This window comes from Pinus tabuliformis, chromosome 8 (assembly GCF_031772625.1).
Source record: "Pinus tabuliformis cultivar Carrire ecotype Pingquan chromosome 8, CPIR1, whole genome shotgun sequence".
Lineage (NCBI taxonomy): Eukaryota > Viridiplantae > Streptophyta > Pinopsida > Pinales > Pinaceae > Pinus > Pinus tabuliformis.
Genome location: NC_142294.1, coordinates 1,696,692,213 through 1,696,764,301, shown reverse-complemented (window position 1 = coordinate 1,696,764,301; position 72,089 = coordinate 1,696,692,213).

Below are 72,089 nucleotides of genomic sequence, written 5' to 3'. Positions count from 1 at the left end.
TCATAGTTAATCTTTCAAAGCCATTGGTCTATGATGATCTATTTGATGATGAAGTTGAAACACCCAACACTGTCAAGGCACTTCTGCCCAAGCTGATGGTTATGTTAGGTTCTCGCCCTCTTGAGGTTAGTCTCAGTTCTGATCAGGAAACTGTTCAATCACCCAAGGCTCCTCGTCACTTATTTGTATGCATTGAAGATCAATGTCAGATCATACTTCCTCCACTCAAACTGCACGAACCCATCGCTCATGCATTGGAGGAATCTTACATTGCAAGCACTTGTTCGCGACGTAAGTTATCTTTGTTTCTTTCGTTGGCTTGAATGTCACAGTTAAGAGTGTGCTTATGCTTCAAAGTTGCACACAGTGTCACACAACACTATGATAAGTCCACGAACTATTCGTTATGTACTTACACCCACTTATGTCCTGAAGGCACTATCAAACACAAAGTGTGGTTGTCTTCATTGTTATATCTTTATTTCTTGCTAGTTCACACAATTGGGTTGCTGGAGGACCAAGCCTTCACCAACATTGGTCAACCAATGTGCTGGTGGCTGCATTGGAAATATCACTTAACATGATCAGGCCCATGCACCATTAGTGTAGGAGTAGGAGTATTGTTTGCTTTCAGTCAGCTTGCTTGCATGTTTGTTTTCTTACTCGCTTTGTTTGGTTGTTTTCTTTCTTGCTTGTTTGTTTAATTACTTTTATTTCATTTTTTTATTCATATCTTGCTTTGCTTTATTGTTTGTTAGTTCGCTTGTTTCGTTCGTAGGTTAGTTTCGCATGAAACCATGTATGACTCTTGAAATGAGTTGGGTGAAGTACAAGAGGGCTTGTACAACTATCACTACTTGTTTATCTAACATCATGCCTCTGTATGAAGATCTTGTTACTTTTATTCCATGATATGTCAAAGGAAAATATGTACTATTCGAAGTGAACCTTGGTGAAAACACAATGCTTGCCTGCTAACTAGTGTCACTTTCTCTAATCGGTTGTTTTTGGGTTAACCCTTGTTAGCTCAGTCAAGTAGAGTAAGGTGAGGGAAAAAACCTTAACAGGCATGTCAGAAATACAATAAACTACTTCTCTGCTAGAACAACCTCTTCTACTCTCAATAAGTCAGGATCCCTCTTCTGCCTCTATAATGAATAAGTGTTATGCACAGTTGAAAAAATGAAAAATGAAAAAAAATGAAAGAGTAAAAAATTCAAAATAAAAAATGAATAAGGCGAAAGAAGAGAAAGGCTTCCTATGCAGGAAGGTGATGCAATTATCTCCACTGGGGTACTGACCAGGCTCATTGTAAGCAAAGCCATGCTTGTTTTCCTATGTGACTTTATCGGGGTACTTTCCAAGCCTACTGGCAGTGGAGCAACACCAGAGATGAAACTAAGACTCTAATGACTATACTACTTGTGCACCAATATACCCCTCAACCACAAATGAAACAATTGTGTTTCCTTGGCTTGGAATGTGTGTCAATCGACCAAGAGCTTGGAATATGCTACATCTTACAATCAAGCTAGTGTGAAACCAAGATGAGTTGAGAACAAAACAATACTTTTGGAGGTGTTAGACTTGCTTTTCACGAAAAAGGTCCATTTAGAGAGCTTAAGTTCTACAAGTGTATCGCCAAGTGTTGTAGTGGCTACAACCACCCTCCAAAAAATTTCCTTAGCCTCATTTTGGAGCCTCCCTACCAACTTTTCACAACAGCTTGCCTTGCTTTGTCAAGTTCACAAGCTTCATTGTTTTTCTTGCACAAAGGCAACCTGTTGATCATAGCTTGATGCATTCCCCTCATAGGCTGATCACCCGGACTTGGTCCAGCTACAGGCTAAGTAGTTCCCCAATAAATTATGCAATTCTGGAGGGCAACCATCCTTCCCTCCAGAAGTTGCACAATCTTGACTAGTAGCCTGTTGGAGTCTATCATTGCGCAATTCTGGTAGTCAACACTCACAGTGAAAATTCCGCAATTTTCCTTAGCAAGGCTGCTCAACCTAGAATTTGCGCAAATCTGGGCAGTAGTCAACTGCTCTACCCATAAATTGCACAAATCCCCTAGGCAGCCAACTCAACTCCCATTCAGAAATGCGCAATTTTCCCCAGAGCATTCTTATGCTTCAAAGTTGCACGTAGTGTCACACAACACTATGATAAGTCCACAGACTACTCGTCATGTACTTGTGCCCACTTATGTCCTGTGGGAACTGTCAAACATGAAGTGTGGTTGTCTTCATTGTTATATCTTTCTTGCTTGCTGGTTTGCACAACTGGGTTACTCGTGAACCAAGCCTTCACCAAAATGGGTCAACCAATGCGCTAATGTCTGCATTGGAAATTTCACTTCATGTGATCAGGCCCATGCACCGTTAGTGTAGGAGTAGGAGTAGTGTTTTCTTTCAGTCAGTTTGCTTGCATGCTTGTTTGTTTACTCACTTTGTTTGTTTGCTTGCTTGCTTGCTTGTTTGTTTACTTTCTTTGCTTTCGCCTGCGCTTCTTCTCTTACTTTGCTTTATTGTTTGTTAGTTCTCTTGTTTTGTTCATAGGTTAGTTTCGCATGAAACCATGTATGACTCTTGAAACGAGATGGGTGAAGTAAAAGAGGGCTTATACAACTATCACTACTTGGTTATCTATCATTCTGCCTCTATATGAAGAGCTTTTTACTTTTAGTCCATGATACATCGAAGGAAAATATGTATTGTTCGAAGTGAACCTTGGTGAAAACACAATGCTTGCACACAAACTAGTGTCACTTTCTCTAGTCCGTTGGTTTTGGGTTAACCCTTGTTAGCTTAGTCAAGTAGATTAAGGTGAGGGGTAAAACCTTAAGAGGCACTTCAGAGATACAATAAACTACTTCTCTGCTGGAACAACCTCTTTTTCTCTCAATAATTTTGGATCCCTCTTCTGCCTCTGCAATGAATAAATGTTATGCACATTTGAAAAAATGAAAAATGAAAAAATTCTAAAGTCAAAAATTCAAAATAAAGAATGAATAAGATGAAAGAAAAGAAAGGCTTCCTATGCAGGGAGGTGATGTAACTAACTCTGCCTGGGTACTGACCAGGCTCACTGGCAACGGATCCATGCTTGTGTTCCTATTTGACTCCACCAGGGTACTATCTAGGCCTGCTGGTAGCAAAGAAACACCAAAGATGAAACTAAGACTCTAATGACTATACTACTTGTGCACCAATATACCCCTAACCCCAATTGAAACAATTGTGTTTCCTTAGCTTGGAATGTGTGCCAATCGACCAAGAGCTTGGCAGATACTACATCTTACAATCAAGATAGTGTGAAACCAAGATGAGCTGAGAATAGAACAAGACTTCTGGAGGTGTTAGATTTTCTTTTCACGAACAAGGTCCATTTAGAGAGCTGGAGTTCTTCCAGTGTGTCGCCAAGTGTTGTGGCGGCTACAACCACCCTCCAAAATTTTTCCTTAGCCTCATTTTGGAGCCTCCCTACCAGCTTTCACAGCATCTTGCCTTGCTTCATCAAGTTCACAAGCTTCAGTGTTTTTCTTGCACAAAGGCAACCTGTCAATCACAGCTCAATGCATTTCCCTCACAGGCTGATCACCCAGACTTGGTCCAGCTACAGGCTCATCAACTCCCTAATAAATTGTACAATTGTAGAGGGAAACTAGCCTTCCTTCCATAAATCGCACAATCCTGCCTGGCAGCCTGCTGGGCTGCAGAATTGTGCAATTCTGGCAGTCAACACTCATAGTGAAAATTGCGTAATTTTCCCCATCAGAGTTGCTCAACCCATAATTTTCACAAATCTGGGCAACATTCAGCTGCTTTTCCCATAAATTGAACAAATCTCCTAGGCAGCAAGCTCAGCTCCCAGTCAAAAATGCGCATTTTCTCCTCGCAGTCAAACAACCTCTTGTATGTGCAGTTGAGTTGACTAGTTCCCTCCAAAACCAAGTAAAACAGACTTGCATGCATGGACTACTTCTCCCAAGGAAGCATGCAAAGGAATCCATTAATTCAGGGATCTACTTTTAGCAGTTGGAGGTTACATGCAAGGATCACTTTAGAAACCTCCCACCAAGTGTCGCTTTCCCTAGATCTGTGGCATGCGCGTCAGAACTTCAATGTTATCAAAAATCATCAGCTAGATGATGTAGATCTAATCCCTCACATCAACCTTGTAGCTCTAACATCCCATGTCATATCTAGGAGATGTCGACACATTCAACTCATTTATTTTGGGGTAAGCTCGCTTTCCATGTCTTGTGTTGCATTTTTGTCATTTTTGTGTTTTTGCTTGTATGAGTATTGTTTGCTTATTTTCTTTGAACGCTTGCTGTCATTTACATGTATACTAGCTTGTCCTAGCACTGTTTCAATTTTCGTTACTATCTCACTATTGTCGTATGCATCAAACTGTTTTCACGAATGGTCACCGATTCGGCGACTCACTTCACCCACATGCATGTTGATCTGTTTATTGAATCTTTCATTCAATGTTTACATGCATGATCAATCACTTCTACTTTCACTTAGTGTCACATTGCATTCGCTTCCACATTTTCTTTCACTTTCCCATCGATGAGTCTGTCCAGCCTTGGCCTGAACTTTGCCTCACCAAGAGCCTCACCAAGACAGCATTGTTCAATCCTGAGAGGGAAGGCTCTACCTTCCTCTCTAGAAATGAGCATTTCTACCTAGCAACTTTTCCCCAGGTCTTCTTTGCACAATCTTTAGGGACAATGACTGTTGGCCCAGAAAATTGCGCAATGCAACCACTGAGCCTACAACCATTGCTAGATGAGATTGCACATTGTGCAATTCTAGCAGTCAGCAGCCAGACTGGACTGTGCATTGCGCAGTTGCAGTAGTTAGCCAGTCTCCCAACAGCCTAAATTGTACCTTTCTTAGTCTTGGAAATGAGTCTCCCGACCTCCCGTCTAAAATTGCGCAACCTTCATGATCAGTCACACAAGTATGTTGAAAGTTAGTTCTCAAGTTCATTTTGGTTTTCAACTGATAGATTTGTTGCCATGAGTGTTGCCTTGTCTCCAAGTATTGTAGGTGTTCATCTACCTCTCAGCAATGCAGGTACAATGGTTTCTAAGAGGGCAGAGTCAAAGACACCATTCAGAGCACACCTGGAGATGCAGTCGATCAAATGTCTATGAGCTTGCCTAATCACAAAGATATCAAGTTGTTCATAGACAAGAACATCAAGATATGACAACGAGCAACATCATGAACATCATCTAAAGGAAACATACCAAATGCAATGAATATAGCGAATGCAACGAATGCAGTGAACACAACGAATGCAGCAAACACAACGAATGCAAGAGGAAGGTTGTTGACAACACATAGGTGGAGAAAAGCTGCAAGTTTTGAGCAGAAACACTTATAGAGAAAGCGTTTATGGCTATAGAGGTAAAGAGGTAGCAGCACGACAAGAAAATCGCGTGAAGGCAGAAGGACAAGAAGATAATGGAAGAAGCAGAGAGGGAGTTTCATGAGCTAAGGGGGCAACTTCGAAAGGAACAAGAGCTGCACAAAAAAGAGAGGGAAGCACGGCAGCAAGAGATACAGTAAGGAGTGAAACATGTGCAAACAGATGAAGAAGTGCATGTACAAGTAGTTGATTTATCAGAACAACTGGAATCAGGTGAACAGGGTGAACCATCACAGGGGCAAGACTTCGCTCATGCAATAGAACAAGCACTTCAACAGTTGAATGCAGACATGGAGCAGAAGGAGTTGGAACATGACACTGACCTCATGCCTTACCACAAAGAGGTCGACTCACCCACTTCAACGTATCCAAATGATGAGCAAGTCTCGAATGACCAAGGAGGCACTGAGATCCTTGGTGATCAGCCACAAGAATAGTTGCATAACATTTTATTTGATGAATCCCAACATAGAGTTGTGCAGTCTCGCAGAGTGTCAAATCCAGAGGATCAAACATCTCCTACGCAAGTTGAAGAAAGAGTGATCATGATTGATGTGTACAAACATCCAACTGTCTTGGCCAAAGCAACTAGAGTGTATGTTGAAGCCACTAGCTCAAGTGTTTGCTTCCTAATAGCTGAGAATGAACGAATGGCAAAGGAATTACAAACGGCTAAGCAAGGATGAGACTTGGTTACAATGTCTACCCGATCTAAACTGAATAAGGAAATACTATATGAAGTATTATCCCTTGACACAATTATGCGAGCATTGTACTCCAAGTTTGGTGTCGTGGACAAGGTAGTCATACATCTCAGCGGATGACAACAACGATGTGCTAGAAGTGCACATATCTTGATGAACTTGCATGCTAGTGTTGATGACATGCAAACATGGATGGTGAAGTACAAGGGAGGCTCACTTCACTTGCCTAAGATGATGAGGGTCAACGAGGTCGAGCTGAAAGCACGTATTCGAAGTCAGATCTAGAATTATGAAGAACTCTCGCAGTTCATCACTAGCATATAGGCTTCCCATGCACGAGTATTCAAAATTATGGATGTTTTGGTGCACACACATGCGATCCCATCAATTGGGACTCTCACCCAAGTGAAGACAAAGAAACAAGTTGGACTCTAGCTTGACTCGTACTTCGACCAATTCCCTCCGGGACCGAGCAAAACAGACTTGCATGCATGGGCTTCTTCTCCCAAGGCAGCATGGAAAGGAATCCTTTGGTTCAAGGTTCTACTTTTAGCAGTTGGAGGTTACATGCAAGGATGACTTCAGAAACCTCCCACCAAGTGTCGTTTTCCCTAGATTTATGGCATGCACATCAAAACTTCGATGTTATCAAAACTCGTTAGTTTCTGATGCATATCTCATCCCTCACATCAACCTTGCAACTCTGACATCCCACATCACGTCTAGGAGTTGTCAGCACATTCATCTCAACTATTTTGGGGTAAGCCCGTTTTCCATGTCCTATGTTGCATTTATGTCACTTTTTGTGTTTTCGCTTGTATGAGTAATGTTTGCTTGTTTTCTTTGAATACTTGCTGTCATTTACATGTATACTAGCGTTTCCTAGCACTGTTTCGGTTTTCGTTTCTATCTCACTATTGTTGCATGCATGAAATTGTTTTGCACGAATAGTCACTAATTCGGTGACTCACTTCACCCACATGCTTGTTGATATGTTTACTAAATCTTTCATTGAATTTTTACACGTATGATCAATCATTTATGCTTTCACTTAGTGTTGCCAGGCATTCACTTCCATATTTTCTTTTGGTTTCCCATTAGCGAGCCTCGACAACCTTGGCCCAGACCCTGCCTCACTAAGAACCTCACGAAGCCAACATTGCTTAATCCTGGGAGGGAAGGCTCTGCCTTCCTCTCCAGAAATGTGCATTTATGCTCAGCAGCTATTCCCCATTCCTGCTTTGCGCAATCCTGAGGGACAGTGACTGTTGGCCCAGAAAATTGCGCAATGCAGTCATTGAGCCTGTAGCCATTGCCAGCTGATATTACGCATTGCACAATTCCAGTAGTCAGGAGCCAAAGTGGACTGTGCATTGTGCATTTCCAGTATTCAGCCAGTCTCCCAGTAGCCTAGACTATGCCTTTCACAATCTTGACAGTCAGTCTCCCGACCTCCTAGCCGAAATTTCATAACCTTCATGATCAGTCACACAGGTATGTTGAAAGTCAGTTCTCAAGTTCATTTTGGTTTTTGACTGACAGATTGCTTTCCATGAGTGTTTCCATGTCTCCAGGTATTTCAGGTGTTCATCCGCCTCTCAGCAGTGCAAGTACAATGGTTTCCAAGAGGGCAGAGTCGAAGACACCATTCAAAGCACACCTGGAGATGAAATCAATCAAATGTCTATGAACTTTTTTACTCATAAAGATATCAAGTTTTTCGTAGACAAGAACATCAAGATATCATAGCGAGCAGCGTCATGAAAAACAGTTGAAGGCAACATACCAAATGCAATGAATGCAGTGAACACAATGAATATAGCTAATACAACGAATGAAGTGAATACAGTGAACGCAGAAAATGCAGTGAATGCAAGAGGAAGGTTGTTGACAACACAGAGGTAGAGAAAAGCTCCAAGTTTCAAGAAGATCCACTTGTAGAGAAATTAGCTATGGCTATAGAGGCAAAGGGGAAGCAGCATGACAAGTGAATCATGCAAAGGCAGAAGGACAAGAAGAGAATGCAAGAAGCATAGAGGGAGTTGCATGAGCTGAGGGAGAAACTCTAAAAGGAACAAGGGTTGTGCAAACAAGAGAGGGAAGCGCAGCAACAACATATATAGCAGGGGGCGCAACATGTGCAAACAGATGAAGCAACACCCATACAAGTAGTTGATTTATTAGAACAGTTGGCATTAGGTGAACAGGGTGAACCATCATAGGGTTAAGAATTCTCTCATGAGATAGAACAGGCACTTCAATAGTTGGATGCAAAAATGGAGCAGCGGGAGTTGGAATAGGACACCGACCTCATGCCTCACCACAAAGAGGTCGACTCACTCGCTTCAATGCATCCAGATGATGAGCAAGTCTCGAATGACCAAGGAGGCACCGAGATCCTTGGTGATCAGTTGGAAGAAGAGATGTAGAACATTTCATTTGATGAATCCAAACATAGAGTTGTGCAATCTCACAAAGTGTCAACTCTGGAGGATCAAACATCTCCTACACAAGTTGAAGAATGAGTGATTTTGAATGATGTGCACAAACATCCAGCTGGCTTGGTCGATGCAACCAGAGTGTATGCCAAAGCCAGTAGCTCAAGTGTTTGCTTCCTAATAGCTGAGAATGAGTGAATGGAAAAGGAATTACAAATGGCCAAGCAAGGAGGAGACTTGGTGACAATGTCCACCTAAGCTTAACTGAATAAGGCAATACTAGATGAAGTATTATCCCTTGACACATTTATGCGAGCATTATACTCCAAGTTTGGTACTGTGCACAAGGCAGTCGTCCATCTCAACAGATGGCAGCAACGATGTGCTAGAAGAGCACATATCTTGATGAACTTGCATGTTGTTTTTTATGACATGCAAACATGGATGATGAAGTACAAGGGAGCCCCACTTCACTTGCCTAAGATGATGAGGCTCAATGCAATCACGCTGATAGCACGTATCCTGAGCCAGATCCATAATTATGAAGAACTCCCACATTTCATCACTGGAATACATGCTTCTCATGAAAAAATATTCAAAAGTATGGATGTTGTGGTGCACACACATGCGATCCCATCACTTGGGACTCTCACCCAGGTGATGACAATGAAACAAGTCTAACTCGAGCTTGACTCGTACTTCGATGAGTTTTTGAGCATTGCCACAAGCCTAGACTTGCGCATCAGTGCAGACATCATGCACAAGTATGTTGTTGGTCCCGCCACCTTGAAGACAATGATGTGCATGCTTTCAGATGAGTTGGACAGAGGATCTCGAGTAGTGTACCCATATGTTATGGAGGCAAGGGTCAGGTTTCATACAGATGTCACCGCGAAACACATGGACACCATCAAGGACTACAGATCTTGGCATCAGTATGTTACTATGGATCAGCATGAAGATGTTGAGGAGTTGGACTTCCATGGTTTTCTAAGTCAGAGTGATGTCTAGTTTGGCTTGCTTTAGCTATTTGTGTTCACATGGGTACATGTGCATTGTAATGTTGAGTCATGTCAAGTGTAAGTCAAGTGTCAATAGTGGATGTAATAGTCATAGATTAGGTGAATATTCATGAGGGTAGTTGAAAATTCACAAAGGGGAATGTCAAGGGACACCCCACCCTTTTCTATAAATAGTCCCTCATAACTCATTGTATAGGCTTTTGGTCAGCCAAGCTTCCGATAAGACTATCTTGGAGAGAGCTTGGAAAATATTGTAATGTGCCTTGGCTTCTCCACTACACGGAGCTAGTACATCTATTTGGAGGAGCAAGCGGATCTGTCTATAACATTCCATTGTTGGGGCTAGCAGGTTTATATGGAAGTATTGTATGATTGGAACTTACGCTTCTTTATATAATAAGAGCCAACACATTTTCATGCATATGTTGTTGTTGTAGTTGGACTGTTCCGGTTGCTGTAACAATGTATGTTGTTTAACTTACGTAGTTGTGTATGAACTATTTTGTATGCAATTATATGAATCTTGTTGTAGACTATTGGTTTAACCATCACTTTGGATTGTCGACTGACCTGCTTTCCAACTTGTGATGCTTCTTCGCTCATGTTTTCCCTTCCCAACTGAGTATTGCTACAGGTTGCCAAGGGGCGCACTCATCTCAACCCCCATGTGTTAGAACTTCTCATACACCTTCCTTGACTCACTGCAGTGATCACACCCTTGCTACTTATAGAGTTATCTTACTTTCCTATGTGTGGCATCATGCTCAAGGCATTGCTTTACAACCCACTGCTGGGAATCCTACACCAAACAGTCTGAGGTCTAGCTGGGACTTCTTACTGGGGATATCCTCTTGACATGTTGGCGGGTCCAGTACCATCAACACCATGATACTCTAATTGGGTAGGACTAAGGTGTACTCAATATTTAGCCTTTCTAGGTACCATCAATATTTGAAGCTCTAACACTAACCTAGGGATCTAGGTTTGTATCCAAGGTCGAAGCTCCATGAACAATGCCACCTTCCCTACCTCGGGATCTAGACATCAACACATAGGCTGACCAAATGTCCTCCCAAGCATCTTGTTTCCACAAGATGCTTCATCTCTCCTTTTCAACTAAATCAGATATATATCCACCACTCCAAGCATGCTTCAAATGTTCAATTTTTTTACAGAGATATCTTGCATAATCACAACGTTAATCATTAATAAATATTTAAAGATATATTCAATTAAACACAAACCTTCATGGTCCTCAATCATTCTAATGCTACTTATATCATCATCAAGATATCCAAGTACAAATTTGTTAGAATATTTCTTCTATCACTTCTTCAGTAGCACTAAATACATCCTCAGTACTTCTCAAGTATTTTGTTTGTAAATCCATATGTAGTGCTTTCATTCATTCTTCAGTTTCATCATTTCTTCAAGGTATTCATTATGACTGTAATAATATTCCCTCCCTCTTAATTGGTGAGATATACCCTTTCTTCTATCAAAGATCCCTCTCAACTCACCAAAGTCCTTCTTTTATAACATTGGAGAGACTAAAATCTTTCAAGGCTTTATTTCTTTCTCATGGCATCAGGGTCATGTTGATTATCATCATTCTTATAGCTTAGTTCATCATGCTCATCATTATAATCTTCAATTACGAACATCTTCAACATCTTTAAGATTATGTCCTTTCAAAAATTTAATAGAAAGTACAACCAAATACAAATATATAGAAGCATGAAGTCAACTATATCCAAATAATGGAAGAATCAAAACATTCAGGCTTTAGCTATCAAATACCTAAACCTATTTAGGTTCATATTTAACAAGGGCCACATATTTTATATTCTATACTTCAACAACTTTCTAAGGTTTCATCACATACCCTAGACTCCATCATCAAGACTTAAAGCAACTCAATTAAGATATCAATCCAATCATAGCATTATACATCTAGGGCTTCAATATTATTTCCTTGAATTCATAACAGATTCTACTAAGGTTTTTTTACAAACCCTGGATTTGATTAATCAACAATCAAGTTAACATACTTGTATATACACATATATGATTTCATTATATTGCACTAACACCTCATATCAATATCTACTAGGTAAATCCAAGATACAAACATTAACACACTGAAGTTAGATATACAACATTTTTGACCATGTTAGGATTTCAATCATAGAGACAAATACACACCTAGGGTTTCATTCCTAGGATCTTAATTTAGTTATTACAAGGGTTTTTTCATAAACCGTAATTCACCAAACCCTAAAGATCTAGGGTTTATCACGACATTATCAAAACCCTAAACTTAAAAAGAATAGGATTTCACTATATGTTCCAGAGTTTATTAACATCCCCTAAGTAGAATAGGGATTCAATATTAACATTGACATGACCTTAGCATTGAAAGCCTGGGGTTTCATAGAGAACCCTAAAGGTTAGGGTTTCACAAAATGAACAAATGACAAGAGGAAAAATAGCGAGGGTAAATTTAATATAATGATTAATCACCCTAACAAGAATCTTTTTTATTCCAAATCCTAGACATAAATATGTCAGTAACATAAAGAAAATTTCAAAATAATAATGATCATACCTTTTGTATAAAGAGAACCTTGTAACAAAACTTGTAGCTTAAGACATACCTTGAGTTGTTCTTTAACAAACCTTATAGGACTTCAGTTCTTTGAGGGCTTCCTATGCAACATAGCTTCTTTTACAATTCAAGCCTTTGAAAGTTTCCTCCATAACTTTTATGTATTCTGCAAGCTTTCCTATCAAGGAATATCATAAAGAAAAGGTTACTAGTATACAATATAAGAAAATCTTGATATGAGGAGGAAACCAAACATAACAGAGGAAACAAGGTGTTGGTCAAAATTGTCATTGAAGTCAATATAAGCATTGATGAAAATAATAATGGCACTTATGATTGTTGAAGGTCATACTTGGAATCCTAATGAATAAGCCCTTTCCCTAATGAAACCCTAGTTATATGATGTCCTTGCTCTTGATCAAGAAGCCCTAAACCTTTATATCTTGATTCATGATGATGAGACCTTGCTCTAATTTTAGGATTGTCATTGACTTGCTCGACCGTTAGAACGCAATGAGCTGTGGTTTTCTCTCTCCTCTGCTTGCCACGCATCGACCGCTGAGTGGGATCGCTCTATTTTCGCCAATTCTGCTTACTGTTTTAGGGTGCCCTCGATCAATACCACCAGTTTTTCGGAGCGGCTCCCACCTTTTAGCACTTAGCATTTTTTCCCACGGTTTTCCGACTCCCACGTGACCGAGTGCTCAGGTCTTCCCCATAACCTCCTCCTTTTCCCGATCTGGGCCTCCCAGGGGCTAAATTCGCCTCCCTCTTAGTCTCCATGGGCCTCGGTCTGCGTGTTTTGACCGAGGCCCTTGTCATTCCACGTTGGTTTCCATTGGCACTAGTTTAGAGGTGTTTTTTATCGCTGTTATAAATTCTTTGAAGTTTGTCCCAACCTGGTACAACCATGGCTCTGTTAATTACTCTTTATGGATCCAATTCGGATCACACACACAAATTATACTTCCTCCACTCGAATTGAACGACCCCATCGCTCATGCATTGGAGGAATCTTACATTGCAAGCACTTGTTCGCGACACAAGTTATATTTGTTTCTTTTGTTTGCTTGCATGTCACAGTCAAGAGTGTGGTTATGCTTCAAAATTTGCACGCAGTGTCACACAACACTATGATAAGTCCACGAACTGCTCGTCATGTACTTGCACCCATTTATGTCATGTGGGCACTGTCAAACACGAAGTGTGGTTATCTTCATTGTTATATCTTTCTTGCTTGTTGGTTCACACAATTGGGTACTTGCTCACGGACGAAGCCTTCACCAACATGGGTCAACCAATGCGTCAGTGGCTGCATTGGAAATATCACTTTACGTGATCAGGCCCATGCACCATTAGTGTAGGAGTAGGAGTAGTGTTTGCTTTCAGTGAGTTTGCTTGCATGCTTGTTTGCTTACTCACTTTGTTTGTTTGTTTGCTTGTTTGTTTAATTGCGTTGCTTTCAGTTTCACTTCTGCTCTTACTTTTCTTTATTGTTTGTTAGTTCGCTTGTTTCATTCGTAGGTTAGTTTCACATGAAACCATGTATGACTCTTGAAACGATATGGGTGAAGAAAAAGAGGGCTCGTACAACTATCACTACTTGGTTATATATCATCCTACCTCTGCATGAAGATCTTGTTACTTTTAGTCCATGATACGCCGAAGGAAAATACGTACTGTTCGGAGTGAACCTTGGTGAAAACACAATGCTTGCACACTAACTAGTGTCACTTTCTATAGTTGGTTGTTTTTGGGTTAATCCTTGTCATCTCATTCAAGTACAGTAAGGTGAAGGGGAAAACCTTAACAGGCACGCCACAGATACAATAAACAGCTTCTTTGCTGGAACAACCTCTTATGCTCTCAATAAGTCAGGATCCCTCTTCTACCTCTATAATTAATAAATGATAGGCACGGCTGAAAAAATGAAAAAAATGAAAAAGTCAAAAATTCAAAAATAAAAATGAATAAGGTGAAAGAAAAGAAAGGCTTCCTATGTAGGGAGGTGATGCAAGTAACTCCGCCAGGGTACTGACCATGCTCGTGGGCAGCGGAGCCATGCTTGTGTTCCTATGTGACTCCACTCGAGTACTGTCCAGGCCTGCTGGTAGCGGAGCAACACCAAAAATGAAACTAATATTGTGTTTCCTTGGCTCAAAATGTGTGTCAATCGCCCAAGAGCTTGGCAGATGCTACATCTTACAATCAAGCTAGTGTGAAACCAAGATGAGCTGAGAATAGAACAATATTTCCTGAGGTGTCAGACCCTATTTTCATGAACAAGGTCCATTTAGAGAGTTGGAGTTCTACCAGTGTGTCGCCAAGTGATGTAGCGGCTAAAACCACCCTCCAAAATTTTTCCTTAGCCTCATTTTGGAGCCTCCCTACCAACTTTTCACAGCAGCTTGCCTTGCTTCGTCAAGTTCACAAGATTTAGTGTTTTTCTTGCATAAAGGTACCCTGTCAATCATAGCTTGATGCATTCCCCTCACAGGCTGATCACCTAGACTTGGTCCAGCTACAAGTTGGGCAGCTCCCCAAGAAATTGTGCAATTGTGGAGGGAAACCAGCCTTCCCTCCAGAAATTGTGAAATCCTGACTAGCAGCCTCCTGGGCTCTAGAATTGCATAATTCTAAAAGTCAACACTCATAGTGAAAATTACACAATTTTCACCAACAGGGTTGCTCAGCCCATAATTTGCACAAATCTGGGCCACAGTGAGCTGCTCTGCCCACAAATTGATCTCCTAGGCAGCCAGCTCAGCTCCTAGTCAGAAATGTGCATTTTCTCCTGGCATTCGAACAACCTCTTGCATGTGCAGTTGAGTTGACCGGTTCCCTCCAGGACCAAGTAAAACAAACTTGCATACATGGATTGCTTCTCCCAAGGAAGCATGCAAAGGAATCCATTGATTCATGGATCTACTTTTAGCAGTTGGAGGTTACATGCAAGTATCGCTTCAGAAACCTCCCACCAAGTGTTGCTTTCCCTAGATCTGTGGCATGCACATTAGAACTTCGATGTTATCAAAACTCATCAGTCGGATGTTGTAGAGCTAACTCTCACATCAACCTTGTAGCTCTGACATCCCAGATCATATCTAGGAGTTTTCAGCACATTAAACTCAACCATTTTGGAGTAAGCTCGCTTTCCATGTCTTGTGTTGCGTTTCTGTCGCTTTTTATGTTTTCATTTGTATGAGTATTATTTTCTTGTTTTATTTGAATTCTTATTGTTGTTTACATGTATACTAGCTTGCCCTAGCACCATTTCCGTTTTCATTGTGAGAAAACTATTGTCACATGCATGAAACTGTTTTGCACGAACGATCATCGAATCAGAGACTCACTTCACCCACATGTATGTTGATCTATTTACTGAATCTTTCATTCAATGTTCACATGCTCGATCAATGACTTCTTCTTTAACTTAGTGTCACCATGCATTCACTTCCATATTTTCTTTCAGTTTCCTGTTAGCGAGTCTGGGCAGCCTTGGCCCGGACTCTGCCTCACCAAAAGCCTCACCAAGACATCATTGTGTAATCCTAAGAGGGAACGCTCTTCCTTCCTCTCTAGAAACGTGCATTTCTACCAAGCAGCTATTCCCCAGGCCTACTTTGTGCAATCCTGAGGGATAGTGACTACTGGCCCAGAAAATTGCACAATGCAGCCACTGAGCTTGTAGCCATTGCCATATGAGATTGTGCATTGTGAAATTCTACCAGTCAGCAGCCATACTGGACTATGCATTGTGCAGTTCCAGCAGTCAGCTAGTCTCCTAGTAGCCCAGACTGTTCCTTTCATAGTCTTGGCAGTCACTCTCCCGACCTCTCGGCCTAAATTGCACAACCTTCATGATTAGTCACATAGGTATGTTCAATGTCAGTTCTCAAGTTCATTTTGGTGTTCAATTGACATATTTCTTGCCATGAGTGTTTCCATGTCTTTAGGTATTGTAGGTGTTCATTTGCCTCTTAGTAGTGCAGGCACAATGGTTTCCAAGAGGGCAGAGTCAAAGACACCATTCAGAGCATGCCTGGAGATGTAGTCGATCAAATGTCTATGAGCTTGCCCAATCACAAAGATATCAAGTTGTTCATAGACAAGAACATCAAGATATGACAGCGAGCAGCATCATGAACAACAACTGAATGCAATACACCAAACACAACGAATGTAGCGAACGCAACGAATGCAATGAAAAAAGTGAATGCAACGAACACAACGAATGCAGTGAATGCAAGAGGAAGGTTGTTGACAACCCAGAGGTGGAGAAAAGCCGCAAGTTTTGAGCAGATCCACTTGTAGAAAAAGCAGCTATGGCTATAGAGGCAAAGAGGCAGCAGCACAACAAGCGAATTGCGTGAAGGTAGAAGGACAAGAAGAGAATGGAAGAAGCAGAGAGGGAGTCGCATGAGCTGAGGGAGCAACTCCGAAAGGAACAAGAGCCATGCAAAAAAGAGAGGGAAGTACAGCAGCAGCAGATACAACAGGGGGCACAAAATATGCAAATAGATGAAGCAGTGCCCACACAAGTAGTTGATTTATTAGAATAGCTGGCATCAGGCGAATAGGGTGAAGCATCACAGGGGAAAGACTTCACTCATGAGATAGAACAGGCAATTCAACAGTTGGATGCAGACATGGAGTAGCAGGAGTTGGAACAGGACACCGACCTCATGCCTCACCACAAAGACGTTGACTCACCCGCTTCAATGCATCCATATGATGAGCAAGTCTCGAATGACTAAGGAGGCACTGAGATCCTTAGTGATCAACTGGAAGAAGAGATGCACAACATTTCGTTTGATGAACCCCAATATAGAGTTGTGCAATCTCACATAGTGTCAACTCTAGAGGATCAAACATCTCCTACGCAAGCTGAAGAATGAGTGATCATGACAGATGTGCACAAAAATCCAGCTGCCTTAGCCGATGCAACTAGAGTGTATGTCAAAGCCACTAGCTCAAGTGTTCACTTCCTAATAACTGAGAATGAGCGAATGGAAAAGGAATTACAAACGGCCAAGCAAGGAGGAGACTTGGTGATAATGTTCACCTGAGCTGAACTAAATAAGGCAATACTAGGTGAAGTATTGTCCCTTGACACAGTTATGTAAGGATTGTACTCCAAGTTTGGTACCGTGCACAAGGTAGTCATCCATCTCAACAGATGGAAGCAACGATGTGGTAGAAGAGCACGTATCTTGATGAAATTGCATGCTAATGTTGATGACATGAAAACATGGATGATGAAGTACAAGGGATCCCCACTTCACTTGCCTAAGATGATGAGGGTCAATGCAATCAAGCTAAAAGCACGTATTCAAAGTCAAATCCAGAATTACAAAGAACTACCACAGTTCATCACTAGCATACAAGATTCCCATGCATGAGTATTCAAAAGTATGGATGTTGTGGTGTGCACACATTCGATCCCATCACTTGGGACTCTCACCCAAGCAAAGACAAAGAAACAGGTCTGACTCAAGCTTGACTCGTACTTCGACAAGTTGATGCACACTTCCACTAGCCTAGACTTGCCCATCAGTGCAGACATAATTCACAAGTATGTTGTTGGTCCGACCACCTTGAAGACAATGATGCACATGCTTTCAGATGAGTTGGATAGAGGAGCCCGAGGAGTGTACCCGAATGCTATGGAGGAAAGGGCCAGGTTTCAGGCAGATGTCACCAAGGAACACACGGACACCTTCAAGGACTACAGATCTTGGCATCAGTATGTTACTTTCGATCAGCATGAAGATGTTGAGGAGTTGGACTTGCATGGTTGTCTAAGTTAGAGTGATGTTTAGTTTGGCTTGCTCAAGCTAGTTGTGTTCACATGGGTACATTTGCATTGTAATGTTGAGTCATGTCAGGTGTAAGTCAAGTGTCAATAGTGGATGTAACAGTTATAGAGTAGGTGAAGAGTCATGAGGGTAGTTGAACAGTCACAAAGGGGAATTTCATGGGCCACCCCACCATTTTCTATAAATAGTGCCTCATAACTCATTGTATAGGCTTTTGGTTAGCCAATCTTCCAATAAGACTATCTTGGAGAGAGCTTGGACAATATTGTAAAATGTCTTGGCTTCTCCACTGCATGGAGCTAGTACATCTATTTGGAGGAGTAGGTGGATGTGTTTGTAACGTTCCATTGTTGGGGCTAGTGGGTTTACATGGATGTATTATATGATTGGAACTTACACTTCTTTATTTAATAAGAGCCAACACATTTTCATGCATATGTTGTTGTTGTAGTTGGACTGTTCCGGTTGCTGAAGCAATGTATGTTGTTTAACTTACGTAGTTGTGTATGAAATGTTTTATATGCAATTATATGAATCTTGTTGCAGATGTGTTGTTGGTTTAACCATCACTTTGGATTGTCGGCTAACTTTCTTTCCAGCTTGTGATGCTTCTTCGCACATGTGTTCCCTTCCCAGCTTAGTACTATTAGAAGTTGTTAAGGGGCTCACTCATCTCAACCTCCATGTCTTAGAACCTCTAATACACCTTCCTTGACTCACTGCAGCAGTCGCACCCTTGCTACTGATAGGGTTATCTTACTTGCCTCTATGCGACATCACAATCAAGGCATTGCTTTACGACCCACTGGTCGGACTCTTACACCAAATGATTTGAGGTCTAGTTGGGGCTTCTTACCAGGGAGATCCCCTTGATATGTTGGCAGGTCCAGCATCGTCAACATTTCTTGCGCTAGAAGGAGGGCCAGATGACAAGCTGTGTCCTCTCATCTAGTTTTGAACCTTTGCATACCTTTCATGGATTCTTTTACTCTTCTCCCTCCACGATTTTTTTCGAATCGTGAATATGTCTCCATCATGTGGGAGTTTTTTTTATCTCTTATCACTTATATGTATGATGGTGAAGGAGAAGTGGCTTGGCCTAAGTACTTACATGACTTTCTTTCCATGCTTCATGAGGAAGATGGGTCTTTTGACGAATATGCCAGGTTGCTACTTGCACACATACTTCGTGAATTGCCACGTCGATGGCTACCCATCCTACCAGTTGACAACCTACACTCACTTGAGCACTTATGTGATCTCATTGAAGACACTTTCTATCTTTTTTATCTAGACAATCTTGACCAAAAATTGTTACAACAACAAAATGCTTCACATGAATCAATTATAGATTTTTGGCAGCGCTTCCGTGACTTGTAGTTTCAAGCTCCGAGGAGCCAGATGAAATTTACCTATATTTGGGACCAGTTCAAGTATTGCCTTAAGAAATCAGCCCATCCCAAGAAGAAGCTTGAGATGAAGGCTCGCTCAACATTCTTCACTGATGGAGCTGCGCAATATCATGTGGATGTGGTCACTGTCTTGACTGACTGTCCTCCTTCCCCTCATTCAACAGCTCCACCACTTCGAGTGACGTTGAGGATCATGTTCACTCACTTGTTCAGCTTGCATATCCTCCCAACATCACTTCACTCAATTTTCACGCAATGTTGGTTGTGAGTCCTACGAGTTCTCATATGCATCCTATTCTACAACCTTCATCTTCGCACTCGAGTGTTCCTCCTGATGATACTCTCTTGTGTTCGTCCATTCCAGATTCTTCACTTGTTTGAACAAGGAACAAGCCACTGACGGACTTGGTGTTGCTCAACCAACATGCGGTGTCATTCATGAAGAGTATGAGTGGGAGCTTGAGCACCAACACTTGGTGAAGGATGAATCCCTTCTGTCCGAGCCCCCTCTGTTCTTTCCTAACATATTTGGCAAACCTGTCATCCATAATTTCGCATGTGTGTCTTCATCCACGGATGCACCCATTGTTGATCACTCACAAGACTCACCAGATGTTGGTCCATCATTTGAAAACGGAGGGAATAAGTTATTCATTGAAAATCCACTTGATCCTTCATCTGTCTTTTCAGGAAACACAGAGGATGATTTGTTTCATTTTTCATCTACCCCTCTGTTTGATTCATCTGATCATGAGGATGCTAATGAAATAATTGATTTCCTGATCGTGGCGGTTGTGCTCCATTTACTCCCATATTTGATCATGGTCATGACTCTATCATAGTTAATCTTTCAAAGCCATTGGTCTATGATGATCTATTTGATGATGAAGTTGAAACACCCAACACTGTCAAGGCACTTCTGCCCAAGCTGATGGTTATGTTAGGTTCTCGCCCTCTTGAGGTTAGTCTCAGTTCTGATCAGGAAACTGTTCAATCACCCAAGGCTCCTCGTCACTTATTTGTATGCATTGAAGATCAATGTCAGATCATACTTCCTCCACTCAAACTGCACGAACCCATCGCTCATGCATTGGAGGAATCTTACATTGCAAGCACTTGTTCGCGACGTAAGTTATCTTTGTTTCTTTCGTTGGCTTGCATGTCACAGTTAAGAGTGTGCTTATGCTTCAAAGTTGCACACAGTGTCACACAACACTATGATAAGTCCACGAACTGTTCGTTATGTACTTACACCCACTTATGTCCTGAAGGCACTATCAAACACAAAGTGTGGTTGTCTTCATTGTTATATCTTTATTTCTTGCTAGTTCACACAATTGGGTTGCTGGAGGACCAAGCCTTCACCAACATTGGTCAACCAATGTGCTGGTGGCTGCATTGGAAATATCACTTAACATGATCAGGCCCATGCACCATTAGTGTAGGAGTAGGAGTATTGTTTGCTTTCAGTCAGCTTGCTTGCATGTTTGTTTTCTTACTCGCTTTGTTTGGTTGTTTTCTTTCTTGCTTGTTTGTTTAATTACTTTTATTTCATTTTTTATTCATATCTTGCTTTGCTTTATTGTTTGTTAGTTCGCTTGTTTCGTTCGTAGGTTAGTTTCGCATGAAACCATGTATGACTCTTGAAATGAGTTGGGTGAAGTACAAGAGGGCTTGTACAACTATCACTACTTGTTTATCTAACATCATGCCTCTGTATGAAGATCTTGTTACTTTTATTCCATGATATGTCAAAGGAAAATATGTACTATTCGAAGTGAACCTTGGTGAAAACACAATGCTTGCCTGCTAACTAGTGTCACTTTCTCTAATCGGTTGTTTTTGGGTTAACCCTTGTTAGCTCAGTCAAGTAGAGTAAGGTGAGGGAAAAAACCTTAACAGGCATGTCAGAAATACAATAAACTACTTCTCTGCTAGAACAACCTCTTCTACTCTCAATAAGTCAGGATCCCTCTTCTGCCTCTATAATGAATAAGTGTTATGCACAGTTGAAAAAATGAAAAATGAAAAAAAATAAAAGAGTAAAAAATTCAAAATAAAAAATGAATAAGGCGAAAGAAGAGAAAGGCTTCCTATGCAGGAAGGTGATGCAATTATCTCCACTGGGGTACTGACCAGGCTCATTGTAAGCAAAGCCATGCTTGTGTTCCTATGTGACTTTATCGGGGTACTTTCCAAGCCTACTGGCAGCGGAGCAACACCAGAGATGAAACTAAGACTCTAATGACTATACTACTTGTGCACCAATATACCCCTCAACCACAAATGAAACAATTGTGTTTCCTTGGCTTGGAATGTGTGTCAATCGACCAAGAGCTTGGAATATGCTACATCTTACAATCAAGCTAGTGTGAAACCAAGATGAGTTGAGAACAAAACAATACTTTTGGAGGTGTTAGACTTGCTTTTCACGAAAAAGGTCCATTTAGAGAGCTTAAGTTCTACAAGTGTATCGCCAAGTGTTGTAGTGGCTACAACCACCCTCCAAAAAATTTCCTTAGCCTCATTTTGGAGCCTCCCTACCAACTTTTCACAACAGCTTGCCTTGCTTTGTCAAGTTCACAAGCTTCATTGTTTTTCTTGCACAAAGGCAACCTGTTGATCATAGCTTGATGCATTCCCCTCATAGGCTGATCACCTGGACTTGGTCCAGCTACAGGCTAAGTAGTTCCCCAATAAATTATGCAATTCTGGAGGGCAACCATCCTTCCCTCCAGAAGTTGCACAATCTTGACTAGTAGCCTGTTGGAGTCTATCATTGCGCAATTCTGGTAGTCAACACTCACAGTGAAAATTCCGCAATTTTCCTTAGCAAGGCTGCTCAACCTAGAATTTGCACAAATCTGGGCAGTAGTCAACTGCTCTACCCATAAATTGCACAAATCCCCTAGGCAGCCAACTCAACTCCCATTCAGAAATGCGCAATTTTCCCCAGAGCATTCTTATGCTTCAAAGTTGCACGTAGTGTCACACAACACTATGATAAGTCCACAGACTACTCGTCATGTACTTGTGCCCACTTATGTCCTGTGGGAACTGTCAAACATGAAGTGTGGTTGTCTTCATTGTTATATCTTTCTTGCTTGCTGGTTTGCACAACTGGGTTACTCGTGAACCAAGCCTTCACCAAAATGGGTCAACCAATGCGCTAATGTCTGCATTGGAAATTTCACTTCATGTGATCAGGCCCATGCACCGTTAGTGTAGGAGTAGGAGTAGTGTTTTCTTTCAGTCAGTTTGCTTGCATGCTTGTTTGTTTACTCACTTTGTTTGTTTGCTTGCTTGCTTGCTTGTTTGTTTACTTTCTTTGCTTTCGCCTGCGCTTCTTCTCTTACTTTGCTTTATTGTTTGTTAGTTCTCTTGTTTTGTTCATAGGTTAGTTTCGCATGAAACCATGTATGACTCTTGAAACGAGATGGGTGAAGTAAAAGAGGGCTTATACAACTATCACTACTTGGTTATCTATCATTCTGCCTCTATATGAAGAGCTTTTTACTTTTAGTCCATGATACATCGAAGGAAAATATGTATTGTTCGAAGTGAACCTTGGTGAAAACACAATGCTTGCACACAAACTAGTGTCACTTTCTCTAGTCCGTTGGTTTTGGGTTAACCCTTGTTAGCTTAGTCAAGTAGATTAAGGTGAGGGGTAAAACCTTAAGAGGCACTTCAGAGATACAATAAACTACTTCTCTGCTGGAACAACCTCTTTTGCTCTCAATAATTTTGGATCCCTCTTCTGCCTCTGCAATGAATAAATGTTATGCACATTTGAAAAAATGAAAAATGAAAAAATTCTAAAGTCAAAAATTCAAAATAAAGAATGAATAAGATGAAAGAAAAGAAAGGCTTCCTATGCAGGGAGGTGATGTAACTAACTCTGCCTGGGTACTGACCAGGCTCACTGGCAACGGATCCATGCTTGTGTTCCTATTTGACTCCACCAGGGTACTATCTAGGCCTGCTGGTAGCAAAGAAACACCAAAGATGAAACTAAGACTCTAATGACTATACTACTTGTGCACCAATATACCCCTAACCCCAATTGAAACAATTGTGTTTCCTTAGCTTGGAATGTGTGCCAATCGACCAAGAGCTTGGCAGATACTACATCTTACAATCAAGATAGTGTGAAACCAAGATGAGCTGAGAATAGAACAAGACTTCTGGAGGTGTTAGATTTTCTTTTCACGAACAAGGTCCATTTAGAGAGCTGGAGTTCTTCCAGTGTGTCGCCAAGTGTTGTGGCGGCTACAACCACCCTCCAAAATTTTTCCTTAGCCTCATTTTGGAGCCTCCCTACCAGCTTTCACAACATCTTGCCTTGCTTCATCAAGTTCACAAGCTTCAGTGTTTTTCTTGCACAAAGGCAACCTGTCAATCACAGCTCAATGCATTTCCCTCACAGGCTGATCACCCAGACTTGGTCCAGCTACAGGCTCATCAACTCCCTAAGAAATTGTACAATTGTAGAGGGAAACTAGCCTTCCTTCCATAAATCGCACAATCCTGCCTGGCAGCCTGCTGGGTTGCAGAATTGTGCAATTCTGGCAGTCAACACTCATAGTGAAAATTGCGTAATTTTCCCCATCAGAGTTGCTCAACCCATAATTTTCACAAATCTGGGCAACATTCAGCTGCTTTTCCCATAAATTGAACAAATCTCCTAGGCAGCAAGCTCAGCTCCCAGTCAAAAATGCGCATTTTCTCCTCGCAGTCAAACAACCTCTTGTATGTGCAGTTGAGTTGACTAGTTCCCTCCAAAACCAAGTAAAACAGACTTGCATGCATGGACTACTTCTCCCAAGGAAGCATGCAAAGGAATCCATTAATTCAGGGATCTACTTTTAGCAGTTGGAGGTTACATGCAAGGATCACTTTAGAAACCTCCCACCAAGTGTCGCTTTCCCTAGATCTGTGGCATGCGCGTCAGAACTTCAATGTTATCAAAAATCATCAGCTAGATGATGTAGATCTAATCCCTCACATCAACCTTGTAGCTCTAACATCCCATGTCATATCTAGGAGATGTCGACACATTCAACTCATTTATTTTGGGGTAAGCTCGCTTTCCATGTCTTGTGTTGCATTTTTGTCATTTTTGTGTTTTTTCTTGTATGAGTATTGTTTGCTTATTTTCTTTGAACGCTTGCTGTCATTTACATGTATACTAGCTTGTCCTAGCACTGTTTCAATTTTCGTTACTATCTCACTATTGTCGTATGCATCAAACTGTTTTCACGAATGGTCACCGATTCGGCGACTCACTTCACCCACATGCATGTTGATCTGTTTATTGAATCTTTCATTCAATGTTTACATGCATGATCAATCACTTCTACTTTCACTTAGTGTCACATTGCATTCGCTTCCACATTTTCTTTCACTTTCCCATCGATGAGTCTGTCCAGCCTTGGCCTGAACTTTGCCTCACCAAGAGCCTCACCAAGACAGCATTGTTCAATCCTGAGAGGGAAGGCTCTACCTTCCTCTCTAGAAATGAGCATTTCTACCTAGCAACTTTTCCCCAGGTCTTCTTTGCACAATCTTTAGGGACAATGACTGTTGGCCCAGAAAATTGCGCAATGCAACCACTGAGCCTGCAACCATTGCTAGATGAGATTGCACATTGTGCAATTCTAGCAGTCAGCAGCCAGACTGGACTGTGCATTGCGCAGTTGCAGTAGTTAGCCAGTCTCCCAACAGCCTAAATTGTACCTTTCTTAGTCTTGGAAATGAGTCTCCCGACCTCCCGTCTAAAATTGCGCAACCTTCATGATCAGTCACACAAGTATGTTGAAAGTTAGTTCTCAAGTTCATTTTGGTTTTCAACTGATAGATTTGTTGCCATGAGTGTTGCCTTGTCTCCAAGTATTGTAGGTGTTCATCTACCTCTCAGCAATGCAGGTACAATGGTTTCTAAGAGGGCAGAGTCAAAGACACCATTCAGAGCACACCTGGAGATGCAGTCGATCAAATGTCTATGAGCTTGCCTAATCACAAAGATATCAAGTTGTTCATAGACAAGAACATCAAGATATGACAACGAGCAACATCATGAACATCATCTAAAGGAAACATACCAAATGCAATGAATATAGCGAATGCAACGAATGCAGTGAACACAACGAATGCAGCAAACACAACGAATGCAAGAGGAAGGTTGTTGACAACACATAGGTGGAGAAAAGCTGCAAGTTTTGAGCAGAAACACTTATAGAGAAAGCGTTTATGGCTATAGAGGTAAAGAGGTAGCAGCACGACAAGAAAATCGCGTGAAGGCAGAAGGACAAGAAGATAATGGAAGAAGCAGAGAGGGAGTTTCATGAGCTAAGGGGGCAACTTCGAAAGGAACAAGAGCTGCACAAAAAAGAGAGGGAAGCACGGCAGCAAGAGATACAGTAAGGAGTGAAACATGTGCAAACAGATGAAGAAGTGCATGTACAAGTAGTTGATTTATCAGAACAACTGGAATCAGGTGAACAGGGTGAACCATCACAGGGGCAAGACTTCGCTCATGCAATAGAACAAGCACTTCAACAGTTGAATGCAGACATGGAGCAAAAGGAGTTGGAACATGACACTGACCTCATGCCTTACCACAAAGAGGTCGACTCACCCACTTCAATGTATCCAAATGATGAGCAAGTCTCGAATGACCAAGGAGGCACTGAGATCCTTGGTGATCAGCCACAAGAATAGTTGCATAACATTTTATTTGATGAATCCCAACATAGAGTTGTGCAGTCTCGCAGAGTGTCAAATCCAGAGGATCAAACATCTCCTACGCAAGTTGAAGAAAGAGTGATCATGATTGATGTGTACAAACATCCAACTGTCTTGGCCAAAGCAACTAGAGTGTATGTTGAAGCCACTAGCTCAAGTGTTTGCTTCCTAATAGCTGAGAATGAACGAATGGCAAAGGAATTACAAACGGCTAAGCAAGGATGAGACTTGGTTACAATGTCTACCCGATCTAAACTGAATAAGGAAATACTATATGAAGTATTATCCCTTGACACAATTATGCGAGCATTGTACTCCAAGTTTGGTGTCGTGGACAAGGTAGTCATACATCTCAGCGGATGACAACAACGATGTGCTAGAAGTGCACATATCTTGATGAACTTGCATGCTAGTGTTGATGACATGCAAACATGGATGGTGAAGTACAAGGGAGGCTCACTTCACTTGCCTAAGATGATGAGGGTCAACGAGGTCGAGCTGAAAGCACGTATTCGAAGTCAGATCTAGAATTATGAAGAACTCTCGCAGTTCATCACTAGCATATAGGCTTCCCATGCACGAGTATTCAAAATTATGGATGTTTTGGTGCACACACATGCGATCCCATCAATTGGGACTCTCACCCAAGTGAAGACAAAGAAACAAGTTGGACTCTAGCTTGACTCGTACTTCGACCAATTCCCTCCGGGACCGAGCAAAACAGACTTGCATGCATGGGCTTCTTCTCCCAAGGCAGCATGGAAAGGAATCCTTTGGTTCAAGGTTCTACTTTTAGCAGTTGGAGGTTACATGCAAGGATGACTTCAGAAACCTCCCACCAAGTGTCGTTTTCCCTAGATTTATGGCATGCACATCAAAACTTCGATGTTATCAAAACTCGTTAGTTTCTGATGCATATCTCATCCCTCACATCAACCTTGCAACTCTGACATCCCACATCACGTCTAGGAGTTGTCAGCACATTCATCTCAACTATTTTGGGGTAAGCCCGTTTTCCATGTCCTATGTTGCATTTATGTCACTTTTTGTGTTTTCGCTTGTATGAGTAATGTTTGCTTGTTTTCTTTGAATACTTGCTGTCATTTACATGTATACTAGCGTTTCCTAGCACTGTTTCAGTTTTCGTTTCTATCTCACTATTGTTGCATGCATGAAATTGTTTTGCACGAATAGTCACTAATTCGGTGACTCACTTCACCCACATGCTTGTTGATATGTTTACTAAATCTTTCATTGAATGTTTACACGTATGATCAATCATTTATGCTTTCACTTAGTGTTGCCAGGCATTCACTTCCATATTTTCTTTTGGTTTCCCATTAGCGAGCCTCGACAACCTTGGCCCAGACCCTGCCTCACTAAGAACCTCACGAAGCCAACATTGCTTAATCCTGAGAGGGAAGGCTCTGCCTTCCTCTCCAAAAATGTGCATTTATGCTCAGCAGCTATTCCCCATTCCTGCTTTGCGCAATCCTGAGGGACAGTGACTGTTGGCCCAGAAAATTGCGCAATGCAGTCATTGAGCCTGTAGCCATTGCCAGCTGATATTACGCATTGCACAATTCCAGTAGTCAGGAGCCAAAGTGGGCTTTGCATTGTGCATTTCTAGTATTCAGCCAGTCTCCCAGTAGCCTAGACTATGCCTTTCACAATCTTGACTGTCAGTCTCCCGACCTCCTAGCCGAAATTTCATAACCTTCATGATCAGTCACACGGGTATGTTGAAAGTCAGTTCTCAAGTTCATTTTGGTTTTTGACTGACAGATTGCTTTCCATGTCTTCAGGTATTTCAGGTGTTCATCCGCCTCTCAGCAGTGCAAGTACAATGGTTTCCAAGAGGGCAGAGTCGAAGACACCATTCAAAGCACACCTGGAGATGAAATCAATCAAATGTCTATGAACTTTTTTACTCATGAAGATATCAAGTTTTTCGTAGACAAGAACATCAAGATATCATAGCGAGCAGCGTCATGAAAAACAGTTGAAGGCAACATACCAAATGCAATGAATGCAGTGAACACAATGAATATAGCTAATACAACGAATGAAGTGAATACAGTGAACGCAGAAAATGCAGTGAATGCAAGAGGAAGGTTGTTGACAACACAGAGGTAGAGAAAAGCTCCAAGTTTCAAGAAGATCCACTTGTAGAGAAATTAGCTATGGCTATAGAGGCAAAGGGGAAGCAGCATGACAAGTGAATCATGCAAAGGCAGAAGGACAAGAAGAGAATGCAAGAAGCATAGAGGGAGTTGCATGAGCTGAGGGAGAAACTCTAAAAGGAACAAGGGTTGTGCAAACAAGAGAGGGAAGCGCAGCAACAACATATATAGCAGGGGGCGCAACATGTGCAAACAGATGAAGCAACACCCATACAAGTAGTTGATTTATTAGAACAGCTGGCATCAGGTGAACAGGGTGAACCATCATAGGGTTAAGAATTCTCTCATGAGATAGAACAGGCACTTCAATAGTTGGATGCAAAAATGGAGCAGCGGGAGTTGGAATAGGACACCGACCTCATGCCTCACCACAAAGAGGTCGACTCACTCGCTTCAATGCATCCAGATGATGAGCAAGTCTCGAATGACCAAGGAGGCACCGAGATCCTTGGTGATCAGTTGGAAGAAGAGATGTAGAACATTTCATTTGATGAATCCAAACATAGAGTTGTGCAATCTCACAAAGTGTCAACTCTGGAGGATCAAACATCTCCTACACAAGTTGAAGAATGAGTGATTTTGAATGATGTGCACAAACATCCAGCTGGCTTGGTCGATGCAACCAGAGTGTATGCCAAAGCCAGTAGCTCAAGTGTTTGCTTCCTAATAGCTGAGAATGAGTGAATGGAAAAGGAATTACAAATGGCCAAGCAAGGAGGAGACTTGGTGACAATGTCCACCTAAGCTTAACTGAATAAGGCAATACTAGATGAAGTATTATCCCTTGACACATTTATGCGAGCATTATACTCCAAGTTTGGTACTGTGCACAAGGCAGTCGTCCATCTCAACAGATGGCAGCAACGATGTGCTAGAAGAGCACATATCTTGATGAACTTGCATGTTGTTTTTTATGACATGCAAACATGGATGATGAAGTACAAGGGAGCCCCACTTCACTTGCCTAAGATGATGAGGCTCAATGCAATCACGCTGATAGCACGTATCCTGAGTCAGATCCATAATTATGAAGAACTCCCACATTTCATCACTGGAATACATGCTTCTCATGAAAAAATATTCAAAAGTATGGATGTTGTGGTGCACACACATGCGATCCCATCACTTGGGACTCTCACCCAGGTGATGACAATGAAACAAGTCTAACTCGAGCTTGACTCGTACTTCGATGAGTTTTTGAGCATTGCCACAAGCCTAGACTTGCGCATCAGTGCAGACATCATGCACAAGTATGTTGTTGGTCCCGCCACCTTGAAGACAATGATGTGCATGCTTTCAGATGAGTTGGACAGAGGATCTCGAGTAGTGTACCCATATGTTATGGAGGCAAGGGTCAGGTTTCATACAGATGTCACCGCGAAACACATGGACACCATCAAGGACTACAGATCTTGGCATCAGTATGTTACTATGGATCAGCATGAAGATGTTGAGGAGTTGGACTTCCATGGTTTTCTAAGTCAGAGTGATGTCTAGTTTGGCTTGCTTTAGCTATTTGTGTTCACATGGGTACATGTGCATTGTAATGTTGAGTCATGTCAAGTGTAAGTCAAGTGTCAATAGTGGATGTAATAGTCATAGATTAGGTGAATATTCATGAGGGTAGTTGAAAATTCACAAAGGGGAATGTCAAGGGACACCCCACCCTTTTCTATAAATAGTCCCTCATAACTCATTGTATAGGCTTTTGGTCAGCCAAGCTTCCGATAAGACTATCTTGGAGAGAGCTTGGAAAATATTGTAATGTGCCTTGGCTTCTCCACTACACGGAGCTAGTACATCTATTTGGAGGAGCAAGCGGATCTGTCTATAACATTCCATTGTTGGGGCTAGCAGGTTTATATGGAAGTATTGCATGATTGGAACTTACGCTTCTTTATATAATAAGAGCCAACACATTTTCATGCATATGTTGTTGTTGTAGTTGGACTGTTCCGGTTGCTGTAACAATGTATGTTGTTTAACTTACGTAGTTGTGTATGAACTATTTTGTATGCAATTATATGAATCTTGTTGTAGACTATTGGTTTAACCATCACTTTGGATTGTCGACTGACCTGCTTTCCAACTTGTGATGCTTCTTCGCTCATGTGTTCCCTTCCCAACTGAGTATTGCTACAGGTTGCCAAGGGGCGCACTCATCTCAACCCCCATGTGTTAGAACTTCTCATACACCTTCCTTGACTCACTGCAGTGATCACACCCTTTCTACTTATAGAGTTATCTTACTTTCCTATGTGTGGCATCATGCTCAAGGCATTGCTTTACGACCCACTGCTGGGAATCCTACACCAAACAGTCTGAGGTCTAGCTGGGACTTCTTACTGGGGATATCCTCTTGACATGTTGGCGGGTCCAGTACCATCAACACCATGATACTCTAATTGGGTAGGACTAAGGTGTACTCAATATTTAGCCTTTCTAGGTACCATCAATATTTGAAGCTCTAACACTAACCTAGGGATCTAGGTTTGTATCCAAGGTCGAAGCTCCATGAACAATGCCACCTTCCCTACCTCGGGATCTAGACATCAACACATAGGCTGACCAAATGTCCTCCCAAGCATCTTGTTTCCACAAGATGCTTCATCTCTCCTTTTCAACTAAATCAGATATATATCCACCACTCCAAGCATGCTTCAAATGTTCAATTTTTTTACAGAGATATCTTGCATAATCACAACGTTAATCATTAATAAATATTTAAAGATATATTCAATTAAACACAAACCTTCATGGTCCTCAATCATTCTAATGCTACTTATATCATCATCAAGATATCCAAGTACAAATTTGTTAGAATATTTCTTCTATCACTTCTTCAGTAGCACTAAATACATCCTCAGTACTTCTCAAGTATTTTGTTTGTAAATCCATATGTAGTGCTTTCATTCATTCTTCAGTTTCATCATTTCTTCAAGGTATTCATTATGACTGTAATAATATTCCCTCCCTCTTAATTGGTGAGATATACCCTTTCTTCTATCAAAGATCCCTCTCAACTCACCAAATTCCTTCTTTTATAACATTGGAGAGACTAAAATCTTTCAAGGCTTTATTTCTTTCTCATGGCATCAGGGTCATGTTGATTATCATCATTCTTATAGCTTAGTTCATCATGCTCATCATTATAATCTTCAATTACGAACATCTTCAACATCTTTAAGATTATGTCCTTTCAAAAATTTAATAGAAAGTACAACCAAATACAAATATATAGAAGCATGAAGTCAACTATATCCAAATAATGGAAGAATCAAAACATTCAGGCTTTAGCTATCAAATACCTAAACCTATTTAGGTTCATATTTAACAAGGGCCACATATTTTATATTCTATACTTCAACAACTTTCTAAGGTTTCATCACATACCCTAGACTCCATCATCAAGACTTAAAGCAACTCAATTAAGATATCAATCCAATCATAGCATTATACATCTAGGGCTTCAATATTATTTCCTTGAATTCATAACAGATTCTACTAAGGTTTTTTTACAAACCCTGGATTTGATTAATCAACAATCAAGTTAACATACTTGTATATACACATATATGATTTCATTATATTGCACTAACACCTCATATCAATATCTACTAGGTAAATCCAAGATACAAACATTAACACACTGAAGTTAGATATACAACATTTTTGACCATGTTAGGATTTCAATCATAGAGACAAATACACACCTAGGGTTTCATTCCTAGGATCTTAATTTAGTTATTACAAGGGTTTTTTCATAAACCGTAATTCACCAAACCCTAAAGATCTAGGGTTTATCACGACATTATCAAAACCCTAAACTTAAAAAGAATAGGATTTCACTATATGTTCCAGAGTTTATTAACATCCCCTAAGTAGAATAGGGATTCAATATTAACATTGACATGACCTTAGCATTGAAAGCCTGGGGTTTCATAGAGAACCCTAAAGGTTAGGGTTTCACAAAATGAACAAATGACAAGAGGAAAAATAGCGAGGGTAAATTTAATATAATGATTAATCACCCTAACAAGAATCTTTTTTATTCCAAATCCTAGACATAAATATGTCAGTAACATAAAGAAAATTTCAAAATAATAATGATCATACCTTTTGTATAAAGAGAACCTTGTAACAAAACTTGTAGCTTAAGACATACCTTGAGTTGTTCTTTAACAAACCTTATAGGACTTCAGTTCTTTGAGGGCTTCCTATGCAACATAGCTTCTTTTACAATTCAAGCCTTTGAAAGTTTCCTCCATAAATTTTATGTATTCTGCAAGCTTTCCTATCAAGGAATATCATAAAGAAAAGGTTACTAGTATACAATATAAGAAAATCTTGATATGAGGAGGAAACCAAACATAACAGAGGAAACAAGGTGTTGGTCAAAATTGTCATTGAAGTCAATATAAGCATTGATGAAAATAATAATGGCACTTATGATTGTTGAAGGTCATACTTGGAATCCTAATGAATAAGCCCTTTCCCTAATGAAACCCTAGTTATATGATGTCCTTGCTCTTGATCAAGAAGCCCTAAACCTTTATATCTTGATTCATGATGATGAGACCTTGCTCTAATTTTAGGATTGTCATAAAGAAAAATATTTCTATTAACATTTGAGACATCATATTACAATGATTACTTCACCAACTTGTAGAAGACACTTTCCTCTTTCCAATGAGCCCTTACTTTCTTTCCAACTCCTTCTACATTAATAGAAATTAAATTTATAAATTAGAAAAATCAGTATTTTTGGTAAGTCGACTTGTGTAGGCTCATGTAGCTTGGCGAAGGGACATGTATTTTTGTTTATGGTCAAAACTAGTATATATATGACATCTAGACTTATCATTCCATTCATCTAATTTGGTGAAGAACATCTAAGGAGCACAAAAAATGAGGAGAGTTCACATCTCGTGAACTAAGGAGGATGAAGAGCTTATTGTTTGGGTTACTCTTTCTCAACCTTAGGCAGCATATTATATTTGTCTAGCCACCTGTTGTATGCAGAAACTAATCTATTAGTGGGAAGTGATAAGTTCTGTGGGAGATTTATAGTTATACACTCTCAGGCTATCTTACATCATCTCAGACCTGAGTTTGTGGAGCTTAGACTATCCTACAGCATCTCGGACCTGTGATTGTGGAATTCAGATCATACTAGAACACCTCAAACCATACTACAAAACCTTAGACCATACTACAACAGTTCAGATGCATGTTTTTGGAGATTGGACCATACAATAGAACCTCAGACTTGTGTTGGTGATCTCGGACCATACTACATGTCTGAGTTTTGGGAGCCTGGATCACTAGTTGGAAGCCTAGTCACCTAGTGAATTCTCGGAGCCTTTCCCTAGACAACAGTGGGCTTGTAGTGCATACCAGTAATTTTCTTTGGAGCTCAGATAGGACAGACCTGTGGAGGAGACTTATGCTTAGAGCTCAGACAAAAGTGAACTTGTAGCTTAGACATCTCAAGTGAATACTAGTGATTGTTTCTTTAGAGCTCAAACATGATAGACATGACAGATTTGTGGAGGAGATTTATGCTCAAGACCTGGACCAATGAACATTCACAACTATGAAAAGGTAATATGCTTGAATAATAATATTGGAGGTATGAATAGTTTGAAGATTTGAACAGTGATAAGGTTGGAGATTTAAGCAGTGAAGAAGCCTAGAACAGTGATGAACTTAAAGGATTGAACAAGTGAAGAACTTGAAGATCGAATCTTGGAAAATAGACAAGGTGAAAGTCTACTGTATTCTTTTGGAGCAGTTGTTTAGCTATTGAAGTAAGTCATTCATACATTTTGTTTATTAAAAGTTCAAGGTTTGAATCCCTAGAGGTTGGAGCCTTGAGGAAGATAGGGTTGGATCCCTAGAGTTTGGAGCCTCATTGAAGCCTAATTTGGTGCTTGGAAACAGGTTGGAGCCTAGTGGATTGAAGGGTTGGAGCCCTCAACATTATTTTACTCAATTTATTGAAAAATAATATTGGTGTCACCCATTCTTAATAAAATTCCAATTATTTACTTTCTGGTTGTTATTGTGAAGAATCTTAACTTGCATTAATTCTAACAATTGAAAGAAATATTGATTCACCCCCTCTCAATATTTCAACAATTGGTATCAGAGCCAACTTCTTCATAATCAACCTAACAGTTGGAAGAAGGATTCTTATTCATACCAACCAATAAGGATTCAGGAAAAGTCCCTCAATTTGATGGAACATTTTTTTTCTTTCGGAAACGTAGGATGAAATTTTATTTAATGTCTCTTGTACCAGAAGTATGGAAATAAATTCAAGATGGTTATAAAGTTCCATCTTCTCCACCAACAGATTAGGATGGAAGAAAAATTTATATAGAACATTCCAAAGCACTAAATTCCATAACAAGTGGAATTTCTAATCCAGAATTTACAAATTTTATGAACTGTGAATTTGCCAAGGAAATGTGGGACAAGCTTATTGCTATCTATGATGGATACTCCAAGGTCACAAAGGCAAAACTCCAAACTCATAGAAGACAGTTTGATAGTCTTAAAATGTATGACGAAGAAGACATTGAAGCCTTTTTCCTCTCAGTGGATGAAGTTGTCAACTCATTCAAGGGTCTAGGTGGAACTGTTGAAGAGAGCACAGTTGTCCAAAAAGTTTTGAGATCACATCCAGAATGATTTGATTCCAAATTCAGTGCCATGAATAAATGAAGGACTTGGATGACCTAAAAATGGACAAACTTCATGGGATTCTCATTGCATATGAAATGAGAAAAGGAATCACAAACTCTAAGGAATCAACATTCAAGGCTTGAAAAACATTGAAGAAAGGAAAAAATTGTAGCAGCGATGATTCCAATACTGAAACAAAACTAGCACAATTCGTGAAGAAACTAAGGAAAGGGTCCAAACTCAAAGGTATGAATCCTCTCATTTGTTTTAAGTGTGGTAGAATAGGACATTTTGCTTCAAAGTGTCCTCATAAACATGATAGCGATGATGAATATGAATATAAAAAGAGGATGTTAAAGAATAAAGGGTCAAATAAGAAGAATTTATTCTCCAAACAACATGACTTCAATGAAGAAGAATTATTGATTAAAAAGAAAAAATCAACTAAAAATACCTTTCTGCTCAAAATGGATAATGATGAACTTGATGAAGAAGATGACTATGTTGGAAGCAATGAAGTATTCTTCACGACATTTACAAATGATGAGGATTCTGAAAAAGAAGATGAAGGAAATGTAGATGAATTACTAATGAGTGCTATTGAAGAAAATGAAAAATTAAGGAAGAAGGTCATTTCTCTCAAAATAGAAAAGGAAGAAGCAAAAAGGAAGGAAGAAATTTTGAACAACAAGCTAAAATAAAGAGAAGAAATATGCAAGAAACGTGAAGCTGAAATTGTCTCTCTAAAGAAAGATTTGAATCAGGTTACTAAGAGCTGAAAAAGCTCTCAAACTCTTGATAGCATCCTTAATACTAAAATACTGCAACATGGTAAGACTGGAACTGGTTTCAAAGGTGAATCATCAAGTTCAAAGAAGAATGTTAATAAAGAAACACAAAGAAGATATGATGACTTCCTTTGGAATCATCCAAAAGAGGAGAAGTCATTCCACCAAGAACAAAGATCCACTTACAACAACCCAAGGAATGAAGGAAAACTATCTCCAAGAAACAATGTTACATCAAGTCAAGGCTATTCTAATAGGTATCCACCTATCTTTCTTGGTTATTGTTTCTACTATAAAAAATTTGGTCATCAAGCTAAAAATTGCAAGGCTTCTAAGGAAAAGAGCTAAAAGAGATATAGGGCCAATTATAAAATCAAGGCACTTAGATCAAAAGAACAAGGTCAAATCAAGACCTATAATTCATTTTATTCTTTGGTTAAGTATGACCTAGCATGTTCAAAATGAAATGATTTTGGCCATGATGCACAAAATTATCCATTTATATCAAAAAGGGAAGCGTTGAAGAAGGAAGAACCCATTACAGATAAATGTGACGTAGATTTATGTGCACAAAGTGATGAAAATCAATGGTTTTTGGATAGTGGATGTTCAAGACACATGAAAGGTGACCAAAAGAAGTTTATCTCATTAAACAAAAAGGATGGTAATGTATCCTTTGGAAGTGTATCTGCTAAAATTTCCAGAAAAGTGATGGTTGCTCTTGTTAATGGAAAGGAAAAAGCACAAAACATACTGCTCATAGAAGGATTCAAACACAATATTCTAAGTGTTAACCAGATTTGTGACTAAGGACACAATGTTATCTTTAGTACCAAAAATTGTGAGCTAATAAAATCCTCTTCAGGAGGACTTGTGGGAAAATGAGTAAGAACACCAGATAACATATACATTTTGAGTAAAATCAAGAAGAAAAATGCTATATGAGTCGAAAAATGAAAGTTGGTTATGGAACAAGCGATTGGGATATCTAAACTTTGGAAACTTGGTTAATATCAGCCAAACAAGTGCAGTGAGGGACATTCCAAAAATTGTAAAGATGGAACAAGTTGTGTGTGGCCCATGTCAACATGGAAAGAAAACTAGAACTTTCTTCAAGGCTGAGGAATTCTCAACATCAAAACCTTTGGAGATCATACATGCAGATTTATGTGGACCAACCAGAACTCCAACAGTACAAGGTGAAAGGTACTCTTCTCTATTTGTAGATAACTATACTAGAATGGTGCAGGTATTATTTATAAAGTTTAAATCGAAAGCTTTTGAATGTTTTAATAATTTCAAAGCTCTTGTGGAAAATGAAAAAGAATAAAAAATCAAGTGTCTTAGAACAAATAATGGAGGAGAATTTAATTCAAAGGAATTCAATGATTTCTATAAAATACATGGAATCAAAATAGAACTTTCCATAGCTAGAACTCCTAAACAAAATGTAATGGAAAGAAGAAAAATAATTGTGCAATAAATGGTGTGAACAATGTTACTAGCAGTTGATTTGCAAGCAAATTTCTAGAGAGAAGTAGTTGGGGCAGCAATGTATGCCTTGAATAGAGCCCAACTAAGACGAAATAATGAAAAAATTCATATGAATTATGGAAAGGATGACCTGCTTCAGTAAAATGTTTTATAGTTTTTGGAAGTAAATGATTTATGAAGATCAATGATGACTCACCAGGCAAGTTTGATTCTTGTGTTGATGAAGGAATATTTATTGGATATTCTACAAGGAGCAAAGCATACAAATGTTACAATAATCGACTATCAAATATAGTAGAAAGCATTGATGTGAATAGTGACGAGGCGCTTCTAGAAAGGAAATTGAAGTTCGTGAAGAATATTCTATTCTTGAATAATCTGACAAAGATACATCAAAGGATGAAAATGATCAAGAAATGTAAAAGGAACCATCTCAAACTCCATCAAAAGAGAAATTTTTTCAAAAACACCATCCGAAAGAAAAAATTAATGGGAATGCAGATGATGGAATACAAACCCGAAGAGAGATGACAAATAAACCAAGAAAAGATGATGTTTCCTTACTATCCATTGTAGAACTAGAAAATTTTTCTCAAGCTAGTAAGGATGCTCATTGGGTAAATGCTATGGAAGAAGAAATGTTTCAAATCGAAAAGAATGAAACATGGGAACTTGTACCTTGTCCAAAAGATAAAAATATTATTGGAACCAAGTGCATGTTCAATGTCAAAATGAATAAACATGGACAAATCATCATAAATAAGGCAAGGCTTGTTTGTAAAGGATACTCACAAATTGAAGGAATTGACTTTGAAGAAAAAAATTCCTCGGTAGTTCAATTGGAAGCTATAAGGATGTTTTTGGCATTTGCTTGTTCAAATGGGTTCCAAGTTTATCAAATGGATGTGAAATCAACATTTCTAAATGGTGATCTAACGGAAGAAGTTTACATGGAGAAACAAGAAGTAATTTATCTAGCAGAAGGAAAATATTTAATTTGTAAATTAAGAAAGGTGTTATATGGATTAAAACAAGTTCCTAGAGCTTGGTACGCAAGATTGGATCATTATCTACAACAACAAGGGTTCAAAAAGGGGGTGGCTAGAAGTAATCTCTACATGAACATAAATAAGGATAAATTACTTATCACCCTTGTATCTATTGATGACTTGATTTTGACCATTAACAATGATGATACGAGTCATGAATTTTCTCAAAATGTGTTTAGGGAATTTGAAATGTCTATGATCGACGAACTATCTTACTTCCTTGGATTACAAGTAATTCAAACTAAAGAAGGTATGTTCATATCCCAAACAAAATATTTTAATTTAAGATGTACTTAAAAGATATGGGATGGAAGAAAGTGTTGTTATGAGCACACCGATGACTACAAATTGAAATTTAAGAAAAGATGATGAATCCCCTTCGGTAGTGTTATAGACATTTTTGTGCCTTACATCATGAAGCATGAAATGTCCATAATCTGAGGGATCCAAAGTCCCTAAACATGTTGTTCCTGCCCCTAGAGGAACAAGGTCAGCAAACCACAGCACTGAATATCAGTTCTCCACCTGAAAACACTCAAAAACAAGCTAATTCTGGATCATGTCAATTGCTCCACTGAGCATCTGCGCTGAATGTCAACTGCTCCACTGTGTACCTGCGCTGAATGTCAACTGCAAAGAAGGCTACCTGCGCTGGGCGAGTTGGGACAAGTGGCACAATCATTCTTCAAGGTGTCAATGCCCAGGAAGCTTCCAAAATGACACTTGGATCAGGGAATTCGACTGGTGATGAGTAAGAGGGTCTAGATCTCCAAGTGGAAGCAAGAACCTCCAAGTGGACTCAAGAACTGAAGAATAACTGAAGTGGGAGAGGACACTAGTCAGCTTCATGCCAGCTACAAGCTGACTCATCCTTTCTCCAAAACTCCTATATATAGAGCTCTCTCATGAGGTCTAGGGAGGCTGGAATCTTGTGAATGTAAGGAAGTGATGTTGGTTTGAGTATAGAACTATTGGGTGATTTGCTTTGAAGGAGGTGAAGAGGAGATTTCTTTCTACTGGGAGGTGATGCTGGATTGGGCCTTTTATGGTTGTATCACTTCCTGAACTTTACTTCTTCCATTAATAAAGCATTTGAGGTTCTTCTATATGCATGTGTCTCAATGGTGTATTGCTATACTTGTGTATTTGATTTATTCTAATCCTTGAATCAATTATGAATGTATGCTTCTTGTAGTTTCCCTCTCTTGCCATTTTGCAGGATCTTGGTGTAGCTGGGCCAGTGAAAGAGCAAGGAGCTGGGAGCAAGCAGCAAAGAGAGAAGATTGGATCAATCATTAGCGGAAGACAACGGTTAGTGGATCTTTTTCTCCCCTCTCTTACATCTCATAAAGAAGTAATCTCGAATAGCTTTGCTTTGATTGTTGCTGAGGTACTATCACCCTTAGAGTGGGATAGGGTCATTCCGTATTGGATACTTTTCCCAACAACAGGTAGACACAACTCTCTATAGATCAATAATTGGATCTCTTCTATAATTAACTGCTTCATGACATGATATTATGCAAGCAGTTGGAATGGTGGCAAGATTTCAATTAGCACCTAAGGAATCCCATTTGATGGTCATTAAAATAATTCTTAGGTATTTGAAAGGTACTCCTAATTTTGGCCTATGGTATCCCAAAAGCACAACTCTTACTTTGACAACTTACACCGATGTTGATTGGGCTGGAAGCATAGATGATTGGAAAAGTACTAGCAGAAATTCATTCTGCATGGGAGATTGTCTTGTATCTTGGTTTAGCAAAAAACAATCATCTATATATCTCTCCACAATTAAAGTCGAATACATAGCTGCTTCATATTATTGTACCCAAATACTGTGGATGAAGGAAGCTCTGAAATATGTCAACTCAGAAACTAATCAACCAGACACTATTTATTGTGACAGCGCCAGTTCTATCAATCCTTCAAAGAATCCAGTAATGCACCCAAAGACAAAACATATTCCAATCAAACACCATTTTCACCAGGTTGGGAATGGGTTCCCCCAAGGACAATTTTGGGGCTAAAATCCCATGTTTTGGGACAATTTTGTAATAAAGTTGTAAAGTCTCCGTATTTTGTGGTCGTAGAGCACGAAGGTGTCAAGAGTCATAAAGGGTTGTCCGCCCTTATTTTGTAAAGCGTAACTTCCACTATAAAGATCCACCCATGGTCTGCGGACCATGGGATTATATAAAAATGAGCTAAGTAAGTGTAGGCAGAGGCTCTACAGCTGAGTGCGCAGAGCCCTAGGGTGGAATTGCATCACTGAGTGTGCAGACCCGTGCAACTATGTGCATAGGGCGGATAGAGTTTGTATTAGCATAACAATATCAATAAAGAGAAGTATTATGAAATTACTATGTATTTAGTTCTTGTTAAAGCATCTGGTTATATTGCATTTTGGGTTTAGTTTACAATGTTTATGTGATGCATGAATATATGTGATTGTATTGGTTAATTGAACACAAGTAAGGATATCAGTTTACATGACGCTAACTATGATTGATTAGTAAGATAAGAAAAACACTTAAGATAACTTGGGAACCTATACACTACACTATCATAGATGCGTGGAAGTACCTAGATTACGGGTTAGGGCTGTACGAAGGTCAATCGTACACATTCGTGGAGGTACTGAAGGGTGGAATAAAGAGTAGACTAATAGAGCCCTAAGGCTTAGCGACTTGCGCGAAAGTAGGGGTTGAGGGTATAAATCAACATCACGACCATCTTAGGGTGTAGAAACATGGTTCCAACATCCCTCGATACTGATTCGAGCAAGACTTTGGTCCGCACTCCATAGGCTTACGCCGAAAGGGCCAGTAGTGTAGGGATTTGTTTGGATAACTAACACTGAACCTGGGTCAGGCCCCGCAAAGACAACAAATGGTTTCATTGCTGGGACCAGAACTTGCATAAGAGATGTGTGATGTCATATCACTGGAATCCAACTAAGAAAGAAGTCGAAGATTGGTTGGATAGGAATATCCATGAATTCGTGGTGCAAGAGAACAGAAACTCATGGCTGACAAAGGAATAGTGGCTAGACAGGTACATGTATATAGAAATCCACGAGATCCTTTTTTGTTCCTTTCCAGTTGAGTTATATGAGTGGATCGTGAAGCTAGCGGATAACCAAGGAAGGTGGAGGCTTGACGGTCCTATTGTCTGGACCCCGGAGTTAGTACAGAGACTAGAAGCCTCTGAGGATAAGATCGCCTGCACTGTTGATCATTGGCTCAATCGTATCATAGGAGGGTTTGTGACTGAATTCGCGGTCGATACCTCAGTCAGTTACAACAAGGCAGAGTGGCGCTTTTTCAAAGGTCCATGAGGTAAGTACTTGAAGTCTTTAAATACTTGGATTAAGATGTTATTGTGCAAAAAACGGGTTATGCAGCTACCTTGATGTTCGGAGCTACGCAAAGTGGAAAGACTTATAGAAACGAAGAAAGAAAGGGTCTCGAATATAGCCCACTGATTTCACCTCCATTAAATGATGAAGAGGGAGTAAAGCAGGCTTCTCCGCAAAGTGCAGTTCAGTTGATAAAGTGAGGGTTCTCGTGACTACCACCTCCACCTTCACCACCATCGGCCCCTGCGACTTCACCCACACCACCACCACCTCCACCACAGTTCAACATGGCGAATTCAGTGAAGTTGATTTTGTTTAAGGACTTGGAAAATGAGGACCCGGACCAGTTTTGGTTCATCATAAAAGTTGTATGGGAAGCTCAGGGTGTCACAGACGATCACATGAAGAAGGCAACGTTGGTTAGTGCTTTATGGGATTGTGTGCTAACTTGTTACATCAAGTACTCTAATGATAACCATAACGTTGGGTTGGCATAGATCCAGATCGTGCTCAATGAAGAGTTTAGTAAGCCTAAATACGAGGCACAGTAGATTATGGAATTCAAGGAAGTCACGATGAAACCAGGTGAGACACCTTCTGAATTGGATCAAAGATTGAAGTGTAAAATCTGCGAAGCTAATATGAACTTAATAGATGAACAGCATCGCGAGTGGTTTTTGGCTTCGCTCTTGCCTCACCTAAGGGTTGCACTATCACAAGAGAAGATTACAAATCAGGTAGAGGCCTTGGAGATTGCAATAAGACTGCATGAAACATCAATGCAAGATCCGAATCTGGGGGTTCAACAGATCCATGTGCAGTTGCAAAATCTTTGCCTCGAAATGCAAAGTTTGAAGCAAGATAGAACAATTCGACTAGAGGCACGCGAAGAGATATGGTGCCTTAAATGTAAAGGTCAGGGGCATGAAAAAGACCGTTGCACGGTCTTTATGAACTATATTGCAGGAGGAGGATCGATGCCTTTGAGGCCAGAAGCCCAAGCAGGACTGAGCATGGGGCCTGCGTTGTGGTGTGCTATATGTCAGGTAGTAGGGAAACATACGACTGATAACTATCATTTGTTGCAGAAGTTTGTACAAACACCATAAAACTGTTCTGTAACTTCTGTAGGTTGGTAGGGCATGTTGAGCACAACTACCGAAGTTATGAATTGATGATGGATAGAACACCTACCTATAGAGTTCAGTTAGAAACATGGCCTCCTGACTAGAGTGCTAGGATGGCGCGAACACGTTTTCTGGGGCGCGGACGAGGCCAAGACAAAGGAGGACCTGGTAGAGGTCGGTGACAACTGATTTGTTACAATTGCAGACGACCAGGACACTATGCCCATGAATGCACTAACCCAATGCGTTCGTCGTGCAAATATTGCACTCAGTTTTATCATGAGACAGAGGATTGTCCTACACTGACAGCGAGGATACGCGACAAAGGGGTGCTACCACCACAGTCGAATCAGAACCTGTAAATGATGAGGTTTGAGCCTCGTGAAGAGGATCTAAATGTGAATATAATGCTCCAAAGTGGAATTTCAACATGCGACAATAAGGGGAAACAACTCGAAGACAGTGCATGGGTTCGCAAAGCTTCGGAGAAGGAGGCTAAATTTGATCTGGAGCATGCATGCGAAACATTCATGGAAGCAAAAAAGACCTTCGTTGAGGCCTCTACCTTAGGGAGCCAAGATAAGCCTGTTCAGGAAATGGACCCTTCTATGCTTACGACATTTCTAGAAACCTGCATGAATCTGTTGCACGATAGCAAGGTTGTAAAGGGGTTACAAGAACTTATAAATAGATGTGCGGAAACACACTAAGTGAACCACACATGGTATGGAAGATTGGTAAGCATAAATCAAGGACAAGACATGAGATGAGACTCACCGCATAGATAGGGGAATATGAAATGGATTAGGTTATTCTGGATCTAGGATCATACACAAAATGTTTTTCCAAAGCAGACTTGAGAACGGATGGGGAGACTAGTGCTACAGTGGTCTTTGATTTAGTTAAGGATGGAAAATCAGCAAAAAATCATCCTCATGGCATGGCTACAAGGAGTAACTATAAATATTGAAGGCATGAGTGCATTGGCTTATTTTGAAGTAATAGAAATTGTGGATGACATCAACCCCTACCCTACACTCCTTGGCATTTATTGGGCTACTGACATGAATGGGGTAATAAACTTAAAGAAGTGAAAGATGATATTTGCGTAATAGTACCCTTGGATCCTGCTGAAGGATTGCGCTACACTGAACTAGTCGCAATTACGAAAGCGATGATGATTTGGACTGCATATATAAGATAACAACACGAGACCAAGATTGGGTGAATCCGACAGTGGATGGACGAATTACATGGGATCGTGACAGTTCCTGCAACTCAGATTCAGATGAAGAATTAGAGCACTGACAGAATCGGCTACATGAAGTAACCAAGCTAAGATGTAACATGATGACCTAGTTGCTGCACTGTGTCGTCAGAAGTAATAAATCTACCCACTTATGATGGCTTGAAAAATGTGGCTGTGTTTTTGGATGCATTTGAGAGGGAAGTACCTGAGAAGCAACGCTTCCAGGGTTTGGACTTGGCACTACGCATTACGCCTTCGAGATGGTGGGGTACGCACAAGGGTAGTTTTGACGACTGGCATGAGTGTAGGAGGATGATGAGAACATGCTTTTGGAAGCTGAAGGTACGAATGATAGACAAGTATGACGTGAAGGATGATCCACGTGCACACTTAGACAAATGGGCTAAGGCCTATGGAGCGAAGCCCCAACCTGAATGGGTGCACTTGCTCTGCCACACCTTGGATGTCATCCCAATGAACTGGTACTTGGAGATAGAGCTCCGCTATGGCACACGTGAATGGGTTATTCTGTGTGAAGGGTTCATAATGACATTCAGCTTTGAAGACGGGTTTGACTATATTGACAAAGCACTACAAGAAGTTAAAGCAACAATCTTTAGGATACCGTAGGATCCTTTGGATTTGGTTCAACTCGATTGGACCACTCAGCTGAGCCACACACTGGAATTATATAATGTGACTGCAAAAGAAGAAGACGAGGACCCACAAAATATTAATATCCCTGAAACCGAGGTTCACCTCAAGGTTGAAGGACTGCAGATTGAGAATCCTGATATAACTGTGCGACTAAAAATAAAGCAGGTAAATATTGGTACGGAGGCAGAGCCTAAATTCACGAAAATCATAAATTACTGGGATGACGCAATGGTAGATAAGGTCTCTGCTCTGCGAATACCAGGATTTGTTCCCTACCAAGTTTACAGAGTTAAAGGGGATAATAGGAGACCTAGGATTATGAAGATCACGTTAAACCTGACATGAAGTTGGTTAAGCAAAGATCTTATCGTCTCAATCCGAAGTATAAGGAGAAGGTCTACTTGGAGTTGGATAAGATTCTAGCAACAGGCATCATATAGCCCGTAGAAGAATTTGATTGGATAAGCCCGATGGTGGTAGAAGAAAAGAAGCAGAAGGATGAAATAAGGATATGCATAGATCTCAGGAAGTTGAATAACGCTTGCATGCATGATCCTTTCCTAACTCTGTTCACTAATGAGGCATTGGATAATGTAGGTGGCTAGGAATTGTACTCCTTCACTGATGGGTTTTCTGGGTACCATCAGATCAAAATCGCGCCTGAATATAGGAGTAAGACGACCTTCGCAACTGAATGGGGATGTTTTCAATACACTGTAATGCATTCAAAGACTTCATTCATAAGTTTCTGGAGGTGTACTTTGATGATTGGACTATGTTTGGGTTGGTAAAATTCCATGTGGCAAGTTTGCGCTTAATGCTAGATACTTTTCGAAGGTACCAAATTGCGCTCAATCTGAATAAATGTTTGTTTTGTGTTCATTTTGGGACTCTGCCGGGTCATGTGGTTTGTAGATAGGGACTGATGGTAGATCCCGTGAAGATCGAAGTGATACTTAACTTGGAGGTTCCGAGGAGTGTGAAACAGTTGCGCACAACCTTGGGACATTCTGGGTACTACATGAAGTTTATCAAGGGCTATTCCCAGATCACCGCGCCTATGGAGAAGTTGTTGAAAAAGGATGTCACATTCTATTGGAACAAGGATTATCAGAAAATCTTGGATGTATTGAAAGGAAAAATGGTCACTACGCCGATTTTAGTCTTCTCGGATTGTAAAAAGGAGTTTCATGTACATGTAGACGCGTCATGTATAGCACTGGGAGCAATATTGACACAAGCTGGCGGAGGAGAATTGACCATCCTATAGCATTAGCAATTAGAAGCTTATCCAAGGCTAAGAAGAACTATTCCACCACTGAGTGTGAAGGATTACCCATGGTATGCGTGCTCCATAATTTTAGACACTATATGGATCATTCTGAGTTGAAATACCTGGTCAATAAGCCTATGTTGGGGGGGAGAATCTGTAGGTGGTTGTTATTGTTCCAGGAGTATGATTTTGAAGTTATTGTGAAGCCTGGATGACTGAATGTGGGACCAGACCATCTGTCATGCATCGAAACAGGGGAAGAGCCCACTAATTTGGAGGAGGGATTGCCTGACGCACAACTATTTGCAATACGCATCACGAATGGTCACTTTGAAGACATCATACACTTCCTAACGACAGGAACCACCCTAGAAGGCTACACCGCCTAGTAGAAAAGGAGGTTAGTGGTGTGCACGGCAAACTTTTCTGTCATTGTCATACATTTATACAAAATGGGGTCTAATGAAGTATTATGAAGATATGTACCAGGGTTTGAAAGGAGTAGTATCCTCGTGGACGCTCATGGGGGTGACACAGGAGGCCATTATGCAGGAAGAGTGACCACGCAGAATATTCTACACGCAGGGTTGTGGTGGCCAACCCTCCATCAGGATTCAAAAGCTTACTGCAAGGCGTGTGACATGTGTCAAAGGACTGGCAAGTCGTCATGGAGAGATGAGCTGCCTCTGAACCCATAGATGACATTTCAACCTTTTGGGAAATGGGCGATAGATTTTGTGGGACCCATTTAGCCCCAAGGGAAGAAGACAGGAGTGTGGTACATTATCACCACAATTGAGTATTTGACTCGATGGGTGGAGGCACATCATGTGAAGGACTACACAAGCGCGACCACTACGAAGTTTCTCTTTGAGTATGTACTGATGTGATTTGGGTGTCCAAAGATTTTGATGAGTGACCATGGTACGCACTTTCTAAATGAAACAATCAGTGCGTTAACTGAGGAATTTCAGGTATATCACTAGAAAAGCATGCCTTATCACCCATAGGCTAATCGGACGGTGGAAGCATTCAATCAGGTACTGGAGAACACGTTGACCAAGGTTTACAATGCTCAGTGAAGCGATTGGGACCTGCACATACCCACAGTACTATGGGCCTATCGGACGACATGCAAAAAGTTGACTGGACATAATCCCTTTAGGCTTGTATACGGTGTTGAAGCAGTAATGCCCATGGAATACATTGTGCCTAGTCTATGCATAGCGGCACTCAGGGGTATGACAGGTCGCAGAGCCCTGGAAGAGAGGCTTGCGCAACTTGCTGAGCTTGAGGAAGAAAGATTTTTGGCTGGATTTCACCAACAGGTCCAAAAGAAACATGAAAAAGCATGGCATGATCGACACATTAAGTTGTACACCTTTAAGCTAAATGATTTGGTTTTGTTATATGAAATCAAGTTTGATAAATTTCCAGGGAAATTCAAAATGCACTAGCTAGGGCCCTATGTCATTAAGGAGATTATCGGCGGTGGAGTAGCTTAGTTGGTTAAACTGAATGGAGATCCCTTCCCAGGAAAGGTGAATGGCAGCCGATTGAAGCCACACACAAGTGATCTGGCCAAGTGACTATATGAAGGTAGCATAGTCTTAGCGCTCCAGGCAGCTGAAGGGAGGCACAAGACTATAAACTACACTGCCCGATTGGGGGAACTGTGCAATTGGAGGATTGTGCGAAATGAGGAAATGTCACAGGGTTCATGACAGCACGAAGAGAGCTACACTACCCAGGGAAAAATCACACAGGTCAACCGGAAAGTGACCGTTAAAGTCACTATTCATGATTTTACAATAAGAATGCGGCTGAATAGAGCGGATGACTGGCATTTAAGACAGAATTTATGGGTAAGATCCTTGGAAATCTTCCACCAATCCAGCATTAATGAACTGAATGTGGGGGGAACGATCAGATTTGAATTCAAAATGGCCTATAAATTACAGGTGGAGGCTAACGAAGAACACTTGGCATTTTGAACATTGAGCTAGTGAACTATCAAACATGCATGACCCGTGCATTCTTCGAAGTAGTGCTTGACTACCAAGTGTTTGATCAGTTTCTAGAGTCCAACCAAAATTTCGTCTGTGATTTTATCCCCAGATCCAAAGCTATGGACGCCAAAGCAGTAACAACCAAGGGGGTTGTGCCAAAAGTAGTTAGGGAGGAAGAGGGAGCTGCTCCAGAAGTTGCAGAGATACTAGCTGATGTCCCCAAGTCACCATGGATGCCTAGATCGAAGCCTACCCTGACCAAGGAGAGCGTGAAGGATAAGAAGGGCAAACATGTTGTGATACCGATGCATGCACCACCTAGAATAAACCCATAGAAGGACAAGCCCTCCACATAGGAAAATGGAAAAGCCATTAACTTGGAGCCGAAGGAGGAAGAAATTGAGGACATCGCGATGGATGATGAGGGGTGGAAGTAGAGGAAGTTGAAGTCGAGGGTTCTGACCCTATCACTAAGTTTCCTAAATACATCCCTCCATGCAAGGGCAAGACCAAGGTGCCAAAGGAAATTGACGAAAGCAAGGTGGCCTTGCACACACTTCTACTACCAGATGAGATTATCTTTGAAGGACTGCACTTGGGGCGGGTTCCTATTTTGAAACTGGAAGATTGGGACTTAGCTGACCATGAAAAGTTCCCACACGACGAAAAAACAACTCATGCACCACGTTGTTCACACAACCATTGGCATGACTGTGTTGGAACTGTGGAAGTGGCTCAGGGGAATACACAAGGTAGGTCTGCTCAACCTATTCTAGGTGTCGCACTACAATCACACCCCATTATAGTATTGGTCATTAAGCAACTACTATGCTTGGTGCACGATGGCTGTTTATGGCTGGAGGAGCCGATCCCATCACTGACAAGCCAGTCCATAGGATCACGCAGTTGCCCTACACAGGGGAAAATCCGTCCATGATGTTTGGCAGAAAAGGTGGCGAGCAGGCCCTCGTGGAGGCCACGAAGGAGAAATTCAAGCTCATGAAGAAGTCGCGAGGCTATGCCATCTCGAGTATTTGCAATCTTGTAGTTAAGGTGGCCATGTAGATTTTGGCAGGAAAGGTTATGAGGAAGTGTCACGCAGATGAAGTGTTGGCACCAGTTGTTGCTCTTGCAACCTAATGCACCGAAGGAGTCCAATTTAATTGAGTGCGATATCTCTGCGGTGAGTTCCTTGCGAACTATCGTGAGGCACAGGAGCTCAGCAAGACCTTCCACTATGTGTGCCTATTGTTGTCCATTGTGCTAGTAGCCTGGGAGCTATCAGAAGACAATCAATTCCCCTCAGTCGTGTCGGACCTGCCAGAGGCAGTGAAGTATGCTTTGTTGTGGGCAACCAAGGATGGTCAGCACATCAAGGATAGTAAGATATTCTGGATCTTTATGGAAATGAACATACGCATGGATATCAATCACAAACCGTGATTGTCACCTACAGTGTTTGCTAAATTGCAAGATTACACAAATTTCAAGGAATATTTTTAGCATGTATCGATCAGGGCATGGAAGGACCCTGAGTAGACATGGCATGACTTGTCTTACTTGGCAACGAATGATGCAATTGATGCAATTCCTGATCGTTGGTTCGTAGAGTGGTGCACTGTCTTAGACTTGGCGGTGGGGTCGAGCAAGTCCGCTACATAGCACAAAAAAGAGGAGTCCAAGCTCAATATGGCGTAGCTGGATGAGAAGAGGAAGAAGGAGGTTGTTGACAAGGCCTAGGCAGAGCGCGATTCTGCCCAGCAGGCGGAAAAGTAGATAGGTGAAACAGTGTGTGGCTCTGAAAAAGGTGTGAGGTCGCCTTCACCCAAAACAGAGGAAGAAACAGACCAGCATGGAGCAGACCCACAGACAGCGTCATGCCACATCAAGTCTCTAAGAGGACAAGAAAAAGTGGGGCCGTGGAAGAAATCCAAGGCCAGTAAGGCATTGTTGGACCTAATCACCCTCACAAAGGGAGAATTGAATGACATTGGAGACACGGTGCAGGTTGTCATCGAGGAGGTCCTGCAACAGTTCGAGTAGCAGCAACAACAACTATTTGGGGCCATCCAAATGGGTCTACATGAGCAACAGATTTGTGCATCACAGGCTGGCACGGTGTCCACCAGCCTCGCTATTGGTACTTTAGAAGCTGCCAAGATGTTGCATGCAAAGGACTCCTGAGTGATAGTGTTGTCGGATGGAGCACTGACCATAGAAAACGAAGTTGACAGGATCATTTTCAATGGCCTCAAGGGAGTGGGGTTGACCTTGGCAGTGCTCCCTGGAGAGGCGCTCCACCTACTGCAGGATGGACTGATCGTGGAGCTAAGGGCCTGTGAACAGTGAGTTGTGCAGGTAATCAATGAACATCAGATCAATAATGTGCAGCTGGCCCTACATAAAAACTCTTCCATCACCGCCATGACTGAGGTAACTGACCAAAACAAGTGCATAGTTCAAGTTGTGGAGGAGGCATGCCGAATGGTCCCAAAGTTGGCCATTCCTAAGGGAGAATAGATCGAGGTGCGCATTTGCAAGCTTGTTACAAGGGTGTGCGACGCTCGCATGGAGTTGGATAAGGTTCAGTTGGAGTTGAACCTATAGATTATATATTTTCAGTTGAAGGCCCATCCTTCAACTCCGTCGAAAGTAAAGGAGTAGCATGCAATTGCTATCACAGAGGTGATAGTTGTGGTAGACAGTGTAGTAGAAGACTACACACAACTTTTTGAATAATCGTTCGAGGTCCTGACAAACCTGCAGGAGGATCCTAATGTATAGTTGCTAGAGACAGAGGCGCAAGAACTGTAGCAGTGCTATGACAAAGTAAAAGGTATAGCGTGCACCGTGCTCTCACACAGATATTGGAAAAGTTGTAGGAGGCAAAAACATTGAAGGAACAGGTCGATGTAGCGTAGCACAAAGAGGCAGTGTTGAAGGCGCGTTTGAAGCCCTGGTTGGATGAAGCTTATTCGGTCACGGCCTCCATTGAAGGCAATCTTGCTAATATGTAAGCAACTCAGCAGAAGCTTGAAGCTAATAGTTCAAGACCAATGACACAGCAGTTGGTTGAAGAAGTGAGGCAGGCTGCCACACAGTGCACCACTGAGGTTGTCGTCATACAGGACGAGTTGCGAGGTCTTCGCACCAAGATCTCCATGCCCACAGAGTGACTCGAGGGTGAGTCACCATGTTTGTGTTAGGGACCTATTGGGAACAAGTTCCCCCAAGGACATTTTTGGGGCTAAAAGCCCATGTTTTGGGGCAATTTTTTAATAAAGTTGTAAAGTATCCGCATTTTTTGGTCGTGGAGCATGAAGGTGTCAAGAGTCATAAAGGGTTGTCCGCCCTTATTTTGTAAAGTGTAAAGTTGGCTATAAAGATCCACCCATGGTCCACGAACCATGGGATTGTATAAAAATGACCTAAGTAAGTAAGCTCTAAGTAGCGAAGAAGGAAGTGAAGAGAAAAGAATTGGAGTCTTGGTAGAGAATTCTAAGTGTTCTCGGGTCTTAGCGTAGGTAGGGGCTCTGCAGCTAACTGTGTAGAGGCCTAGGTTGGAAGTTTGCAGCTGAGTGGGTGAACCCCTACAGTTATGTGCGCAGGGCAGATAGAGTCTATATTAACTTAAATATATTAGTAAAGAGAAGTACTCTTCAATTACTGTGTATTTAGTTCTTGTTAATGCATCTGATTATATTTCATTTTGGGTTTAATTTACAATTTTTATGTGATGCACAAATATATGTGATTGTATTGGTTAATTAAATGCAAGGATATCAGTTTACGCAGTGCTAACTGTGATTGATTAGTAAGACAAGTAAAACACTTAAGATAACTTGGGAACCTATACACTACGATGTCATAGCTGCGCGGAAGTACCTGGGTCACAGGTTAGGGTTGCACAAAGGTCAATTGTATGCCTTCGTGGAGGTATTGAAGGGTGGAATAAAGGGTATAATAATAGAGCCCTAAGGCTTAGTGACTTGTGCGAAAGTAGCGGCTGAGGGCATAAACCGACATCACAACCATCTTAGGGTGTGGAAACTTGGTTCCAGCATCCCCCCATACTGCTTCAGGTGAGACTTCGGTCTGTGCTCTGCGGGCTGACGCCGAAAGGGCCAGTAGTGTAGGGATTTGTTTGGCCAACTAACGTTGAACTTGAGTCAGGTCCCACAAAGCCAACACACTGAGAACAAGTTGCAAAATAAAATATCATATTGGAATACATCAATACAAAGGAACAAACTACAAATATTTCTCTAAAACCCCTACCACGAGAAGCATTTGAATATCTTAGCCAAAATATTGGGGCCATTGCCCTTGCATCATATTAAAGACAAGGCATTGACAGAGGTAGGTGCGCCATGATAGGGGAGAAACATGACAAGAATAAGCTTTATAGAGGGAATACTTGGGTACACCATTTCCTATTGATGTCAAAGGGGGAGAAAATGTTGGAAGAAGAGAGAATATTGCCATCAATGACAAAGGGGGAGATTTTTGGTCAAAATTTTCATTGATGTCAATATGAGCATTGATGAAAATAATAATGGCATGGATCATTTGAAGGTCACACTTGGAATCCTAATGAAGAAGCCCTTACCTTAATAAAAACCTAGCTATATGATGTCCTTTATCTTGATGAATAAGCCCTAAACCTTTATATCTTGATTCATGATGATGACTCCTTGCTCTAATTTTAGAACTGTCATAAAGAAAAATATTTCAATTAACATTTTAGACATCATCTTGCAATGATTCCTTCACCAGCTTGTAGAAGACACTTTTCTCTCCAATGAGCCCTTACTTGCTTTCCAAATCCTTATAAACTCCTTCTAAATTGAGAGAAATTAAATTTAAAAATTAGAAAAATTAGTATTTTTTGTAAGCCGACTTGTGTAGGGTCATGTACCTTGGCCAAGGGACATGTATTTTCGTTTATGGTCAAAACAAATATATATATATATTACATCTATACTTGCCATTCTAATAATCTAATTCAATGATGAACATCTGAGGAGCACAGAACAACGAGGAGATTTCATATCTCGAGAATTAAGGGAGTCAAAGAGCTTATTGTTTGGGTTATTCTTTCTCAACCTCAGACAACAGATTATCTTTGTATAGCCACTTGTTGTAAACAACCACTAATATATTAGTTGGAAATGATACGTTATGTGGGAGATTTGTGTTTATACACTCTTGGACTATACTACAGCATCTTGGATCTGAGTTTGTGGAGTTTAAACTACCCTACAACATCTCGGACCTGTGATTGTAGAGTTCACATCATGCTACAACATCTCAGACCATACTACAACACCTAGGATGCATGTTTATGGAGATCGAACCATACAACAGAACCTCAGACCTATGTTGTTGATCTCAAACCATGCTACATACCTAAGTTGTGGGAGCTCAGATCACTAGTTGGAAGCCCAATCACTTAGTGAACTCTTGAAGCCTTGACATAGACAATAGCGGACTTGTAGTGAATAATAGTGATTATCTTTGGAGCTTGGAAATGACAAACCTCTGGAGGAGACTTATGCTTAGGGCTTAGACAACAGTGAACTTGTAGCTCGAATATCTCAAGTGTAGACCAGCAATTGTTTCTTTAGATATTAGACAGGATAGATCCGTGGAGGAGATTTATGCTCAGGGCCCATACCTGTGAAAATTCACAACTATCAAAAGATCATATGTTTGAATAGTAATATGGGAGGTATGAACAATTTGAAGATTTGAACAATGATAAGGTTGGAGATTTAAGCAAGGAAGAAGCCTAGAACAATGATGAACTTAGAGGATTGAAAGAGTGAAGAACTTGAAGCTAGGATCTTGGATAGTGGACAAGGTGAAAGTCTAGTGTAGTCTTATGGAGAAGTTGTTTGTCTATTGAATTAAGTCATTCATACATTTTGTTTATTAAAATTTCAAGGGTTGGTGCCCTAGAGGTTGGATCCTAATTAAAACCCAAGTTGGAGCTTGGAAACAGGTTGGAGCCGGGTGGATTGAAGGGATGGAGCCCTCAACATTATTGTACTCAATTTATTGTAAAAAAGGATTGGTGTCCTCATCGATTCTTAATAAAATTCCAATTATTTACTTCCTAGTTTTTATTGTGAAGAATATTAAATGGCATTAATTATAAAAATTGAAAGAAAAATTGATTCACCCTCCCCCCCAAGTATTTCAACATAAGGAACAAGATTCTTATCTTTTAATAGGATGGTGTAGGCTCCCACTTAATCTAGTCCTTTGAGGGATACATATACTTTAAAAAAACTAAAAATGTTCTAACAAGATATATTAGACCTACAAACTCTATAAATCAAAACATAAAAGAAAACATTGCAAAACTTAAAATATAAGGATATGCGAGGGATATTATTCCCTAAGAGTCTTTAGCAAATAGATATTTGATTTCAAATCCTTCAATCTTGTTTCTCTTTGGTGGAACTTCATAAAAAAAATTTGCATGTTCTCTTTCGCTCTTCTTATTCCTTGCATCTTCAGGATATTGAATTTTTTAGTGCCCCATCTTATGACAATTGTAACATTCAAGCTTAGATAGATCAACCTCCTTATTTGATCCTTTGGACTTCTTGAATGTTCCATTCTTTTTGTGATGAGAAGTGTAGACATTGGAAGTGTTGCCTTCATCACCCTCCTTCTTATTATATTCTAATAATATGTGGGATTCTTCTTGACTTCATGCATTCCACATTTGTTCAAAGGTTGGAGTATCTTTCCAACTTCTAATTCCTAATGCTAAACAACTCAAAGATTTTGGTAGACCTAGTAGTGCAACAATAAAGAGTTCTTTCTCTGGTACAACTTCATCTATAGCTTGGATTTCATCTATTATTCTAGAGATCCTTAGAAAATATGATGAAAAAATATCATATTTTATGATCATTGTTGTCCTTATTTCATTCTTGAGGCTAGTTATCTGACCAATGTTCTTGATCGAGAATAAATTGGAGAGGGTTTCATACATTTCTTGAGCAGAATCTATATTGGATATGTATGTTATTATATTATCCTTTACTCAATATACTATTAGATTCATGGCCAAGATGTCAGTTTACCTGAACTTCTCCTTTTATGCATCATCAATAGGTTTCTTAACTTTTCCTTGAACAAGATCCAAAACTCTATGCCTAGTGAGAATAAGATTTATCCTCTTTTTGACATGTAGTTGGAGACTCCTTATAGTTTGTTTTCTATATTCATTGTGGTTGACATAGTCTCTACAAATCGTAGGCTCCTCTTCTTATATGGTACTTTTCTTAATGACCTTATTTTGTTCCTTTTTCCTTAACCCTTTTTTCAATTGAGCTTCAAGCTGCCATTTTTTCCTTCACCTTAGCTATGATTCCATGTTAGAAAATAAAAAAGGAAAACATGTTTGCTTATATTGATAATTTCTTGTGATATTCTTGTTGACTTATTAAATTCTATTTATTTTCTTACTTTATCTTTGTTTCATCAAGAAATCATCAGAACAAAACATGAAGATAAATGACACTAGATGTAGACACTCATCTAGTGCTAAAACTCCTCTCTAGGGGAAAACCTAGTCAAACTCTTCCACCAATCAAATTGATATAGACAAAGACTTTAAAAATTACCAAAAGACCTTCCTCCTCCACAAAGTTAGCCTTCCAATGTGATTCCAAATACTTGAGTAGTCTTCTTCTTTTCCAACAGTTACAACCCAACAACAACCCAGAATTTTGGCCCAACTACTTTAGAATTTCATCCCAGCTTCAGTACTGGAATTTCATCCCTTCCAGCAACCAACCAACTTTGCATGTGTGATAATAGAGAGGGAAAAATCAATTTCTGTAGCTTGACAAATATGTCCTTTTCCTTCATTAGTTTTTTCTTCCTCTTCCTTGAATTTCACACCCTTTCTCTACCTCCAACTACTGCAAATCGAACTTGTTGAGGATGTGCTTCAAATGAGGTCAAGTTTTTGTCTTTATATAGTGAAATTATGAGGTTGATTTCCCTTGATAAGGCTAACTTGTCCTTCTGTTGTGCTGTACAACAACCCCCCATTTCATAAAAAAACTTTACACAATATCATAATATGAAATGGGTCCCTTTTAAAAATAAACTCAGTCATAAGGAAAAAATCCTTATTAAAAGCCCGATATAAATGAATTATTTTATAAAGCCTTTTAATTAAAAACAAAGTGTTCCTTTAGTAAATATTGTAAAAGCATTATTTATTGCGATAAAGCGATCGAAGATCACATATCGCAATAACAAAGGAAACACATACATAAAGCGAAAACCTCATCCCATACTCTGATCCTAAAAGGTAATCGCAATAAGGAAATATGAGGAAGCAAGTGACAAAGGTATAATAAAATAGAGCCCCTCAACTCCTCCGATGCGATAAAGAAAATCGAAATCGGAAAATCGGCAGTATCAATGATAAGCGGACATATGAAAAAGCCTAATCAATTCTTTTGATGCGATAAAGCTAATCGCAATCGGGGATCGGCACTCGGTGGAGTTACATGATAAACATAAGAAAGACCAAGCCAAACCTCGACTGCAATCTATTAATTAGGCACGCATCTCGAAAGGTAAAAATACATTTAAAAAGAAACTTTGCATGTATTATATTGTATCACCTTTCGATGATCAGAGATATTTAAAGCAAGTTTTAAAAGCCTTCCCTTCATCACTCCCGATCGCCGATTTGCGATTTATCGCCAATCACCGATCAATAAAATCTAAGGCATGCTTCAAACAATCATTCGGAAAATAAATGATGTGATGGGAATTTATGATGTTATTTACCATGATTGACAATTTAAACGGCTATTCAATGTTGCAGTTAAGGATGGATCTTTCAAAGGATTTCATCTGCGGTAATCCATAACTATATTTTATTTTATGCCAATCAACGTAATTCTATTTGGCTTGCAATATTATTTTCTTTGTATCATTGTTTGCAAATGTTTGTGTAGAATTCCTCTGAAACCAGAGATTCAGAGAAAAAGGGTAAGAAATCAAAGAATTCCACAGCAGCAGCTCAGCTAGTCAAAGATCCCGGACCAAGCAAAAAGGGATTAATCTCAGATACGACGTGCCTTGGTCTAGGAAACACTATTTGGGAGAGAATTTACAATCTAATAGAAGCAGAGGATCCTGAGGAATTATCAGAGGAAGCCACAACCGACTCAAGTAACAAATCGGAAGGAACCCTAAAAGAGTTAGCTTGTTCCTATCTTCACAGGATAGCAGTGTGAGAAAAAATCCTGCCATATACTGACGTAGTGAGATGGGTGGTAGAGGAACTTCCAGTCTTAGACAAAACATTTTACACAACTGACGGGAGGATATTTGGCTCATTAAATCCAGAAGATCTTAGGAAAATGTATCACTTACCTCAACCTGAGAAGCGATACAAAAAGGCATTCCTGGAAGCGTTTGCAAAGGAAAATGACTCAGAGTCAACACCAATAAAGAAATGGAGACACTTCCCCAAAAAGCACAAGCACAAGTCATCGGGTAAGTACTCCGTTGACTCTTTGGCTTCCCCTTATTGTTATGCCAAGGCTATGATGTGCAGGATGTGGAGAATACATGATTCTGCTAAATTCACCATAAAAATGGTCCCCCTAATGGAAGCTACAATAAACAGCTATGTGATGGATTGGGAAAATATTTTGTCTAATAAATTAGCCACAGCAATTCTTGAATAGAGAGCAACTACACGTAAAACTACCATGACCATTCCCCCTTTCTATTACTGCTTATATTATGGATACTATCTGCTTTAATTCTGAATATCTGATACTCGGATGGAGATGGACTCCCCAAGACCCTAAGCCAATCCATATTTATCGTCAACTGTTATGGAAGGCTTACTACAAAAATCATTTGTATAAAAGTTGCAATGGTTTTATGTTGCTTGTGTATTATGCTATTTTCAATAAGCCTGCCCCCAGGATTTTTGAGGAAGCATGGATTGACTTGACTGCAGTAGGTAATTGGTTCAGGGAGGAGAAATTTACTTATATAAGGATTTTCGGTAGCCTTACCAAACCCCATATTCTTCCCTTGTATGTGCCTGATAAATTATTAGCTCGAGAACTGGCTTATCAAATAATAGTAGAAGGGACATTAAAAACCCTTAGAAATTCTAAGAAACAGGTATGGCCTATATTCCCTTTATGATGCGGTGTTTTCACTCTTCATGATTACAAACACGCAGAAAAGGAGGCAGAAAAAATACAAATTCTAAATCTTGCTACAATTCCTAACAGGAAATATGATCCAAGAAAATTTTCTTATAATGTTCTTGAACACACCAAACTTGCAAAAATCAATCATGAAAAGGATGACTTCAATGATCTATTTTCCTCAGTTGAATCATTATTTCAGGTTAAAACATTGGCCAGGATCAGATATCAAGATGAATGGCTTGAAACATTTAATATGCTTACAGACCAAAGGTTGCAAACTCTACCTCTAGACCTATTAGCCACCAACCCTACAGTCCAATCTAGCGAAACTGAACAGCAAATTGCTGACAAAGCTCCCGCAGTAAAAGAGTTCCTGAGAAAGAAAAAACGCCAGAACAGGAGAAAGAACAAGGAAAAGGCAGTAAACACATTGATACAGACATTCATATTGATCCCAAACTACTCAAAGAATGGCAACAGTTTGACTCAATCATAAGCAATACTGAAAATCTACAGGTATTTAGCACGCCTGAAGTAACAACTGGTCAGAAGATAGCAACTAATATGGTTACGACTGAAGGAACCAACAGCCCACCCATGAATCAAAAGGATGTAGAGATGATTCCAAAGGATCCATCAGATGAAATTTTTCTGCATGTAGAAGAAATACCACCCTTGGATGTCTTCTACAGCCCTAAGCATAGGGTTGTAATAAAGAGGCAAAGGAAAAAGAGAAAACTTGATCAATCTTCCATTTTACCTACACAGACGGAGATAACTAATGTGGTGTGGAAAGAGGAAGTCGACCCTTCCGAAGATCTTACTAAGCTCTCTCAGTATGACAGGTCATATACAGCAACTACTATAGATAAGGAATCGGAAGTCAGCAATTTGCTTAAAGAAAAGGATCAAGCGGTCCTCCCATTAGAGACATGGGTAAAGGAAAAACAACAAAGAATAGAACAGTTAGAGCAAGAGTTAGCAGCACAAAAGCAATCAAATGAGAAATTAAATGAACAATTTCTAAAAGAGAAACAGAGGATAGACCAACATGCAGTGTAGAAGCAAAAAGAGCTATCTCAGGCATTGAACAAACTGAAGACAATGAATGAACAATTGAGCAAATCCAAAGATGGATAGATCGCCCAATTGTCATTACAAATAGAAAGGTTCAAAGAATTTCCTAAAGTAGAGGAATTCAAATCAGAGGCTCTCCAAATAAATAAGGCACTATCTACTCAATTGGGCTTGTTATGTAAGAATATTTCTCTTGTTCCTCCTTTCTGTGAAATCTCCTCGTCTATGATTGATAAATTGGTTAATGACAGACAAAAGTTGGAACAGGTAGATGAAACATTAACATAGTTTCTTTCCTAGCAAGAAACCAAGGAAGGACAAGAAGCAAATCTACCTCGAATTTTGGAATCACATAAGGAAATCTTGTTCCTTGAGTGGCAAACCCAATTGATGAAGGCAGAAAGGGAAACATCGAGATGTAGATCAACGACGGGTAATTTAGTGGAATTAATCAATGATACTCTATATTTTTCAAATTAAATTTCAGAATGTACTCCGGGGAAATTACCATCAGTCAAAGAATTGGAGCAGACATGGAAGCAGGAGCTTGAAAAGAGGCAAAGATTAATTGCGGGCATCCAAACATTGGCATGGGAAACCTTTTGGTTCTTCCTTGTGAAACCATATAGTCAAAGGACAACAATCAAATGCCTAACCGACGCAATCGGTTACATGATTCTTGAAATTACTGATGCCACCTATACTACCCAGCTTCATTCGCGTATGAGTCATCCTCCAGAATTACAACCGATGCTTTCCATATGCCAGCTCAAGCCAAAAGATAATCAGCTGAAACAATGAACCATCTTTACCGACTGCAAGAATATCTATTTCGGGGAGATTTTCATGTATTTTTGATTTGGTTACTACCACCTCACAACATTTTTATTTCGTAGTTAGTTAGCTTAGATAGTATTTATAGACCCTTTCATGTCTTTAGAAAGGGTCCTGAAAATTTTGTATTAAGACTTGAATTGGGATTTGCACTATTGTGCTTCCAATATATATATTTTTATGAAATTGGACCTGTATTATGAGCTTTTAATAAAGATTACTTTTTTCTAATATGCACTACTCCTTCCTACAAGAGTATTTCTAAGTTAGAGAGCGGGATTCAAATGCAAATTCATGTTGGAAGGATTCGAACACATATGGTACTATTATCTATGTTTTGTTTCATTCTTTTATGTGAACTAGCATTCATTCATTTTTGCTATTATTGATGTATGCATAAAGTTCTTATAGCAATCTCTTTTACTTATCACTATTGAATGATTAAAGAATTGTTATCTTTCATCTATATATGCATCAATGATATATAAAATCAGTGAAATAATGTTTTAAATAGTTACTTTGTTCAACTACTTGAACAAAGTAATTATCATATGAATAAATATTCTTGTTTGAAAGTAAAGTCATCTACATGCTTACTTTTCAATAAGAACGATTAAGAGTTGCACTAAGATAGAAATTTCCCGGGATAGATTAGGTAATTACGTTATTGCAATTTAGAATAAATCATCCATCATTCCCATTAGAAATTATAAAACCAATCACTTATCCATCCTATTTTACAAATCATTGGGAAACTGGTCCCGTTATATCCAGTCGGCGCCACCACACCAAACGGAAAAGGAGTCGCCTTTAAGGTCAGGATAGGGTGGTTTTCCTCGATGTTGATGCAGTGATTTTTAAGGCATCAACATTTTTGGCTCTAGAAGGAGGGCATGAACTGTGAATGGCGAGAAAACCCAAATCTACAACCCATTCCAAGAGTAAATCTCCCTCAACCTCACCTCCGACTTCTCCCCTTGCAAACTGGAACTCCAGTTTCCAAGCAAGAAGTAGGGGAAACAACAACCACTACTCAATCCCAAAATATCCTAGAACGACTAACTCCAAAGTCTCCTGAAGTTCAGTCTCTCATCCATAAACTTCAAAGATTCTCAATTTCACCACAGAAATATGAGGTATCTCGAGGCAGTGTGACTTCAAAATTCATTCCTTCTCACCCTCTCACCAGACTTCAGAGCGAAAAGCTTGGTATTGAACCTACTAAGTTACCTTTGCCTAAAAGGAAACAAGGAAAACAACTGAAGGATCTGATAGTGAGACTTTCTCATCATCATCATCCATTTCATCTTCTCCAGTGTGAAGTCAACCATCCGCCCCCCCACTCCAAATTGTTGTTCAACACGGAACTGGAACTTCAACATCTGCTTCTCAACCTCCTCAAACTTCTATATCTGCTCCTTCCAATCATCTAGAACTTTATTGGCATTATCATCTATTAATAGTTCGACAATGGCACAAAATCCAAGGAATAATCTTGGTGTGGTCACAATGCCTCAACCATTACCCATTGCCAGAACATCCTGAAAAATGGTTGCCGAAATTTAATCCAGATGCAGGCATAAAGGTCGATGAGCACATTAACAACTTTATGTTGTCAGTTAACTTAAAAGGAGTTACAGAGGAATATGTCATTGTTAGGCTTTTCCCTTATACCTTACAAGGATCAGTTGGGTCTTGGTATTTTTCCTTGCCATAAAGATCCATTACTAGTTGGAACATTTTTCAAGAACAGTTCTTGACTAAATACGGTGATGAAAGATCTCTAGCGACGTTAATTAGTGATCTTTCGAATCTTAGGATAGAGTCTAAAGAACCTATAAAAGAGTTCAATTCACTGTTTAATAAACTCTTGAATAAGATTCCGACTACCTATAAGCCTAGTGAACAAGTTAGAAGTGAATGGTATATAATAGCTTTACCTTCAAACATAGCTATCTTTGTAGATAGAGGTGGAAAACCTATTCTAGCAGAAAATATGAAAGAGGCAATTGCTGTGGAAAAACGTGTCATCGCCTTAGAAAAGAAAGCTACTTTTGAAGACAGAAAATCTAAAAAAGTCTCTTTCAAAGATGATTCAAAGAAGAAAATGACTAAAGATCCATATGATACGGAAGGTCTTCAAAAAGTTCTCAAGACTATGTCAAACAAAATGGTAGAAATCAAGTAGCTGAGAATTCAACTAAAAAACCATTTAGAAATTTTAAGAAGCCAGAATCAAAACCTCCGAATGCTATATCCATTGCAGACTCAGACCCCAAAGAATATGAAGAAGAAGAGACAGTCTTATCATCTGAAGAACTAGAAGAAGAGGTAAATGTAGAATGTCATGGAATGTGGGACTTTATTTTGCCTAATTCAGATACAGAAAATGAACAGGAAGCTTTCCCTGTAACTACCAGGAGTAAAGACACTCCTGACCCTGTTCAAGTAACTCAAAAGAAAAGAAACACTAGTAATCCTACTAAAGAAAAAGCTCCCACAAAGAAATCTGCAGCCACATCTTCTTAGCCATCAGCTTTCACCTCCAACATCTAAAACATTAGTATTTACGGATTCTATGGACTACAACATTATTGAAGACATGAAGAAAACAAAGGCAAATATCACTATGTTTGAGCTTAGTAAACTCAAACATCAACAAAAATTGTTGCTTAAGGAGTTAGATGCATTACCTTCTTCTCCTCTTCCAAATGTTGTATTGTCCAAAGCTGCTAATGAGACAGGTAAACCACCTCCTGGTAGAGTAGAAGCTACTGATGTTGTCCTAATTGGAGATAGATCAAATTCCAATACCCCTCCTTTTCTCTTGACATACGAGATCTATAACAGAAATCTACGCAATTGCTTGATTGACTCAGGGGCTTCCTTGAATACAATGCCAGCTTCAGTTTGTTCCAAGCTAAACATTGAACCCCAAAAGTCTGCAATCCATATTGTCCAGTTGGATAGAACTAAAGTCTCGGTACTAGGAGAAATTAAATCATTCACCATTAGGTTATTAGCTTATCCAAGAGTGGTTCAGAGAATTGATATTTTAATCGCTGATATTCCTGAATTCTATGGTTTGATTTTGAGTAGAGACTGGTCTGAGAAACTTCATGGTTATATTTCCACTGATTGGTTTCATATGTGGCTACCTTATAAAGGAAAACCAAATCAGACAAATATTTATCGGGAAAAACATATGACTCATAATGTCAATGGGTTTGAACAAGAAAATCAACCGATAGCATTCAACAACAACATTCTGGGTAATTACTCATCTGAATCATTCTTTGGCAATTTTACTGCTCAATCATCACCTTTCTCAGTTAATAGTTTCACATCTCAAATTGAAAATTTTTCTCAAATAGATACATCAAGGTGTGTTAAAATTACTGAGGAAACTGTAAATAAAATTGTAGATAAATCTTTGTTTTGGTCATTATATTTTGATGGGTCTAAATCTAATGAAAGTGCAGGAGCAGGATGTATTTTAGTTAGTCCTGAGGGAGAAAAGACCATGTTATCATGCAGATTAGAATTTGAGTGCACAAATAATACTGTTGAATATGAAGCCTTGATTCAAGGACTTTATAAAGAAATTGGTCTTAAAGTACAATATTTGAAATTGTTCGGTGACTCTGAAATTGTTATAAAAAAAGTTAGAAATACTATACATTTCCTTTCTAGTCACCTTAAACATTATCAATATTTGGTACAAGACCTTGTGTCTCTTTTTTTAGCATTCAATATTTCTCCCATCCCTAGATCCCATAATGCAGCAGCAAATTTACTAACCAATGTTTCTTCTAAGCTCATTCCATCTGAAGATTATAGTCCCGATAGATTTTCAGTAGAGTTAATTTTCAGACCATCAATTCTCGATAATGTCACTAACTGGCGAGTGTTCAATCATGATGATGACATTCTAAATTTCTTAACTTCTGATAAGTCCTATGATGATCAAATTATTGATGAAAGTGAACATGATCTTCAAAGGAAAAGCTTAAAGAAAACTCAATACCCAAACCAGTGGTCAGACTTGAAGATCTTTATCACATCAAAGATAGGTTTAAACAGGTTATTAATTCAAAGATTCAAAGTTCTACTTTGAGATTTGAATTAATAACCTTGGTAATGAGGACAATCCACAAAACATTAATTTGGGATTAGGACTTACTTCAGAAGAAAGGATTGCATTTATCAGATTATTTCATAAATATAAAAATGTCTTCGCTTGGAAATACGACAATTTGAAAACCTATGATACATCTATCATACAACACGCAATTCCAATGCTATTTGAAGAAAAAATAGTACAACAGAAATTAAGGAAGATTCATCCTAACTTAGAGAGTCAAATAAAAGCTAAATTAAACAAACTCTTGAAATCTAAGATAATCTTTCCTATTAGACATTCAAATTGGGTGTCTAAAATGGTCCTAGTAAGGAAGAAAAATGGTGACATTAGAATTTGTATTGATTTCAGAAATCTTAACAAATCAAGTCAAAAGGATAACTTCCCTCTACCTACAATGGAGAAAACTCTCCATTCATTAGCTAGCTCTAAACTAATGTCCTTCTTAGATGGTTTTTCAGGGTATAACCAAATTTTTGTACACCCTGATGACAGACTTAAGACTACTTTCAGAACCAAGTGGGGGACTTATGCCTATCAAAAAATGCCTTTCGGGTTAATCAATGCCAGAGGTACATTCCAAAGAGCGATGGACATAGCATTCAAAGGTCTAATAAATAAATCAGTAGTTGTCTATTTGGATGGCATTACTGTTTTCTCTAAGAAAAGATCAAATCACTTACATGATTTGTAACAAATCTTTGAGCATTGCAAAAACTATGGCATTTCACTCAGTCCTAAGAAATCTTATTTTGCTCTTGATCAAGGTAAACTCTTGGGCTTCATTGTTTCAAAGAATGGTATTTATATTGATCCAGATAGAATCAAAGAGATTTTTGATCTTCCATTTCCACATAATAAAAAATCATTGTAATCATTTTTAGGTCAAATTAACTTTATAAAGATTTGTTCCAAATTTCTCACAGATTGTTTTGCCATTACAAACCATGATCAAGAAAAGTTCAGTGTTTAAATGGGGGCCTATAGAAAAAGAGGTATTTTATTCCATCAATCAATCAATCATTAATGCCCCTACTTTAAGCACTCCTAATTTTTCAAATCATTTCATTTTATATACTCTTGCATCTTATTCATCTTATGCAGCAGTGCTGACACAAATCAAAGATCAAAACTTGGAAGCACCAATTTCGTTTTATAGTTCAAACCTTCAAGGTGGTGAACTTAATTACTCTGGAGTTGAAAAACAAGTCTTTGTTGTATATAAAGCCATTAAACACTTTAGACCATTCCTCTTAAAGGCTCACCCAAAAGTTATAGTTCCTTTTTCAGCAGTAAGACAGTTACTAGTTCAAAAGGAATTGGGAGAAAAAAGGGAAAATTGGGTCACAGCATTACAACAATACGACTTGGAAATTAAACTAGCAAAGATTGTCAAAGGCCAAGGTTTTTACAGGTTGTTAGCAGGAGCTTCCAATATTCAGGAACATGAGGGTAAAAATGATACTGAAGAAATCAATCAGATAAGTACCACTAATCCTGAATTCCAATATGCAGATTTGATATTCTATTTGAAAAATGGATATGCTCCTATCTTTCCTATAAAAACAGGTGTGCCATAAGACTAAAAGCAAAAACTTCATGATTGTTGATGATGTGTTGTTTAGATGGAATTATGATTAAATTTTGTTAAGATGCTTAGAAAAACCTGAAGCATAAAAGGTCTTGCAGGAACTACATGATGGTCTGGCAGGAGGACATTTTGGAGCTGATACAACAACCCAAAAAATCATTCATGTTGGATATTATTGGCCCACCTTGTTCAAAGATACTCCTGAATATGTAAGGAAATGTGAAATATGTCAAACTACTAGTGGAAGACAAAGGAAGCCAGCTTTTCCTTTGCAGCCAGTCAACATTGAATGGCCCTTTGAACAATGGGGATTAGACATCATTGGAGAAATCACTCCACATTCATCCAAACAATATAGGTATATCCTTACAGCTATTGATTACTTTACTAAGTGGGTTGAAGCAATTCCTTTGAAGACAGCAAACTCTGAGGCAATAATTGAATTCATAGATCAGTTCATTATTACCAAGTTTGGTGTTCCAAACGCTCTTATTTTTTATAATGAATTTTACTTCTCTGGTAATTCTATACCTGAATTTGCTATCAAAAGAGGATTCAAATTGAAATATTCTGCAAACTACTACCCTCAAGGTAATGGTTTAGCAGAATCTACCAATACGAATCTTGTCAAAATCATTAAGAGAACTATTGAAAAGATCATAAAAACTGGCATAAGTCTTTAATCTTTACACTATGGGCAGACCGTATAACATAGAAGGCCTCAATAGGAACTTCTCCATTTAACCTAGTGTATGAAATGTAAGTTGTCATACCATCAAACTTACTACTTCCATCACTAGCTTTAGTGCAGTTTATTGAAGAAAGTCCCTCATCTTCTATTCAACTAAGACATGATCAGATCTTGAAACTAGAAGAAGAAAGGGAGAAAACTTGAATTACACATGCAAAGCATCAACAAATTATTAAGTCTTATTTTGATACAACTTCAACCGGCTCAAAACATTTACATATTGGTGATATGGTTTTGAAGTGGGACAAAGCCCATGAGGATAAATGAAAACACACTAAGTTTCAGAAAATGTGGCTTGGACCATTCTAAATCAGCGAGAAGATAGGCCCTTCTACATTCATATTGCAAGATCTATCAAGAAAGAGGGACTCTCTTCCTGTTAATGGGCTTATTCTGAAAAAAAATCTTCAATTGAGGAGGTAACCCCTTCTCCCTTTGTAAATATTTAATTTTCAGCAGGATTTGTGTGAATAATTAGTTATTTTTCTCTTAAGAAATAACGTTGTGAATAGCCTTCCATTGGTATTTACTATATTGAATAAGTTACTCAAAAGAAAATAGTTTCAATATTTACTTTTAAGAAATGGAAGCCTCGAAGGAAAAGGAAAATTCTAGAAAATTAGGTATAATTTGATTCTGAAAACCCCATTTTATTTTTGTGAGATCTTCTCAAAACTTAGAAATACTGTAAATCATTCTAAATTTTAGCAAACCTAAAAACGGTTATCAATACAAAACAAATATTGATTCAATTTTAGCATCTTCAACTCTCAAAAATGTCATCTATGTTCTCTTAAGGAGAAAATTGTTCATCCCATCTAGCAAAGTTTATAATTTTTCAGAGTGTAATTCTAAAATATATTTGATATAAAAGATAAGAGGTCTTATTAAAAACCTGCTTACCATGATCATACGGGAATATTTCAACTAAGATTACCAACACTGCATAATAAAATAGGGTAATGGCTTATAATTATAAGACAAGAGGTCTCATCACGAGCCAGCTTGTTCAATTAAATTACAACTAGTAAATGGCATTGTCAATAGTTGGCCACCAAACCAGGACAATGGTTTTTTATCTTGCAAAATAAATAAATAAGAAAAAAAAAATGCAATACAAAAAAATGTGGAAACATATCTTTTGGATTCACTCTTTTTAATTATACTCTGAAATGGATGGAACAATGAATGATCAAATGGTTAAAAGGTAACCCTGTCGAGACTATAGATGTTTGCTGGTAGCAGTGGCTCTACCTATGACAAAGGAGTCATTATAAAAGCTAAGTTGGAAAAGTATCTTGTTTTATCATTATCAACCAATTAAAGTTTACTTAAAACTTAGAATGTATTTAATTTTGAGATAAGAGAGAAATAAGCAAAAATAGTCTTCATTATATTCAAAATTTATGGTTACCTAGTTATATTAGATTTTCTCTATCTATTAAAGATTTCAGATTGAGAAAGTTAAAATATTATATTATTTTCTCAAAGATAAATGTTTCTTCCAGTGAATCGCCAATTGTTGTGTTGTACAACAACCCCCCATTTCATAAAAAAACTTTACACGAGATCATAATATGAAATGGGTCCCTTTTAAAAATAAACTCAGTTAGATGTGTGAATAAAGTGGTATTTACCTCATCATAAGGAAAAAATCCTTATTAAAAGGCCCGATATAAATGAATTATTTTATAAAGCCTTTTAATTAAAAACAAAGTGTTCCTTTAGTAAATATTGCAAAACCATTATTTATTGCAATAAAGCGATCGGAGATCGCATATTGCAATAACAAAGGAAACACACACATAAAGCGAAAACCTCATCCCTTTCTCCAATCCGCAAAGGTAATCGCCATCGGGAAATCGGAGGAAGCAAGTGCCAAAGGTATAATAAAATAGAGCCCCTCAACTCCTCCGATGTGATAAAGCAAATCGCAATCGGAAAATCGGCAGTATCAATGATAAGCGGACATATGAAAAAGCCTAATCAATTCTTCTGATGCGATAAAGCTAATCGCAATCGGCGATCAGCACTCGATGGAGTTACATGATAAACATAAGAAAGACCAAGCCAAACCCCGACTGTGATCTATTAATTAGGCACACATCTCGAAAGGTAAAAATACATTTAAAAAGAAACTTTGCATGCATTATATTGTATCACCTTTCGATGATTGGAGATATTTAAATCAAGTTTTAAAAGCCTTCCCTTCATCACTCCCGATTTCCGATTTGTGATTTATCGCTGATCAGTGATCAATAAAATCAAAGGCATGCTTCAAACAATCATTCAACAAATAAATGACGTGATGGGCATTTATGATGTTATTTACCATGATTGACAGTTTAAACAGCTATTCAATATTGCAGTTAATGATGGATCTTTCAAAGGATTTCATCCGCGGTAATCCATAACTATATTTTATTTTATGCCAATCATCGTAATTCTATTTGGCTTGCAGCAGTATTTTCTTTGTATCATTGTTTGCAACTGTTTGTGCAGAATTCCTCTGAAGCCAGAGATTCAGAGAAAATGGGTAAGAAATAGAAGAAGTCCACAGCAGCAACTCATCCAATCAAAGATCTTGGACCAAGAAAAAAAGGATTAATCTCAGATACAATGTGCCTCGGTCTAGGAAACACTATCTGGGAGAGAATTTACAATCTAATAGAAGTAGAGGATCCTGAGGAATTATGAGAGGAAGCCACAGTTGAATCAAGTAACAAATCGGAAGGAACCCTTAAAGAGTTAGCTTGTTCCTATCTTCACAGGATAGCAGCGCGAGAAAAAATCATGCCATATACTGACGTAGTGAGATGGGTGGTAGAGGAAATTCTAGTCTCGGACAAAACATTTTACACAACTGATGGGAGGATATTTTGCTCATTACAGCCGGAAGATCTTAGGAAAATGTATCACTTACCTCAACCTGAGAAGCAATACAAAAAGGCGTTCCTGGAAGCATTTGCAAAGGAAAATGACTCAGAGTCAGCACCAATAAAGCAATGGAGACACTTCCCCGAAAATCACAAGCACAAGTCATCGGGTAAGTACTCTGTTGACTCTTTGGCTTCCCCTTATTGTTATGTCAAGGCTATGATGTGTAGGATGTGGAGAATACATGATTCTGCTAGATTCACAATAAAAATGGTCCCCCTAATGGAAGCTGCAATAAACGGCTATGTGATGGATTGGGAAAATATTTTGTCTAATAAATTATCCACAACAATTCTTGAATAGAGAGCAACTACACGTAAAACTACCATGACCATTCCCCCTTTTTATTACAGTGCTTATATTATGGATACTATTTGCTTTAATTCTGAATATTCGATACTCGGATGGAGATGGACTCCCCAAGACCCTAAGCCAATCGATATTTATCGTCAACTGTTATGGAAGGCTTACTACAAAAATCATTTGTATAAAAGTTGCAATGGTTTTATGTTGCTTGTGTATTATGCTATTTTCAATAAGCCTGCCCCCAGGATTTTTGAGGAAGCATGGATTGACTTGACTGCAATAGGTAATTGGTTCAGGGAGGAGAAATTTACTTATATAAGGATTTTATGTAGCCTTACCAAACCCCATATTCTTCCCTTGTATGTGCCTGATAAATTATTAGCTCGGGAACTGGCTTATCAAATAATAGTAGAAGGGACATTAAAAACCCTTAGAAATTCTAAGAAACAGGTATGGCCTATATTCCCTTTACGATGCAGTGTTTTCACTCTTCATGATTACAAACACGCAAAAAAGGAGGCAAAAAAAATACAAATGCTAAATCTTGCCACAATTCCTAATAGGAAATATGATATAAGAAAAGTTTCTTATAATGTTCTTGAACAAGCCAAACTTGCAAAATTCGATCATGAAAAGGATGACTTCAATGATCTATTTTCCTCAGCTGAATCATTATTTCATGTTAAAACATTGGTCAGGATCAGATATCAAGATGAAGGGCTTGAAACGTTTAATATGCTTAGAGACCAGAGGTTGCAAACTCTGCCTCTAGACTTATTAGCCACCACTCCTACAATCCAGTCAAGTGAAACTAAACAGCAAACTGTTGACAAAGCTCCTGTAGTGGAAAAATTTCCTGAGAAAGAAAAACCGCCAGAGCAGGAGAAAGAACAGGGAAAAGGTAGTGAACACATTAATACAGACATTCATATTGATCCCAAACTACGCAAAGAATGGCAACAGTTTGACTCAATCATAAGCAATACTGAAAGTATACAGGGATTTAGCATGCCTGAAGTAACAACTGGTAAGAATACAACAACTAATACGGTTCCAACTGAAGGAACCAGCAGACCAACCATGAATCAAAAGGATGTAGAGAAAATTCCAAAGGATCCATCAGATGAAATTGTTCTACATGTAGAAGAAATACCGCCCTTGGATGTCTTCTACAGCCCTAAGCATAGGGCTATAATAAAGAGGCAAAGGAAAAAGATAAAGCTTGATCAATCTTCCCTTTTACCTACACGGATGGAGATAACTAATGTGGTGTGGAAATAAGAAGTCGACCCTTCTGAAGATCTTACTAAGCTCTCTCAGTATGCTGAGGCATATACAGCAGCTACTATAGATAAGGCATTGGAAGTTAGCAATTTTCTTAAAGAAAAGGATCAAGCAGTCCTCTCACTAGAGACACGGGTACAGGGAAAATAGCAGAGAATAGAACAGTTAGAGTAGGACTTAGCAGCACAAAAGCAATCAAATTAGCAATTAAATGAGAAATTGCTAAAACAGAAATAGAGGATAGACCAACATGCAGTGCAAAAGCAGAAAGAGTTATCTCAGGCATTAAACAAACTGAAGATAATGAATGAACAATTGAGCAAATCCAAAGATGAACAGATTGCCCAATTGTCATTAAAAATAGAAAGGTTCAAGGAATTTCCTAAAGTAGAGGAATTCAAATCAGAAGCTCTCCAAATCAATAAGGCACTATCTACTCAGTTGGGCTTGTTATGTAATAATATTTCTCTTGTTCCTCCTTTCTGTGAAATTTCCTCGTCTATGATTGATAAATCGGTTGATGACAGACAAATGTTGGAACAGGTAGACGAAACATTAACAGAGTTTCTTTCCTGGCAAGAAACAAAGGAAGGAAAAGAAGCAAATTTGCCTCGAATTCTGAAATCACACAAGGAAATCTTGTTCCTTGAGTGGCAAACGCAATTGATGAAGGCAGAAATGGCAACATCGAGATGTAGATCAGCAACTGGTAATTTAGTGGAATTAATCAATGATACTTTGTATTTGTCAATTTTAATTTTAGAATGTACTCCAGGGAAATTACCATCAGTCAAAGAATTGGAGCAGACATGGAAGCAGGAGCATGAAAAGAGGCAAAGATTAATCGCGGGCATCCAAACATTGACA